Source organism: Lathyrus oleraceus, chromosome 3 (genome assembly GCF_024323335.1).
Source record: "Lathyrus oleraceus cultivar Zhongwan6 chromosome 3, CAAS_Psat_ZW6_1.0, whole genome shotgun sequence".
Lineage (NCBI taxonomy): Eukaryota > Viridiplantae > Streptophyta > Magnoliopsida > Fabales > Fabaceae > Lathyrus > Lathyrus oleraceus.
This window is the reverse complement of record NC_066581.1, coordinates 527,003,563-527,075,651: the sequence shown is the minus strand read 5'-3', so window position 1 is coordinate 527,075,651 and position 72,089 is coordinate 527,003,563. Positions and strand designations below refer to the sequence as shown.

Here is a 72,089-nt window from a genome sequence, read left to right as displayed (position 1 = left end):
CTTGAATTGTGCTTGGTGGGTAACCAATTGGTTGCATCAATCTTGTTCAGCGCTGCATATTTTACCCTTAAATTTCTAAAAGATAGTAGACCTTTCTTTAACATTGCTTTACTTGTCAAATTGTAATTTCTTTTGAAACTTTATCAATAGAAGATACTTCATGAGACTCTTCGTTTTTGCTTCTCCCTAAATATTCATTAATGATTTTAGGAGAGAACTTAACACAATACCCTCTTACACACATTATTTGCTTCCTTCAACCTTGCACTCATTAAATATGTTGACAATGAACTCCTTGACCAATTTCTCATAACAAGGACCAATGTCTAACACAATCTTTATTAGTCAAACATCTTTCATCAAATCCATAATTTCTTGACAATCAACAGCTTCTTTCCTAATCTCTCTTTCATGAGCAATTCTTATATGAAACACATAGTTCCACTTTTGCACACTTGCTTCTGAGTGGAAAGGTACATTATCCAAGGGATCAACTAGAATATTAATATGAATCATTTTTCCTACAATCTTTCTCTTAGAGTAGGCCACAATTTCCATGACATATGGCTCAGAATCACTTGTTTGCACAAGTTTTCTCTTTACAGATTTATTCTCAACAACCTTTTCTTCTATTTTCTTCTTCTTTTTCAAAGGCCTTTTTATAGGAGATTTCTGCTTCGCCTTCTCAACATTCTTCATTATAAACTTGAGATTAACAAATTTCAGGTTCTTCTTGTCTTTAAGTCTATCACTGCAGGTTGTTCATCACTCTCAGTTTCTTCATCAATATTCACCACTTTTTTTCTGCAGCTTTCTTCCGAGGCTTGGTAACACTTTCAGTAATCCTCTCCATTATATTGGCAATGGAAATATAATCATTATCATAAGCTTATTCATTCTTTTAACCTTGAACCTCAAACTCTTCATTTTGAGGATCCCCATTCCTCAATTCTTCAATGGACTCATGATTTTCATTCAAGATATTATCCATATGTTAGTAAAAAAAACAGGAGTATCAGTAGTTTGTTTATCTTTACCCTTCTTACTCTGAGCCATAATATCTACATGATGAGTTTTTACATCACTCCAATCTTTAAAGGAAGTATCATCCATACGAGTGTCAAATACATGAATATCCATAGCTGGTTCAGTAGGGGATTCAGTTTATGGGTCACTAGATGTTAAAATAGATGTTTTAACATTTGGTTTAACATGTGGATCAACATGTGATTCAACATGTGGTTCCTCAAAAGTGGTCTCAACCTTATCAATGAATATTTTAGAGGTATTGGAATCGGCTTCCTTATCAATATCCATAGATTCAACAGGATTATAAACATGCATAAATGGTTCCTTTTCAGAGGGACATGCCTTTTCAAATGTTTTCTTCTTATTAGTGACAACACTCTTTGATCTTTTTGTTGAAATGACTACTTGAACAACCATTTGCTGAGGTACAGGGTTTAGAATCACATCAGGTTCATCAACATTACTACTAGATCCAAAAACCCTAGTTTTATTTGATGTTCCTTTATCCCCCATCTTTACTCATAGGATTTTGACTCCATATGAATTGGTAACATGTTTAGGTTCAGATGGTTTAGCTTTATTAGATTTTTGGCTCATTTCTTAATAGGTGTAAGGGAATTGAGAGATGAAGGTGAGCATATGTGCTTGAACAATAGAGAGACAAGTAGGTAGTTTTTGTGTGTGAGGAAAGAGTGGATATAAGGAAAATTTTAATTTGAAGTGATTTACCTTATTTTATGTGCTGCAATGATCATAAGAGAGAAACTTTTCTTTTATTCTTGCACGCCTCTCTTAAATTAATTGCCATAAGATTTCACACATGAAAATACCAATAACACCCCATAGTTTTTCAAACTGAACATCATATAAGGATTTATAAAAAATGTCACTTAGTTACTTTTCTTACAGACCAAGAAAGCAAATGATACTTCCTATAAGGCTTATCTCAAATTCAGACTGCTGTTGTTGAACATAATGTTCCATCATCTTGAAAACATCACATGTGTGTGATTTTTCTTTAATAAAATTAATCCAAGTGTACCTTAAAAAATCATCGACACGCACAAATACATATTTTACCCACTCAGGCTTTCTACTTGGATAGGTCCCATCAAATCCATACGAAGTAACTATATAACTTTTGAGGTGGAAAGATGATGGAGCTTCTTGTGGGACATATTGGCCTGCTTTCCTATTTAGAGCTCTACATAAATTTTGCCTTATTCAATACTGAGCTTTGGAAATCCCTTAATAGCATATTCATATATGATATTTTTCACACTCTTGAGGTTGGGATGACCAAGTTTTTTGTGTCATAGCTTGGTCTCACCAGCCTTGGATATCAAACATATTGAGAGCTAACTTTTGTTTTGAGATACCCATAAATAATAGTTGTCTTTGGATCTTGATCCTTTCATTAACACTTCTTAATATTTGTTATAAACAATTCATTCTGATATGTTGAAGCTCATATTCAGACCTTGATCACATAATTTACTTATGCTGATCAATTTTGCACTTAATCCTTCTACCAGCAACACATCATCAAGGCTAAGGAGACCTGGATAGACCAATTTGCATATTCCCCTGATTTTTCCTCTTGCTCCATCACCAAATGTAACATAACTATTGGAGTAGGTTTCAACTCTTCAAGATAGTTCTTTTCTCCAATAATGTGTCTGGAACATCCATTATCAGAGTACCAATCTTCTATTGAGGAAACTGCATGACATGTGTGAGCTATAATACTTATGAAAATTTCTTTGGGCTTCTTTATTCTTGCACTTACTCTAGGGACCAATGTTCTTGAAGTTGTCTAGCACTTTGTCTTCAACATTTTTCCCCCATTTTTTGTCCAGACTCTTCAAAGCTATGCTAAAATTTCTACCAACAAGATATATAGAATTTGATAGACTTTCTTCAGTATGACATTTATCATTTAGGGATCCTTACAAATGGGCATGATTAGTGATAGAATCATTACCTCTTATGGCGATTGAAACCTTTGATGCAAATCGAAGGAGTGATCACGAACATTGAATGGTGACAACGCCTCTACTCAGTCCATACGAACGAATTCCTTCAGTCTCAGTGCTAGCTTCTACGAATGAAGGCTTTGAGTGTGTGTGTGAGAGAGAGAAACGAAATTTTCATCTGAGCAAATGCTTATGCACAAGGGTTCTATTTATAGTACCACTTGTGTGGGTTGCAGGGTAAAAAACCCACTTAAGTGTATGTGGCCCATATCTTATGATATGCCAAAATCACTTAAGCGCATGGTACCTTACCATATTTCGTATTCTACTTAAGTACACCGTACCTTACGATGTTCTACAATTCACTTAAGTGCATTGTACCTTACGGTGTTCCTTATTTACTTTATATCTCATCAATCCGTCCTTTTGTGTGTGACCCTGTAGGTTTTCGCGACATTAGCAATTATATTAAATCACATATTTAACATAATAAACAGTGAGCGGTATCTAGCAACAGATCACTGCTACCTAAGACACAAAAATGTCATGTGGTCTGACAAATATTTTTGTGATAATACTTATGTTTATAATTACCCTTTTGTCCCTATGTCTATATTGAACACAAGACATAGACTGTGTCATCCTTGTCCAGTTCAACATTGGGCCCGTAGACATTTATCCTATTACGCAGGATGGGCAAATTCCATCTAGATCATTCATGTCCCTCAGTATGTCTCGTGGAGTATCCAACAACTGTCTTTATGGTCATCCATTTATGGACAACGTTTGATCAACAATAAATCACTCTACTCTACATCTAGGGTCCATAGTAGTTTTAGGTCAAAGGGTGATATACACCACTATCACCATGAGAATAACTTATGACACTTTGCATAACATTCTATATGGTATTCTCATAGCGGGTCAATCCAGTATAAATATTACTCCTAATATTCATACCTATGCTTAAGACTTGATAACTCCTTATCCATGATCCATGAGATGTAATCATCAGTCTATATACATAATAGTTTTAATGCTTTAATGCTATCTCACTTTACAACAAAGCTCGACTACAGATACTTTAAGAATAATGTCCTTATGTTTAATGGGATCTCATGATTAAGTCACACTTGATACATTAAACTGACTATTTATTCTAGGTACTTTATTAAACAAACATAATAAAGAAAAAGCCTTTTATTATTAATAAATAATTTGATACAAGTACCAAAAGTATTGGCCTCTAGGGCTTACACCAACATGATCGTCATCCTCTTTGGTGTTGGATACAAAGGTTATACTCTTATTTTTCTTTTCAGGTCTTTCATTTATTGTCATCTCAAAGGTTTTTAAATATCCAACGAGTTCATCCATTTTGACGGTGCTAATGTCTTGGGATTCTTCAATAGTTATGACCTTCATATTAAACCTTTTAGGTAGGGATCTTAATATCTTTTTGGCATTTTTTTCTTCAAACATTTTCTCTCCTAAAGCAAAATAAGTGTTGTCAATACCACGCATCTTAATGTTAAAGTATGAGATGGATTCATCTTACTTTATTCTCATATTTTCAAACTTAGTTGTGAGAAACTGCAACCTTGACATACAAACTTTGGATGTGCCTTTATGTGCAGTTTTTAGAATCTTTCATGCCTCTTTTATTTCACTACATGTATTTATCAATCTAAACATGTTCTTGTCCACCATTGAAAATAACATCAAAGGCATTGGAGTTCCCAAGAGCTTATTCATCTTCAACATTAAACCAATCAACTTCTGGCTTTAGGATTTATGTTCCATCTTGAGAGGTAGTCACAGGGTGTTTCCAACCTTTTATTATAGACTTCCATGTTTTATTGTCCATGGACTTAACATAAGCAATCATTTTAGCTTTCTAATAATCATAGTTGGTACCATCTATGACATGTTGTCTATTGACTGACTTTCCTTCCTTAGTATTGTACATTTGAACAGAAAATAATTTCCCTGAAGCTCACCCAAACAGAACAGGGTGCCTACTCTATTGCCAATTGAAATTTTGTTCATATGGGACAAATGTTGGACACGATGTCTGGGATAATGCATTCACAATTTAAAATAGATTTATAGATACTAAGAAATTAAATCAGAAAGCAATAAAGAACACAAGAGAATTAGTAACCCAATTTAGTGCAACATCACTTACATTTAGGGGTTTCCAACCCAAGAAAGAAAATTCACTCTCAATAGTATTATTATAATTAGTGTTAGATGAACAAACCTTGTTCAATCCTTACTTCCTAATACTACTAGTGTATTTCTATTCAGAAATCCTCCTAAATATGAGAACCCTTATCACTTTCTTTCAATCACTATCCTAGTGATCAATGCTTTCAAAAGATTACAGATGTTGAATTACAATTCAACTAACAATCTACCTATATTCCTTGGATATTCAGTTTAAGATTCTTTAGAGGTTTATAACAAACCACAAGATTACAAAGACTCAAAGAACAAAAACCCTGGTACACTAGATCTTCAGTGCTTGTGTTGTGTGCCTTCAAAGGCTGTAATGAGTCTCTTTAAATAGAAATCCATCTTTTGGGCTTTTCTCCAAAGGGCATTAGATTTGAGAACAACCATATTTGATTTGCTTTTAAACATCCATAAAAATATTTGATATGATTTGATCTTCATTCAGTTTAAATATTCATTTAATTAACTTTATCCCATTAAGTCTTATTAGCAAATCTTACTAAATAATGTATTACTAAAAGATACAAATCATAAACATCAAATCTTCCAGGAATCAAACAGAATTTCGCTCAGAAAAACCCAGAAACCATGATTTGGAGACTGAGGCCAGATATTGCACACATGCTGGAACGTCTTGTCCCACATGTTGCATCTTCACCAAAAATACATCTTGTACTACCAAATATTGTTTTACCTAATGAAATTAATCAAAAGTAACAACAATATTATATATATATATATATATATATATATATATATATATATATATATATATATATATATATATATATATATATATATATATATATATATATATATATATATATATATATATATATATATATATATATATATAATCAGACATTGTATTTATTATGTTATTTGTATACGACATAATGAAGTCCTTAGAATAATTAGTCAGTTTAATGACTCATTAAGTGTGACTTAATTGTGAGACATCATTAAACATAAGGACGTTATTCTTAAAGTATATGTAGTCAAGTTTTATCATCACATAGGACAACAATGATGCATAAAAACTATTGTGTGAGTAGACTGATGATCGTATCTTACGGGTCATGGATATGTCATATAAAGTCTTCATATAGGTATAAATATTATGAGTAATATTTATACTGAATTGACCTGTCATGAGAATACTACATTGATTGTTATGTAAGTGTCATAAGTTATTTTCATTGTGATAGTGGTGTGTATCACCCTTCGACCTGAAACCACAACGGGTCTTAGATGTGAAGTCGAGTATTTTATTGTCAATCAAACATTGTCCATAACAGGATAACTATAAAGATAGTTGATAGGTACTCTATAAATCATGTTGAGGGACATGAGTGACCTATATGAGATTTCCCCCCCGACGTATACGGGAGTAATATCCATGGGCCCCTTGATCGAGTATGAGTATAAAATACATGGTCGTGCTCAAATAAGTCAATACGAGATATTGAGCTTATTTGTTGTTATCAAATATACTTAGAAATCAAGGAATAAAATATTGACATGTACAAAGGTGACACATTTCATGTCTTGTGTTCAATATAGATATAAGGGGAAATGTGAAATTGTACACATGGTCATTATCATAGAAAGGTTATGTCAGACCACACGACATTATAGTCATTTGGGTAACAATGATGTGTTGCTAGATACCACTAACAAATTATAATATTAAATAGGTGATTTAATATTATTGTCAATGTCACGAGAACCTACAAGGTCACACACATAGAGTACTTATAGTGGAATGAATGAATCATTAAATTAAATATAATTTTAATTTAATTATGTGTTAATAGTATTTAAATTAGTTAATATATTAACACATATATAATTTATTTGATTAAATATGATTTAATTAAACAAACGAGAATTGATATTTAATTTAATTTAATTTAAATATTTTATTTAATTTAAAGAGTTTAATTAAATAAGAATAAGATTGAGGTTAATTTTGGAAAATTTCAAAATAAGAGTATTATGGTTTTAGTATCTTTCTATAAATATATAAGCTTTTTCCCTTCCAACCCTAGTTTTAGTTTTTGCCATTATAAAAAATCTGATAGCACCACCTTTCTCGTTGCACTGCGTGGACTTCATAGAGACGCCGATATCTTCTTCCGTTTGTGATCAAAGTTAAAGCTCACTACAAGAGGTATTTTGATAATCGTTTAATATTTTGTTTGTGATTTTTAATCAATATCCATTCATCGGGATTGTTCTGCTAAGAGGATCAAAACTTTGAAACCCCCATCTTAAATCCCTTCAGTAAATTCTTAGAATGGTCCGATTGGCATATTCTTGAATAAACCTCATCTATTTTTGTTGAGTGGTGAACGAATCAGAGACGGGGTTGAAGAAAAGCTAAGTCTTCTTGAAGCCCTGCTGATTTTGAGAGAATAATCTCACACCTAAACAATTTGAGAGAAAAATATGCAATGCAAAAGAGTGAAAGAAGAATACCTATTTATAGTGAGCCTTTGGATGATTTGATTATGTATTTATGGCAAGAAATAAATGGAAAATATGATAATTAAAAATAAGATCCAAATCTTTTCAAAATAGGTGTGCTAATCGATTGGCAGAGAGCTCCAATCGATTGGATAATCAGATCTTTCAAGATTTTGAGCCTTCATCATTAATTTTGGGATTCGATTTCCTTAAAAAACATGTTTAGCTTGGATATGATATGAAAATATGATAGCCAAACTTATCCAATTGATTGCCTTAATGTGCCAATCGATTAGGCTTTTGTGAGTCAGCCTCTTTGGTGCATTTATGCTAGATTTTTATTACTTTTCTACACACATGTTCAGTCTTACTGTCCTTCCTTTCTATAAAACACTTGGAAACTCATATTTTTGGTTAAAAAAACTTAATTTATTGAGATGAGCAAAATTAAATCTATTACTTTAAAAGATTAATCAAAATTTTATGATCATTTTGACTTTAAAATAACGTACTATCTCTAATATTAAGAGGTCTTGATAAAACTTCCCTTAAAGAGAACACCAATCACATTATGGTGTGTTCTTATCTATGTATAGTTCGATATGATAGTTGGTTTAAACTAGAAAGATGGGTAAGTCCATCACAAACATGAACATTCAACATACTATGAGGTTTGACTGATCACTGAGGATCATAAAGGTTAAGATATTCTCAATAACACTTACTTTGATCAATGTCATTGATATTCACCATCATTAATTATTCTTGGATCATAGAATTTTTAAAATATTGTATACTTGATATCATTAAAGCTTCGAGCTGCTAATCTTACCTTCAAAACACTAAAGTTTCACCTTTTGTACCCAAATTTTCTTGGATCCTAGTGTGTTGGTTTTTCTATAAGGTCTAAGGTTATTACCTTTAGACATTTCCAATTTGTAAATACAAAAGGGATCTAAATGTCCAACTCTTTTGTAGTGTGTGCACTTATAAACCAAATAACTCTTTTTTCTTATGATTTAAACCCTTACCAAGTTTTCTATCTGATTTGAATCCTAATACATTTTTACTTAAGGTAGGTCTCTGACTTGATAGTATCAAGTCAAGTTTTTCTTTCCCTTTGGTGAATTTTCCTAGGAGTTCATTCAATTCAATTACCCCCCTTTTCAAAGATACACGAGTCTCACATGTTTCTCTTGAGTTTCCAATATTAGTTATTTCTAACTTAAGTGATTTATTGCTTTCTCCAAGAAACCATGAATACTCCTTAAGATCCAAGTTGTAATTTATAAGTTTATCATTTTCTTCAACCAACTTAGCACTAATTTTAAACAGTTACTTATATGATGGTTTAATTACCTCACAATTATCTTCCTCGTATGATGCCCTTAAGCAAATTTCATCTTTTTTCATTTGAAGAAATTCATTTATGATTCTCCACGAGGTTGATTATTTTTTGTTTGTGAATAAATTGTCTTTTCTTTTTTCAAAAATTTCACTTGACGACACTTTTTCTTCACATATTCTCACACATGAGTTCCTTCATTCAACGTTGAATCTTTTGAAGATCGTTTAACTATTGAATATGTTCTTTTGTAGGACTCCATGGGAGTAGGTTGATGATTCTTAAATTGTTGAGATTTCTTCTTCATCTCCGAGTAATTGATTATTTCGTTCAATTTCTTAATAATTTCCTTCTACTTTGTCTTTTCCTAAAATTTAGGAAAACCCCTTTTTTCGATTTAAGGATTGATTAAGTTTCCAATTCATATATCTTAGGTAGTCGTTATTGACAAAAGTTCTAATATAATTTCTAACATTTTTAAAATTTGAAGAGCATTAATGGAATAATCATTCATCTTATTTATCTCAAATGTTCATCTCCTATTGATTGATAATTGGAAAAAATCCATATATCATCTTAAAGCATCCCATATTTCCTTGAAGGTTTTATAAATATATATATATATATATATATATATATAAAAGTTTACTATCATTTAAAGTCATAACTAAATTTTTTTTAGCTTTAAAGTCTATTTCAAATTTTCTCTTTTCTTCCACAGTCCAAAGATAATCGGGTTTATCTACTACTTTCTTATTTATTTGGTGACTAGAGATAACCGAATCGTTGATTATAGTTTCCCATATTTAAAAACTAATATTTTGAATAAAATTCAAAATCTAGCTCTCCATATTTCAAACCTAGCACTATTAAACGGTGGATGTGTATTTAGGAAAGAACTTTTGTTTAAAAATGTGTTGGAAGTCATCTTCCTCCTGAGACGATTAGTCCTTAAACATGATTCAGACTCTCGTGTCACTCGTTAGACATATGACTCTACACACAAGGGAGGGAGGGGATTGTGGGTTTCAGAACAACTTGAGTTTGAAAAACTTTTCAGATCATTTTTAGAGTTTAAATTCATTTTAAAAATATTTTAGAAATAAGCATCGGAAATTAAAGGTGCAAAAAGTAAAATGCAGAAATATAAAAAGTTTAAGAGATAGAGAGAAGACCCCGTAAATTATACAGTTCAATAAAAAAAAATTTAGTCATATCCCCAAGACTTGACTTTGAGAGTGTCCAATAAATTTAAGAGTTTTTAGTAGGTTGAACTCTCGAGTCCCCTTATATAAGGAAAATTAAGTTTCTTGCTAACATCCAACCAAACAGCAACATGGATATAAGTGGTGAGTCTTCCTTCTAAATGATGTGGTTAATATTCTTACAAAACAACAACTTGGAGCAGTTAGTCTTCAAGATTTAAAATCAAGATTTTACATGGGTTGATCTTGAACCTGGGTGACCTTTTAAAACAGGCTGAACTCGAACCAAATTGGGGTTTTCACTGGCTGGCAATGAGCCTATGAGATTTTATATCAGGATTATCTCCAACCATAATAAGATTTTAATCGGGCTTAACTTACGAATCAAAAATAGGTTTTACAGATGATAACCACTAACCAACTTGAGATTTTAATACTAGGTTGATCTCAGACATATGAAAGCTTTTGAGCAGGTTGAGCCTTCGAACTGAAACATAGACTTATAACTAACTCCCCAAACCAATTTTTTTATGGATTTAGGTTTGAACCCAAATAAATAACCTCTAAATTTGATAAGTTATTCAACCAAGGTAAAAATAAAAGTTCCTTGATGAATTTATAATTCTACTCTAAATTTGATATATATATATATATATATATATATATATATATATATATATATATATATATATATATATATAGAGAGAGAGAGAGAGAGAGAGAGAGAGAGAGAGAGATATGATTATTCTTGATGAAAAATATTTGGGAAGGGACATTTATTTATAAGATAGAAATAGGCACAAAAAAGAAAAAAATTAGTGGCCAAAACTAATGATCCAATCAATTGACATAAAGCACCAATTTATTGTTTGGCCTAAAATTAATTGATTAACAAAGTTAAAATGAAAAAAAACACATATAGTTGTTACCATTCATTAAGGTATTGTCCTAATCAATCATGTCACCGTTTACCACTAGTCTGATCAATTGGGTATAAGCGTCAATCGATTGGTTAGTACAAAAAATTACCAAGAACTTTTTTGACAACTCCTAATTCATTTGGCACAACTTCAAGGCATTTTTAGAAAATATTTTCTTAAGAAAAATAGGTTTAAAAAAGTTTTTAGTGTGTGTGTGTGCGTGTGTGTATGTGTGTGATTAGTCGTATAACTTTACAAGAAAACCCTTAAACTTTTACAATATTTATTCACTCATGCGTATTAGGGTGAACTTTCACACACTTCAAGATTTGTCAGATGCTTTGATCTTATAGACACTTGCTTGAGCTTTACTTTAGTGATGAGGCTTGAGGTATATTTTTCATTTAGGTGACATCATCAGATGATTAAACTTATCAATCCTACTTGATCTACTTGCATATTTAACCGCTTTATACTTGACTTTAGGGTTTCATCATTCAAGGTATATTAGTTGTCATTATCAAAAGCATATTCATCTTCAAGAATTCTTTTATCACTAACTTGGAAAACATGGTTCCACATTTCTCGCTTAGTAATTGATTACAATTTGAGCCTAATCTGGATTATGGATCATGTTTGAGCAAAACTTTCCTAATATACCTATGCATAGTCAATTATAACCTTGCCATAATCGAGTATGGATCGGTTCGGGCCTTTTCCAAAGTTTTCTTTTTGCATAATTTCTCCACTATAAAAGGAGGTTTTATGGTCATCCGGAAACACACAAGAAATCTGAAAATAACTTATTTTCTACTCTTACCATGTTTTCATAATTTTAATATACACTTCATATGTATTTAATATTGAGAGAGTAACCACTAAATAGTAATTTTGGGTAATCGTTGATGTAATATCTGATATGTATTGTAAAACCACGAAAGTGTTGCTCTCTTGAAATTATGAAACATAAAGGTGGCAAGCTGAACCTGAATTAAAAGTTTAGTATAAGAGGTTGTGATCTGAGTCAGTGATAAAAGCTTAGCGTAAAGGTTGTGAGATAGACGCATATTAAAATATTTGTTGTTAGTGGAAAATATCAAAGTGTGTTATCCTTGGGGACTGGATGTAAGCTTCGTGGTTTGGGGACAAACCAAAATAAATTTGACGTGTTCCTTCATTATCCCTTATCTCTTTATTTTATTATTTTAATTTATTTGTTATTTTCTTATTCTAATATTTTCTTAAAAGTGACTTCAAAATATTTTTAATTCTTTAAGCTTTAACTTTTTTCATATCACAATTTATCGCCTTATGTTTTAAGTCATTTGGTCAATAAATGGCGTCAGAGTCTAACTCTTGTGTATAAACTAATAGTCTCAAGAGGAAGGATGACTTCAAATAATTCATTAAACAAATATTCATCTTTCAATGAAGATGGATGTATTTATTGGAAAAGGATAAATGATTTTTATTATTATTGAAGGAATGAATTGTGATATTTGGGATGTTGTTAAAAATGGTCCTTTGTAATGATGTAATGGAGAACAAACCTATCCCTTAATGATATAATTTTAAAGAGAAGAAACCTCCTCTTGAGGAATAAATTTGGCGTTTTCCTTCATTATCCATTATCTATTTATTTTATTATTTTAATTTATTTGTTATTTTCTTATTCTAATATTTTCTTTAAAATGACTTCAATATCTTTTTAACCATTTATTGTAATGGAGAATAGACCTATAAATATATGGACCAAAGAGGTTAAAGAAAAATTGCAATAAAATTTGAAAGTCAAATAACATTTTTCGAATATCATATTACAATACAGATAAAGAAATGTAAGTCACACTTTAAGTTACTCATGAAGGTACTACCAAAGTAAAAAAACATTCTATGATAACACATTAACCCATGAGTAAGAATTATTTATAACGAGACATGAAGGAAATATCCATGATATATAAAAATGTTTCATTCATAAAGTAAATTACTTCAGAACTTTGGGAAAATATTTTCAAAATAAGGATTTCTTTCATAAAGTCGTTAGAAGCTTGAACCACGATTGGCAACCTAAAGTCAATGCAACTTTTGAATCTAATTTCTTGTCTACTATAGATTTGGATACTCTATTTGGTGAATAGAAGGAAGATAGGATTTACCTAAATTGTTTTCTGAAAGAAAAGAAAGCGATGAGAAAAAGAAAAGGTTTGCACTAAAAGCTACATATGTGAAAGACAATGACTTAGAAGATGAAAACTGCCAAAATAAAACGACGAAGACATGAATCTTCTAGTCCGAAAATTAAAAAATTTATAAGGCACAAAAAAAACTCCAAACTTCTAGAAGCATAGTAAAGAAAGAAAATTTTTCATCCTAACATGTTTCTAGTGCGGCAAAAAGGATCACATAGTGCCAAATTGTCCACAGAACTAAAGGAAATATAAAAGATACAAAATACCACAAAAAGAATTAGAGAGAACATACATTGAATGGGATGGCAATAATATGGACTCATTCGATGAATCTGAAAGAGAGGAAAAGCCAACCAATGTCTCATGGAAGTAAACAATTTCGAAATTAAATTTACCTATAATGAACACTTTTATATATGTAATGTGGTATTTGTATCGAACTTTAGCCTCAACAAGGTTAACTTCGTGGTTTGATAATAGTCGAAGATGTGCATATTGTAGTCAAAGTCTGTTCTTGCATGCAAAAATATGTTAGCTTGTTATTTAAGTTAGTATGTCTAATTAGGCCAGTATATTGGGACAATTGTTTAGTATGTTAGTTGAAATATATGATTTAGTTTTCTTATAAATAACATATTAGTTCTCACTTCTCCTTCGATCCCTGATAATCCTATCTAGGTGGAGAAAGTGGTGTGATTGAGACTCAATTGTAACCATTGTTCCCTAATATGTAATTGAATCAAGAATCCCGTTTTTAACCACTTTGATTATTCTTTTTCTTCTCTTCTCTCTTTTATTTTCTTTTGTGGTTTTCTTGTTAATCAAGAAGTCTAGCATATTCTATTTATCGGGCATCATTTCACAACAAATTAGTGTGGTGAGCTGGAGGAGAAGATGTCGTCAAAGAGTATAAGATTGAGAAATTTACCAATGTGAATGATTTCGGTTTGTGACGCTTGAAGATGCAAGCCCTACTGGTTCAGCGGGGTCTGTTATAAGCGTTGAAAGAATCAACGAAGATGGATGTTTCCCTAATAGAGAAGGAGAAGACAACGATGATCGAGAAATCCCATAATGCATTCATATTGAGCCTTGGTGATAAGGTTCTCTAGAAGGTCTCAAAGGAGAAGACGACAACGAGTGTATGGAGAAAACTCGAGGGATGGTATATGACCAAATATTTGGTCAATCGCCTCTACCTGAAGCAAGCTTTATACTCTTTCAAGATGAGTGAAAACAAAGTCTTGGCTGAGCAGTTGGATATGTTCAATAAGTTGAATCTTGATCTTGAAAATATTGAGGTCAAGATTGATGATGAAGATCAAGCATTACTGGTTTTGTATGCTTTAACTACGCCTCATGCTCATTTCAAAGAAACTCTCTTGCATGGAAGGGATTCCTTGACCTTTGCATGAACAAAAGGAGCACTAGCCATCTTCTGTTGGTGAAGGTTTATCCATTAAGGAGAAATTCTTGAAGAAATATGGTAGGTTTGGGAAGAAGAAGGGTAAAGTTCTACATAGTTCATATAGTGGAAATGCTCCCGCTATTAGGTGTTATCATTGTAAGAAGGAGGGTCATACAAGAAATATGTGCCCTGAAAGTTTGAATAATCATGGTGGAAAGGATAATGGTAATGCAACCATTATGCAAGATGATTATGAATCATCTTATGTCCTAGTGGTTTCAAGAAGTGACTCTAGTAAGGAGTGGATTGTGGATTCAGGTTGTACTTGGCACATGACTCTAAACAAAGACGTGTTTGAGGAATTGTATGATCAAGATGGTGGATCAGTGATGTTGGGAAATAACAAATCCTACAAAATTATAGGTATTGGATCTATGAGATTCAAGCTCCATGATGAGTCAATAATGTTATTAACCGACTTCATGTATGCACCTGAACTTAAGAGGAACTTAATTTCTCTTGGTGAACCCGACAAGAAAATGACATGTTTTCAAAGGAGAGCAAAGTATCCCGGCGGTAATGAAGGGGTTGAACGAAGTCTTGAGAGGCGTCAATAGGCAAGGCCTATATACCCTTGATGATGAGGTAGTAAGTGGTTCAGAAGACGTGGCATCCATAAAAGCTATGTTAATGACTGAGTTATGGCACAAGCAACTTGGCCATGTCAGTGAAAGAGGCCTGGTCTTATTGTCAAAACAAAATCTGCTAAGTGGTGACAAGGTCGAAAAATTAGAGTTTTATGAACCTTATGTATTTGGTAAATATTCTAGGGTGAAGTTTAACAAAGGTACACAAATAACACATTGATCCTTTGATTATATCCATGTTGATCTTTGGGGGCTTGTAAGTAATCCCCCACACTTAGGTGCAAGATATTTTATATCCATAGTTAATGGTTGCTCACGAAAGTTGTAGGTATTCATTTAGAAAACTAAGGATGAAACTTTTGAAAATTTCAAAAGTTGGAAGACCCCAGTTGAAAACCAAACTGGGAGGAAGGTCAAGAGGTTAAGGACCAACAATGGTCTTGAATTTTACAATGAGGATTTTGACAACTATTATGTTGCGGTTGGTATTGTAAGCACATAACTACCGTAGGTACTCCCCAACAAAATGGGTTGGCTGAAAGGTTTAATCAAACCATTATGGAAAGAGTGAGGTGCATGTTGGTTAGTACAGAATTAAATAAGGTATTCTTTACGACTGTAACATACATGATAAATAGGTGTGCTTTGACTGCCTTGGGGATGAAGACACTTGAATAAGTTTGGTCAGGTCATTCACCAGACCTTGACAAAATAGAGTATTTGGTTGTGTAACATATGCTCATATTAGGTAAGACAAGGTCGAACCTAGAGCTCTGAGATGTATGTTCCTTGGATACCATTAAGGATTCAAAGCTTATAGGTTGTGGTTCCTAGAGCCAGGTCACAAGAGATGTATCACAAGTTGAGATGTAGTTTTCAATGAAGTTGAGATGGCTTTCAAGAAAAATGATGGCGTTGGTCGAAGTACCAAGATCTCTGAATAGGAGCTGGATCAGGAAGAAATTCCTGTTGAGGTGGAGCACAATGATGCTGAATTATATAACCTAAATGAAGTTGAAGAAGATGCACAAGTTGCTGATGAAGATGAGGAGACTGATAACAACTACCTACTGACAAGATACAGATCAAGAAGAGTCATCAAGCCACCTTAAAGACGTGGTTATACATATCTCATAACATTCACCTTAATCTCTACAAGTGAGGTTTTTGATGAAGAACCTAGAGACTACAAAGAGGTTGCGGGGAGTCAAAACAAGACTGAATGGTTGAAAGCCATGGATGATGAGATAAAATATCTTTATGATAATAACACTTAGAAGCTGATCGAGAAATCTGCAACGGATGGGTTAGTCAACTGTAAGTAGAACTTCAAGGTTAAGGAAGGAATCAAATGAGTGATGTCAAAACGATTTAAGGCAAGGTTGGTTGCTAAGGGGTTCACTAAAAAAGAAGGTGTTGACTTCAATGATGTGTTCTCACCTGTTGTAAGGCATAAACCCATTCGAATGTTGCTTGTTATGCTGGTGAATTTCGACCTAGAACTTAAATAAATGGATGTGAAGACAACTTCATGTATGCTGATCTAGATGAAAAAATCTTGATGAGGCAACCTGAAGGGTATGTATAAAAGGAATATTATGTGTGCAAGATGAAAAAGTCATTATATGTCATGAAACACTCTTCTTGACAATGGAATAGGAGATTCAACTAGTTCATGACACATATAGGTTTCACTAGTAGCCAACTCGACCATTGTGTTTACCTCAAATTTCGATTTGGAAATTCACTTGTTATTTTGTTGCTTTATATGGATGATATCTTCATAGAAATCAACAAAGTCGATGATGTTGTGAAGGTGAAGGCTGAACTCGATAAGGTGTTCAACATGAAAGATCTGGGAGTTGCCTCTAGGATTCTTAGGATTGACACCCGGAGAGATAGAAAGTAGTCAAGATTATGCTTATCTCAAGAGAAATACCTGAAGAAGATTCTAGACAAGTTTGGTATGTCAAATTCAAAGCATGTTCTAACACTGACTAATTCTCAGTTCAAGCTGAGTGTGACTCAAAGTCCTAGTACTAAAGTTGAAAGAGCCTATATGAATAGAATTCCATATGCTAGTATAATAGGATCTTTGATACATATTACAGTTTGTACGAGGCCATACATAGTATAAAAGTGAGCCTTGTAAGCAAATATATGTAAAGGCGTACTAGTAAGCATTAAAGTGGATTTTAAGGTACATAAATAGATATATGAAGCAGAGTCTTGATTTATGGTGGAGCCTGTGGTGATGATAGCAAAGTCGAAATTGAAGGATTTGTCAACTCTGATTGTGCAGGTTGTATGGATTCTAGAAAATCCATTTATGGATATGTGTCTACTATGTTTGGCACAACAATAAGTTGGAAAATAACACTTCATAAGGTTGTTGCCTTATTAACTATTGAAGCAAAGTATATTTCCCTCACTAAAGATGTGAAAGAAGCATTGTGGCTTGAAGGTTTTGCTAAAGAGCCGAAACTTCAATGTCGAGTTATCACTGTTAAATGTGATAGTCAGAATGTCATACACATGTCGAAGAATTCTGCCTATCATGAGCGAACCAATCATATGGATGTGTGGCTGCATTTTATCAGAGAGATAATTGAGCAGGGAGAAGTCCAAGTGATGAAGGTGTCAGTTGATGACAATGCTGCTGATATGATCACCAAGACATTGTCGAGTAATAAGTTCTTCCATTGTATGCAGTTGATAAAGCTGCATGTTGAAAGGTAGTTTGTTTCCTTGTGTAGAGTTTGTTCCAAGGTGGAGATTTATGGTATTTTGATCGAACTCTAGCCTCGACAAGGTTAGCTTCATGGTTCGGCAATAGTCAAAGATGTGCATGCCGTAGTCGAAGTCTGTTCTTGCATGCAAAAATATGTTAACTTGTTGTTTAAGTTAGCATGTCTAATTGGGCTAGTCTGTTGGGCCAATTGTTTAGTATATTAATTGAAAGCTAGAGTTTAGTTTTCTTATAAATAACATACTAGTTCTCACTTCTCCATCAATCCATGATAATTCTATTCATGTGGATAAAGTGGTGTGGTTGAGATTCAATTATAAATATTATTCCCTAATGTGTAATTGAATCAAGAATCCATTTTTTACCACTTTGATTGTTCTTTCTCTTCTCTTTTCTCCTTTTTTTCTTTTGTTGTTTTATTGTTAATAAAAAACCGATCATACTCTATTTATTGGGCATCGTTTCACAACATGTAAAGATTTATGTGATGAATTAAGTACATTAAGAAATGTTGTTTTCCAAATCTAAGAAGACCATTTCCTTTTTTGAAAATGAAAATGGAAATTTAACCAAATAAATAAATCTTCTTAAAGAGACACAAACTTTCTTAAGTAAAAACTCCCCCTATACTCCTTTTGAAATTCTACAAGATAAATCTATCAAGTGTGCAAAATACACAATAAAAAATAAAATTGAAGATTTGCATAACACTCTCGATAAACTTACTAAAGAAAGAGATAAATTGAACATCATATTAGGTGATCAAATAGGGACATATAATAAAGTCGAGTTTGACTATCAATCTAAAACTAATACTAAATATTTTAGAAAATTTGTCGCCCAAATACAATCTCTAATCATACAACGATTAAATAATTTTAATATGGTAAACATGGTCACAATTCTCCTTCCCGTTATATAATAAAATATCATGAAACAAATGTACAAGAAAATGAATTCCAAAAGACAATATGTTTTACACGAAAGCTAAAAGACCAAAAATGATTTGGGTAACAAATGTCAAAAATTAGTCTGTGATGCAGGTGTTTTTTATAGTTCAAACTCAAAATGCTATCTCGATAGTGGCTGTTCAAAGCATATGACTAGGGACAAAAATATCCTTTCATATTTTCCTTCTAAGAAATGAGGTAACGTCTCCTATGGCGACATAAATAAAGGTAAAATGATTTGTTATGGTATTTTTGGTATGTGTTCTACCTTTGAAGTTGTTTTGATTGTTTAAAACACAATTTACATATCATTAGTAAATTGTGTAAGAAAGATAATGATGTGATGTTTAATTCTCCTATATGTAAGATCATTAAATCTGTAAACCTTTTTTTTCCGAAGAAGAGGAATGCTTTTTATTGCCTTTTGAGAGTTAGCTAAAGTTAACCAAAACAAAAAATGTTTATTTCTTGGTTATTCAAATTATAGTAAAACTTTTTATTTGTTAAATTGCCCTCCTTTACCATTGAAATTACCTTGGTAAGAATTAACTTGTAATGCAATTGAAATGTCAGATGATTCACTAGCTGCGACTCTAGCCATTTCACATTCTTATTTGGATCTCTACCAAAAAAGCTATATCATTATCAGAAAAGGGGTTCGTCATCATGATTTGGGATTTGGAATATGAGAAAGAACCATTCAACCCTCTCAAAAACCTTATTACATAATTTTGTTCCATATAGATTTTGATCGAATTAACTACACCACGAGTACAAGAAAATAAGCATTTACGAAAAAGAGAGGTCAGTGATTTTCGAGTTCATCCCATAAACTTTCAAATGAGTGAATTAATTAGAGACATCAGAAGTACCTTGGCGAAGTCAATAAATATCATCTTGAATATCTGATATGCAAAAAATGCCATTGTCCCATTATCAAATACAAAGGTTTTTCCACACTCCGACTACAATATCAATCCATAACACCGATTTTGCAATTGAACTCAAAATTGATTGTTGAATCCATGCAATAACCATTATATTGAAATTAATCTACTGCGCTACAAAGGATCTGAAGCAAAGATACCATTGTTGTTTTCGAAATCAAAGTGATTTGCATCGATCAATCCAGTGATAATTTTTGTTGCCAGAATGAGGAGCAATCAGAAAGAATCAACGAGAAACTTTCATTAAGATGCAAATAAAATAGATTGGCACACTCTATTGTAAAATTGAAATTACTATGGTGTTTCATATAATTTCTAAATATAAAAGAAAATTCTAAAAAATAAATTATAATCAATGAGATTGATTAGAAAAGAAGAAGAAAAAGTGGACAATTGAATTAATTGAGTTAATCAAACTTATGTACTATCTGATCACAAGAAGAACTCAACTCTAATTTTTTTTTACTTATTATAAAAAAATAAAAAAATAAAAAAATATAAACAAAATTAAATTTACAATGAAAAAAAACACAATAACATACATTCATAATGATTAACACTAAATAATAAATTAAAAATAACAATTTGTCAATTATATATATATATATATATATATATATATATATATATATATATATATATATATATTATATATATATATATATATATATATATATATATATATATATATATATATAATAACATATTATTTTTCGTCCTAATCTTCAAAGTGCTCTTGAGAAATGTTCCTCCCCATTAATCCCCACTGCATGTGCAAATTAACATTTCTAAAGCCTCTGACAAATGAACAAGTTGGTTTGTCCCCTTAAAACAAATCAATTTAAATTAAAATAATAATAAATTAATTATCAATTGGAGCTTTAATATTTTTACTATTTTACTTATATTTATTTTCAAAAATTAAAATAATTATTAAATTTTATCTTGTTTTTTCGATTTTTTTTTTCTTTATTGAAACTATAATTTTAGTCAAAGTTATTATTAATCTATTCAAAAGTGTTAAAATTTCTATTTTGTAAAAAAGATATAGTAGATAGTAGAAGAAAACATTTTCTCTTCCTTTCGGCGAGTACAATCGATCATAAATATCGGTGTATGGTAAGAAAAGAAAGAAAAATACCTTCTTCTTCATTAAGCAAACTTTCGTCACTATACTGTAAAACACCCTCTCTCTCTCTCTCTCTCTCTCTCTCTCTCTCTCTCTCTCTCTCTCCCTAACCGTTTTCACCACGCTATCTTAAATTACCATAAACCCCTCACTGTTTTCCTTGATGCTACTCTCACCATCACACTCTTAGTCGATTCGCATCGCCATGGCTGAAAACCTCAATGTTCTCGCCGACGCTCTTTCCCAACCGTCCGGCGAATTTCTCCACAAGCTCCGCTCCGATGACTCTGTTAGGTTAGGTCTCGATGCATTCTACTGCCTTCTCCGTCGCGGTCTCGAGTCTTCCGGCGATGGAAGTTTGTGTCTCCAGTCGTGGACTGATTCTCAGATTCACGCGATTGCTTCTCTAGCTAACGCTATCGCTTCCTCTTCTCGATCTTTGTCAGGTACTTGTTTCCGTCAATTACTATCATCATCATCATCATCATAATCATAATCGGAACTTCAATTCTTTGTTGCTATTGCGCGATTTAGCTCGTTGGTATGATCCTTGTTGTTGTAATTGCTAATTGTTGATCGACGAGCCACTTTTTTGTAAGTGTTTGGAAATGATTTTATGCGTAGTGTTGTTTTTTCTAACTTTTTTCTTTCGGTTGTGTTTTTGGTTGTTTGTGTGAATAGTTGAGCAAGCGGAAGGAGTACTTGTTGCGATTGTGCAGCAGTCTATAGAATTTGCTCTGTGCTATTTGGAGAAATCTGGATTTGATGATGATGATGATCTAGGAATTCAGGTATGCTTTCCATATTTTAGGAGTATGGAAGTTTTGTAGTATGGAAGTTTGATGAAGAGCAGAGTGAATGGTTTATTAAATTTTGAGTATGATTTAAATAAAGCCTAATTTACTTTATTCCTTTTTCTTTAATATTTCTCTGGATTTGTCTGTTGTTTTCTGTTTGATCCATGAGTATTCATTAGGTCTATTAGGAACTCATTACCAAGGTTTTTAAATTGTGGTTGCATAGTGAAAATATAGGTCTAACGGGCTTCAATTTGATGAAGAGTAGTTTGCATGGTTTGTTGAATTTCTAGTATGATTTTAATGAAGTTAACCTTTCTCTGGAATTGTCTGATGTTTTATGTTTCATCAATGAGTTTTCATTAGTTCGGTTAGAAATTCATTCCCAAGGTTTTTAATTGTGGTCGCGTTCACATTCTGAAAATCTAGGGCAAATGGGCTTCGATTGCGGCTGTAGACTTCAAACACCTTTTTGGAGCCGACATTTTGCTAACCTGTTTTTTAAAACCCTGCTTGTCGTCGTATGTGTATCTTAGCTTATTTGCATAATCATAATTGGAATGTTGGAATGAAATGATACCCAATCCAGGTATTAAGCTAAAAATCTTAGGGACTACTATTCCACAAGAGTGCGTTAAAGAGTAGTGTGCTTGGTTTATTGGATTTTCTGCATTTATTGGAGTGAATATGATACCCAATCCAGATAGGGACTACTATCACACAAGAGTGCGATAAAGAGTAGTGTGCTTGGTTGATTGGATTTTCTGCATTTATTTGTTGAAATAAAGAAGAATGCGAAGTGCTAAATAATATTCAAGTTTATAAATAATTCATTAATTTTTTTGTATGTCTGCAGTAAAACTACTAACAGCTAAGTGGTTTTAAAGATGTTTAATTCAGGCCTTTTTCTTTAACCGTTCTCTGGATTTTTTTGTTGTTTTCTGTTCAATTGAAGATTATTCATTTCGCCCACTACGATTCATCATCAATGTTTTAAATCACGGTTGCGTCATGATTGTTGATATTTCTTAGAACTGTGATTAAATGTAGCCTCAATTGCGGTCGTAGAGACATCATGATTGTTGATATTTTAGAACTGTGATTAAATGTAGCTTCAATTTAGAGACTTCAAACACATTGGTGTCGCCGCTGAATTTCGCAAACCTTTTCTTTAAATCCTGCCCGTCATATGATTATCTTAGCTTGTTCGCACAGTCATAATTGGGAGGCGGAAATGAATATGATACCTAATCCAGTTATAAAGTTAAAAATCGTAGGAACTACTTTTCCAGAAGATTGCTTTTGAACCTTTAACTATGTGGAAACTCAATGCAGCAACAACACCAAATATTTTTTTTGTGAAAAATAGACTTGTCAGCCGTATAACCACCCCCATTGGATTGCGCACCCGCGCACACACACATATTAAATAGGTGAAATATACACCCTCCGGTCACTATTATAAGCAAATTTGATTTTTTTGGTACATTTGACTGTCAATGTATCTAGTCTATACTAGATAGATTGACAGTCAAATGTACCAAAAAAGTCAAATTTGCTTATAATAGTGACCGGAGGGTGTATATCATTAAGGAGGGTTGGAAGCTACAACATATGGGGGGGGGGGGGGGGAGGACATATCCTCTTCCCAATTAATCCCTATAGGATTTCAGTGTTTTACCTCTATGACGAAGTACTCAATGCTCAACCAGTATGGTGGAGAAAGGTAAAAATTACAAGAAGAAATGTTGGGCAACCACCAAAGTACAATAAAAAGAAGTTCGACGAAATAAAAAAAATGGATTTCTTAGAGTTCAGTAAACCATATTGTTCTAAGCCTTTATTGGATACTTATTAAATAAGGGACTAAATTGAATTTTGAGCCTAATTTTATTTATCTTGCCTCGTATATAGCTGCTGTATGGTACTGTGTGCTAATAGGTTTTTCTGATATAGATACCTGATTATGAAAGGTGAAAAGGTTCTCTCCTCAAATCCATTTAGAGAACAAAAAACAAGTCTGGCGGGCATAGCTTAAATTTATTTTACTGTGTGTTAGAACTTAGTGTCTTGGTCTATGTATTTTCTGGTAAAATGGTGGCTATTTTTGTCTATCACTAATTCATCTTGAACCTTTCAGGCCAACATGATACATCTTTTAGAGATAGCTTTGGTTGATGGAATAAATATGGTAGTGGACATATTACAACCTACAACTGCAAGTTCCTTAGTAGATTTGCTGCCAATGGTTGATGATTGTCATGGCGATTATGCGGATGACTACAAAAAATGCCGTTTAGAAGGTATTATGTTAATACCCAATAATCATCCCACTGTTGTCTTGTCATGGTTTTCCTGCGTACCTAACCATGTGCTCATTTTCTTTTCTTTTCATTTTTTTACTGATTCATAAAAGGCTTCCGGTGCTCAATGGAAGAAAAATCAATGGATTGGCTTCTGAAGACATTAGCTTCTAAACACATGCCACATGATAGGCAAGAATCTGGATTCAGCGAGCAGACTTATTATCAATATCTCAACACTTTTGTCTTCCTATCCCAGCACTGGGCAGTTGTCCATGGAAAATGCACTCCCCGCATGATCTTGCTGTGCGATAAACTAGCTAAAGTACAAGATGCATTTGATGAGCGGGCACTGGGTCAGAATTTTCGAAGGAGGCTATCATTCATTTTGAGAATGTTGAAGATACTTGGAAGTCTCATGACAGATGTTCCATATGTTGAATATGACGCCTCATTGATGAGTGCAGTCGCCTCATTTACCGATACTTTGCCTAATTTGTTTAGAATTAAACTCGAGTTTGTGAATACCTATGCTACTATTGAGGGAGGTTTAGAAAGCACTGTTTTAATGATTACAGAAGAGTTTCTTCACGATGTTCTGGTTATTTTTGGTAATAGCTATGTAGCTGATAATATCCAAGCATGCGTTGTAGCATCTATACTAGAGAGTTTGGATTCTTCTGTTTGGATTTATGACAAAACTGATCCAAATTCAAAGCCCCCCTTGGCTTTTTTCCCCCGATTTGTTGTTTATACTCTGAAACTCATTAATGATCTGAGAAAACAAAGGCCCCAGATTCCTTTTGAGCAAAAAGACTTTGATGTAGAACTTGTTGGCAGCTCTACTGACTCACAAAACAGTTCCTTTTCATGCCTTGTTCATCGCGGGACTATCCCTTTGCTGAAGGGACACACCTTTGAAGAGCTTATAAAACTGATATTTCCTCCATCAAGCCAATGGATTGAAAATTTGATGCAACTTTGTTTGTTCCTTCATTCTGAAGGTTTGAAATTTAGACAAAAAACGGAAAGATCCCATTCTAGTTTTGCAAAAGTTGCTGGACCATCCGAAATCGAAAATGCAGTTTGCCATGAGGATGAGGCTCTTTTTGGAGATCTTTTTTCTGAGACAGGGCGTTCTGTTGGATCTACAGATGGATGTGAACAACCACCGGCTGCTGCCTTGGTTTCTAACTCCAGCAATCAGAATATGCCAATTCAGGCTGCTATAGAACTTCTGAGCTTTGTTAAAACATGCATCTTCTCAACTGAATGGCATTCTTCTCTTTTTGTTGATGCTTGCAGCAAACTCAGCAGTAGAGACATTGATATTGTGCTTTCCCTACTTAATTGTCACGGCTGTTGTTCTGAAGATAATATGTCTGATGGGTGTAACCCTTCAAATGAAGATGGGAAGATTGGGCTCATCCATGAACTGTGCTTTGATCTTCTGCACAACCTTCTCACAAACCATGCATTGAGTGATTCACTCGAAGACTACCTTGTGGAGAAGATCCTTATTGTTGAAAATGGTGCTTTTGATTACAATGATAGGACTCTCACCCTGCTTGCTCACACATTATTTAGTAGGGTTGGTTCTGCTGGCAGTCAGTTGAGGACAAAGATTTTTAGGGGATACGTTGCCTTTGTTGTCGAGAAGGCAAAATCTGTTTATGTAAATTGCCCAAGCATCAATGAACTCACTTGCACTCTTCCTTCATTGTTTCATATTGAGGTAGTTCTTATGGCCTTCCATTTGTCATGTGAAGGAGAAAAGGGAGTGATGGCGAATTTAATATTTTCAACCCTCAAAGAAGTTGCTAACCCAGTCTTGAATTTGAACGGCTCATTATTAACATGTTGGGCTTTAGTGGTTTCAAGGTTGGTCTTAGTTCTTCGTCATATGATATTTCACCAACACACTTGTCCTACATCATTGCTTGTAGATGTGCGGTCTAAGTTGAGGGAAGCACCGCTGTCTATCCCATCTTTGCCAAATAAAGTTAACGATCACATGTTATCTTGGTCATCAACGGCATTAAAAAGCATTACAGGTGGATTGGTGGCAGAGGAGGTTTTTGTTGGTAGCTTGATTGCACAGTTAATTGATGTTTCTGAGTCTTCTGCTCCTCTTAACGTGGATGATTTGACGATTGACAAATTAGCTCTGAATTGGAAGGACATATATTGTACTTTTTCACTGATTCTTGGATTTTGGAGAGGCAAAAAAGCCACTACAGTGGAGGATCAAATTGTTGAAAGATACGTTTTCAACCTTTGTTGGGATATTCCTTATATAGGCTCTGAAGCAGACCATCCAGTTATATCTTGGAATCAAGGGCAATCTGTGGATCTATCTGATATGTTGCATTTTTTCCACTTCAGCCATTTACTCCTAGGCCATCCAGAGGTCCTTGGGAACTCCACTAATATTCCAGATGTTGTATTGAGCTTGCTTCAGAATTTAAATGCTTTGCCCATACCAGAAGGCATTGAGGAATTAGGTTGGGATTTCCTCAGAAGTGGAATGTGGCTGTCTCTACTGCTTTCCTTTATTAACGTTGGCATATGGAGATATTGTTTAGACAATGCAATCTCTGGACACGATCTAACCTGGACTGAGAGTGCATTTGGGGATGAGAAACATGTTAAACTTGCTGGAAGCATGATTTCTTCCATGATTGACTCTGGTCAATTTGTATTGGTAGTAGAGCTGTTCTCATCCTTGCTAAACAAACATGTGCACATTTATCAGAAAGCTTTCCTGGATGTCCTAAGTTACAAACAGAAGGTGGCTCCAGGGTTCTTACCACTCTTACTGCTGAAATATACTGGAATTGACAAAAGCCTGCAGGATGAGCTCCTGGAGAGGAGTGGTTCAAATGCAGGTGAGCTGCAGGCTATTTTGAGCCTCATATCAAGGTTAGACGCTGCTGTTGATAAAAAAGCTTCTAGAATTCATCCCAGAGCTTATTGGGAGTGCATATTGCATGGTTTTCCTTTGAACATTTCTACTTCTAGTGCGACTTTGCTCTCTTGTGTTCGTAGTGTAAGAGGAATCATCTTTGTTCTAGATGGGTTACATAAAATAAGAGAAGAAGGAAGAAACATTGACTCTGAGACTGAAGTCTTTTTACAAATTGTTGATACAATAATGATTATCAAGTGCGATAAAGTTTTTGAAAGTGTTCATCAGAAATGTGACACTATCTATCCCAGCTCAAGTGCAGAACTGGAATTGTCAAATTATACAAACTTAGTTCTAATGAAGCAAATGGAAGGGTTTTTGAATGACATGAATGTTAGAGGAGCAAGTGATTGCTTTGTCCACGAATGGATAATCTGTAAAATGGTTGAGATATTAAGCAGTCTTAGAAAAGATCCTTCAAAGTCTGTTGTATTTCACTTTTGTCTTGGTGTTGAAAATGTGCCCGGGCAGATGAGTAAGCTGTTGCAGTTACATCTTGGTGACTGTTTGGTTTTAATTGACTCCCTAGATACATGTTTCTCCGAATCAGTGAACGTGAAAGTTCTTGGTTTCTTTGTTGATCTTTTATCTGGAGAGCAATTTCCTCATCTCAGAATGAGGATACAAAGGAAATTCCTTGACAGAGATATACATAGCGTATCTAAATGGTTGGAGAAAAGGCTTTTAGGAAGCATATTGAAATCAGATAGTGGGGTGAACTGTGCAAAGGGGAGCTCCATTTCTCTCAGAGATTCAACCATGAATTTTATTTTATGCCTTGTATCACCGCCATCTGAAAAACAGTCGATAGAGTTGCAACATCATATTTTCAATTCTGCACTGCTATCACTTGATAATGCTTTTTTGCTATTTGACATACATGTGGCAAAGTCATATTTCAATTTCATTGCTCAAATTTCAAGAGGAGAGCTCTTGATGAAACAGCTTTTGACGAGGACCGTAATTTTGATGGGGAAACTGGCGGGCAATGAGGGTCTGCTTCCAGGACTCAAGTTTCTATTTGTCTTTATTGCAACTGTCTTGAATGAATGTGGATCTGGTAAAATTTCCTTGCAAAGGACAACTAAGAAATGTTATTCTGGCAATAGCGCTGGGGCGGGTCATGTGGCCGCTCAACTGATTGGGTCAAGAAAAAATTCTGAGACATTCATTGTTACTTCCAATCAAGGTGGATCAACCTCTTTAGAATGTGACGCTACTTCTGTAGATGAGGATGAGGATGATGCAACTTCTGATGGAGAGGTTCTTAGCATAGATAAAGATGATGAAGAGGATGCCAGCAGTGAAAGGGCCCTTGCCTCTAAAGTTTGCACATTTACTTCCAGTGGAAGCAATTTCATGGAGCAGCATTGGTATTTCTGCTATACATGCGACCTGACTGTATCAAAGGGTTGCTGCTCAGTCTGTGCAAAGGTTTGTCATCGAGGTCACCGTGTAGTCTACTCACGCTCAAGCCGCTTCTTTTGTGACTGTGGAGCTGGAGGTGTTAGGGGTAGTAATTGTCAATGTTTGAAACCACGAAAATATACTGTAGATAACAGTGCACCTGTTCGTGGTTCTAACACATTTCAGTCATTTTTACCCTTTACTGAAGATGGAGATCAGCTGCCAGATAGTGATTCAGATTTTGAAGATGACATAAATTTAGATGTAGATAACTCACTCAGATTATGCATTACAAAAGAGCTTCAAGAAGGGATTCCATTGTTATTGGAAGAACTCGATGTTGAGAGTCAGGTGCTCAATCTTTGCTCCTCCTTGATGCCATCAGTAATTAGTAGACGGGACTTCCACCATTCTAAGGATAAGAATATCGGTTTGGGTGAAGACAAAGTGATTTCTCATGGGATTGATCTCTTGCAGTTGAAGAAAGCTTATAAAAGTGGTTCATTTGATCTCAAGATTAAGGTTGATTATTCTAACTCCAAGGATCTCAAGTCACACTTAGCAAATGGTTCTCTTGTGAAGTCCTTGCTCAGTGTAAGTGTACGTGGTCGACTTGCCGTTGGTGAAGGTGATAAAGTTGCTATATATGATGTTGGGCAGTTAATTGGCCAGGCCACCATTTCACCCGTGACAGCTGACAAGACCAATGTAAAACATCTTTCTAAAAATGTTGTCCGCTTTGAAATTTTACAACTCGTATTCAATCCTGTGGTCGAGAACTATCTCGTTGTAGCTGGTTATGAGGATTGCCAGGTCCTGACACTGAACCCTCGCGGTGAAGTGATTGACCGCCTTGCCATTGAACTTGCTTTGCAAGGTGCATATATTAGACGGGTGGAATGGGTTCCAGGCTCACAAGTTCAATTAATGGTTGTGACTAACAGATTTGTCAAGATATATGACCTGTCCCTGGACAACATCAGTCCAGTGCACTACTTCACTTTGTCAGATGACATGATTGTGGATGCCATTCTCTATACAGCTTCCCGGGGCCGAATGTTTCTTGTTGTTCTGTCCGAAAATGGAAACATATTCAGGTTTGAATTGTCAGTCAAAGGGAATGTTGGTGCCGTGCCATTAAAAGAACTTGTACAACTCAAGGGAAGAGAAATTCACGCAAAGGGTTCATCATTGTACTTTTCTTCAACTTGTAAGCTACTCTTCATATCTTTTCAAGATGGTACCACACTGCTAGGTCGACCAAGCTCTGATGCAGCCTCCCTAGTAGAGATGTCTTCTGTATTTGAGGAGCAAGAAAGTAAGATGCGGCCTGCTGGAGTACATCATTGGAAAGAATTATTGGCTGGCGGTGGATTATTTGTTTGCTTATCAACTGTGAAATCAAATTCTGCACTCGCGGTGTCCCTGGAGGAACATGCTGTACTTGCTCAAAGTATGAAGCATTCAGTGGGTTCAACCTCCCCTATAGTTGGAATGACTGCATACAAACCACTATCAAAGGATAAAATTCACTGTCTTGTCTTACATGATGATGGTAGCCTTCAAATATATTCTCATGCTCCTGTGGGTGTGGATGCTGGTGTTATTGCAGCATCTGAGAAAGTGAAGAAATTGGGTTCTGGCATCCTTACTAAAGCTTATGCTGGAACAAATCCCGAATTTCCTCTTGACTTTTTTGAGAGGACCATATGTATCACACCAGATGTAAAACTGGGTGGTGATGCCATCAGAAATGGAGATTCTGAAGGAGCTAAACAAAGTTTGGTAAATGAGGATGGATTTCTAGAAAGTCCCAGTCCTTCAGGTTTTAAGGTATCCTCTATCACTTAGCAAAGCAAATATATTACTGTACTTTGTGACATACTCTTTTTTAGTCTGAGGTTAGAGATAACACTTTAGAACACCATAGCCTAAGGGTGTGTTTGACAACCTTTAAACACTAGATATTTGGATGCACTCTGGCTGTTTTGTAGATGCAAGTTGTTTGGTTATCAAGTAAATTTTAAAACAGTGAACTAAGTTTAAGATCAAGCTAGCTCTTAAAAGTCCCACTGATGTTTTTTGAATTATGACCACTCAACTGAATCTAAGTGTGGTATCAGATGCAATCTAATTGGTGAGACCACTCATTCCGCTGTTGGTCAATAATAAGCATGCCAAATATTTTGAATTGTGACAACAATAATCTTCCGCATGCTCAATAATATATTAGATTAAGTCTTGAATCCCACCTATTGTGAAGAGGTTTTTGTTGCATTGGAGTTATATTTAAGCATTTTTAAACCAACCTTAATCCCTAATATTGAACTGCTTAGTTTTCATTCTGCTTTGTGTAATTGGTTCGAACACCACCATTTTAAATTAAGTTAGAAATTTCCAAACACTCCCTATATGATGTCAGTAACGGTACCTGTTATTCTTTTGTAAGAGGAACCAAATTGAAGCTTTTCTAATAATGCGGTGCTTGTCTTTAATGAATTTGATGTAATTGTATCATATCCCCAAGTCTACCAACTGTAGGGGTAATTGTGTGTATGTCTAGTAGTGGAATAAAGGTGTGTTAGGATAATAATTTTGAAACAGTGGTTTTGATCCCTTGAGAGAATTACTATTTTTTGCTTTTACCCAAACCACACTGGGGTTTGAGAGGCACAAAGACGTGCACTAAGTTGTGTTTGGTTCATCATGATCTGGAAAATTCAACCCGAGAATCATCTCCTAATAGTCATGCTTTCTTATTTAGCGGTAGTCAGTTAAACGTACAACACTTTTCTAGCTAACATGGTATTGTCAAATGCGTTTGTTGATAAAACCCAATTTGCACAACCCACACTTTGCACAACCCACACTGGGGTTGAGAGGCACAAAGACGTGCACTAAGTTGTGTTTGGTTCATCATGATCTGGAAAATTCAACCCGAGAATCGTCTCCTAATAGCCATGCTTTCTTATTTAGCGGTAGTCAATTAAATGCACAACAGTTTTTTAGGTATTGGGTTTAACGTTATAAAATGATTCAAAATTCATATTTTATAACTGCATGGGTTATATATAGAATACTAAAGTAGATCCATTCTAAAATGGTTACATGGTAGGCGAATCTTGTTTCACAATGATGCTGTTCCAAACAATTAATTTTTGTGACGATGTCAACACTGCAACAATGTCGGCTGCTTTTGCTGATGTGTGTCTGTCTTTCAAGTGATTGGATACATCACTTTCGTTTCTCTGATTTCTTTTTTTATACATTTTCACAGATATCCATCTTCAATTCAAACCCTGATATTGTCATGGTTGGTTTCCGAGTTCATGTGGGTAATACATCGGCAAGCCACATACCTTCTAGTATATCTATTTTCCAGAGGGTTATTAAATTAGATGAAGGAATGAGGTCCTGGTATGATATTCCCTTCACTGTTGCGGAGTCTCTTCTTGCAGATGAAGAATTTTCAGTGTCAGTTGGGTCAACCTTTAATGGCTCAACACTTTCCAGAATAGATTCACTTGAAGTTTATGGCCGAGCTAAAGATGAATTTGGTTGGAAAGAGAAAATGGATGCAATTTTAGATATGGAAGCAAGAGTTCTTGGTTCGAATACATCACTTGGTGGATCTGTAAAGAAGCGCCGATCAATGCAATCTGCTCCTATTCAGGAGCAGGTAATAGCAGATGGGCTAAAGCTGATTACCAAGGTTTATTCATCATGTAGGCAACAAGATTGCTCAAGACTTGAAGAAGCAAAAACAGAGCTGGGAAAACTCAAGTGCAAACCATTACTAGAAACAATATTTGAGTGTGATAGGGAACCTATTCTGCAGGCTTCTGCTAGTCGCGTTTTACAAGCAGTTTTCCCCAAGAAAGAGATATACCATCAAGTAACATATACAGTATCACTTGGTTCTCTATTTTGTTATTTCTACTTCATGTCAATGTTATGCTAATTATTACTATCTTGACTTTTCTCACATTAGGTTAAGGATACCATGCGGCTTCTTGGAGTGGTCAAATCATCCTCACTACTGTTGTCAAGGCTTGTGATAGGTGGTACTTCAGGAAGTTGGATCATCGAAGAGTTCACTGCTCAGATGCGTGCAGTTTGTAGGATTGCATTGCAACGCCGTTCAAATTTAGCAACATTTCTGGAGACAAATGGTATTGTTTAGTTCCCGCTGGTTAAATCTTAAATATATATGTGATAAGGAGACACACTTGGTCAATATAAACAATCCTTTGCATGCAATTATATTATTGAGATACTTCTCTACTTCTTTTATGTTGTAATTTGTGAAATTTCTAATAAACCTCTATTAGAATTTAGTATTAGAATTTCATCTCAACTAGACCTTACAACTGATTCATGAAATTTTTGAGTTGATATCTGCACCGATCATATTTGCTGTTAAGAATGGGTTACTAAGGTTTTATATTTTTTGCATGGCTGGTTCTTGCTACATTATTTCTGTATGCTACCTATTAGACCACAGTATGTTAAGTGACTGAGGTACTATTATTATGAATCAAGAGAATAGAGTGCATCATTAAGAGTCCTACATCAAATGAGATATGGCTGGAATATATGTTTATATATGTGGGCAATCCTCACCTTATGGGCCCGATCACAATTTTAAGATCCGTTGGCCCACCTGCTATCGGGTTTCCGTTATCGGACCACCCACAATTTATATACACACACGAAGCCCAGTGGTACCACTAGGCGCGAGGGGTGTGTTTATAGAGTCCCACATCAGATGAAATATGGTATGAATATGTATTTATAAGTGAGGGTATTCCCAGCCTTAAAAGCCGGTTTTGTATAGTTGAGTTAGACCAAACCTATTCTTTTTTATATACACACACGAAGCCCAGTGGTACCACTAGGCGCGAGGGGTGTATTTATAGAGTCCCACATCAGATGAAATATGGTATGAATATGTATTTATAAGTGAGGGTATTCCCAGCCTTAAAAGCCGGTTTTGTATAGTTGAGTTAGACCAAACCTATTCTTTTTTTTTGACTCAGACCAAACCTATTCTAAGAGAGTGAATATTGAATAGTTATTTGTCCAATGTGGATATAATTGCTACCAATTGTACATTATATGAACTGCTTTTGCTGCTGTAGGCTCAGAGGTGGTGGATTCACTTATGCAAGTCTTATGGGGAATTTTGGACTTTGAGCAGCCCGACACACAAACCATGAACAACATTGTTATGTCTGCAGTTGAACTTATTTATTGTTATGCTGAATGCTTGGCTCTGCATGGAAAAGATTCAGGAGTTCACAGTGTAGCACCTGCTGTTGAATTACTCAAGAAGCTTCTTTTTTCGTCCGATGAAGCTGTTCAGACTGCTAGCAGGTATTTTTTCTCATTCCTTTTCTTTTTTGTATTCAAAATTTGATTTCCAGGCTTTTAAACATTTTGTTTCTTTCAGTTTGGCCATATCTTCGAGATTGCTTCAGGTCCCTTTTCCAAAGCAGACATTGTTAGCTGCAGATGATGGTGTTGAGAGTGTAGTTCCAGTTCCTGGCTCAGCTGACACAAGTGCTAGAAATAACCAAGTCATGGTTGAAGAAGACACTATCACTTCATCTGTTCAATATTGTTGTGATGGTTGTTCTACTGTACCTATACTTAGGCGAAGGTGGCATTGCACTATTTGTCCTGATTTTGATTTGTGCGAGGCTTGCTTTGAAGTACTAGATACAGACCGACTTCCTCCACCACACTCTAGAGATCATCCTATGACAGCAATTCCAATTGAAGTGGACTCAGTGGGAGATGGCAATGAATTTCACTTCACACCTGATGACGTTAGTGACACTCTGCCTGTACCGGCTGATAGCAACATGCAGAATTCTTCTCCCTCAATTCATGTCTTGGAGCCCAATGATTCTGGAGAGTTTGCTGCTGCATTGACTGATCCAGTCTCAATCTCTGCTTCAAAACGGGCAATTAATTCCTTATTACTTTCTGAGCTTCTTGAGCAATTGAAAGGATGGATGGATTCAACCTCTGGAGTCCGATCAATTCCTGTTATGCAGCTTTTCTACAGGCTGTCATCTGCCGTGGGTGGACCTTTCATAGACAGCTCAAAGCCCGACAGTTTAGATTTAGAGAAATTAATCAAATGGTTTTTGGATGAGATTAATCTCAACAGACCATTTGTAGCCAGAACCCGGTCTTCAATTGGGGAAGTTGCGATCCTAGTCTTCATGTTTTTCACATTGATGCTTAGAAATTGGCATCAGCCCGGTAGTGACGGTTCCATGCCAAGACACAGTGGAACTACTGATGTTCATGATAAAAATGTAATTCAACTTTCTTCTTCCACTTCCAAGACTTCAGTTGATGATCAAGAGAAGAACGACTTTGCATCACAGCTGCTTCAAGCTTGTGATTCTCTTAGGCAGCAATCTTTCGTAAATTATTTGATGGATATACTGCAGCAGCTGGTGCATGTTTTCAGATCTCCTATTAACAGTGAAGGTGGACATAGTAATGCTGGGCCTGGATGCGGGGCTTTGCTTACAGTACGTAGAGATTTACCTGCTGGTAATTTTTCACCTTTCTTTTCTGATTCGTATGTAAAAGTGCATCGGACGGACATCTTTATGGACTACTATAGGCTTCTACTAGAGAATGCTTTCCGACTGGTGTACACACTTGTTCGACCAGAAAAACATGACAAGACTGGAGAAAAGGAAAAAGTCTACAAGTTGTCTTATGGTAAGGATTTGAAGCTAGATGGATATCAGGATGTTCTCTGCAGTTACATCAACAATCCTCATACCAACTTTGTTAGAAGATATGCCAGGAGGCTTTTCCTGCATCTCTGTGGGAGCAAGTCTCACTATTACAGTGTACGGGACTCTTGGCAGTACTCTTGTGAAGTGAAGAGACTTCATAAACACGTAACCAAGTCTGGTGGTTTTCAAAATAATCCAATTCCGTATGAAAGAAGTGTGAAGATTGTGAAGTGCCTTTCCACTATGGCAGAAGTAGCAACTGCACGTCCTCGGAACTGGCAAAAATACTGTTTAAGGCATGGGGATATTTTGTCCTTTTTGATGAATGGAATATTTTATTTCGGTGAAGAGTCTGTGATTCAGACTCTTAAACTTCTCAACTTTGCCTTCTATACAGGAAAAGATGTTGGTCAGACTTCACAAAAAACAGAGTCAGGAGACTCAAGCTCAACCAAATCGAGTATTGCATCTCAAGATTCAAAGAAGAAAAAGAAAGGCGAAGATGGGGCTGAATCTGGTTTGGAGAAGTCCTATTTGGATATGGAGGCAGCAGTAGATGTCTTCACTGACAAGAGTGGCAATACCTTAAAGCAGTTCATAGATAGTTTCCTTCTGGAGTGGAGTTCAGTTACTGTGCGTGCAGAGGCTAAATTAGTTCTATATGGTGTCTGGCATCATGCCAAACCAATGTTTAAGGAAACTATGCTATTGTCTCTCTTGCAGAAAGTCAAGTGCCTCCCAATGTTTGGCCAGAACATTGTGGAGTATACAGAACTTGTTATTTGGTTGCTTGGAAGATCCCCAGATACTAGTTCAAAACACAAGATTTCTGAACTTGTAGACCGATGCTTGACTTCTGATGTAATTAGGTGCATCTTTGAGACACTTCATTCACAGAATGAGCTGTTAGCTAACCATCCAAATTCCCGCATATATAATACTTTGAGTGGCTTAGTGGAATTTGATGGATACTATCTTGAGAGTGAACCTTGCGTTGCCTGCAGCTCTCCAGAAGTACCTTACAGCAGGATGAAGCTGGAATCCCTGAAATCAGAAACAAAATTCACTGATAATCGCATCATAGTGAAATGTACTGGAAGTTACACAATCCAGACTGTGACCATGAATGTTCATGATACCAGAAAGTCAAAATCAGTGAAGGTTTTGAACCTATATTATAATAACAGACCAGTTACCGACTTATCAGAGTTGAAAAATAACTGGTCTTTATGGAAGCGTGCAAAAAGTTGTCATCTTACATTTGATCAGACTGAGCTTAAAGTTGAATTTCCTATTCCAATTACAGCCTGTAACTTCATGATTGAACTGGATTCATTCTATGAAAATCTTCAGGCTTTGTCTCTCGAACCATTGCAATGCCCACGTTGTAGTCGTCCAGTCACAGATAAGCATGGTATATGTGGAAACTGTCATGAAAATGCATATCAATGCAGGCAATGCCGCAACATCAATTATGAGAATTTGGACTCTTTTCTGTGCAATGAGTGTGGGTACAGCAAATATGGGCGGTTTGAGTTTAATTTCATGGCGAAGCCAAGTTTTACATTCGATAACATGGAGAATGATGAAGATATGAAAAAGGGATTAGCAGCCATAGAATCTGAGTCAGAGAATGCTCATAGGCGATATCAGCAACTTTTGGGCTTCAAAAAGCCCTTGCTTAAAATTGTATCAAGCATTGGTGACAGTGAAATAGACTCACAACAGAAGGATTCTGTGCAGCAAATGATGGTTTCTTTGCCTGGCCCCTCGTGTAAAATCAACCGAAAAATTGCTCTTCTTGGAGTCCTCTATGGTGAGAAGTGCAAAGCAGCTTTTGATTCTGTCACCAAAAGTGTCCAGACACTGCAAGGGCTACGCAAGGTGCTGATGAATTATCTGCACCAGAAGAATACAGATAATAGCGCAGCTTCAAGATTTGTGGTGTCCAGATCACCAAATAACTGCTATGGATGTGCAACTACATTTGTAACACAATGTCTAGAATTTTTACAGGTGCTTGCAAAGCATCCAAATTCGAAGAAACAACTTGTTTCGGCTGGCATTTTGTCCGAGTTATTTGAGAATAACATTCATCAAGGTCCTAAAGCTGCCCGGGTCCAAGCAAGAATTGTACTTTGTTCTTTATCTGAAGGTGATGTAAATGCAGTTACTGAGCTGAACTGTTTGATACAAAAGAAAGTTTTGTACTGCCTTGAGCATCATCGCTCCATGGACATTGCAGTGACTACACGTGAGGAGTTGCTATTACTTTCTGAGGTGTGTTCTTTGGCTGATGAATACTGGGAATCAAGATTACGTCTCGTTTTTCAGTTGTTATTTTCTTCCATTAAGCTGGGTGCCAAACATCCTGCCATATCTGAGCATGTCATTCTTCCTTGTCTGAGAATTATTTCTCAGGCATGCACACCTCCAAAACCTGAGACGCCAGACAAAGAGCAAGGTCTTGGGAAGTCTTCTGCAAAGACGAAGGATGAGATTTCTCAAAATATACCTGGGTCCTTGACTGGTGCTGTCAGTGTCGGTGGAACAAAGACATTTCCAGACTCATCAGAAAGAAATTGGGATGCCTCACCTAAGACTCAAGATATTCAGTTATTGAGCTATTCAGAGTGGGAGAGTGGAGCTACTTATCTTGATTTTGTTAGAAGGCAATACAGAGTGTCTCAGGCAGTCAAAACTACATGCCAGAAGTCAAGACCCCAACGCCATGATTACCTGGCACTTAAATATGCACTGAGATGGAAGCGCCGTGTTGGTAAAGCAGCTAAAAGTGAGTTATCAGTGTTTGAGTTGGGATCGTGGGTTAAAGAACTTGTTTTGAGTGCATGTTCTCAATCTATCAGATCGGAGATGTGCTCACTCATAAGCTTGCTTTGTGGTCAAAGTTCTTCAAAACGGTTTCGGCTGCTTAACCTAGTGGTTTCTTTGTTATCTGCAACACTTTCTGCTGGTGAAAGTGCCGCGGAATATTTTGAATTGCTATTCAAGATGGTAGATTCAGAGGATGCTCTTTTATTTTTGACTGTTCGAGGGTGTCTACGGACAATTTGTACTTTAATTTCCCAAGAAGTAAGTAATGTTGAGTCTTTGGAAAGGAGCCTACACATTGATATAACTCAGGGATTCATCCTTCACAAAATCATAGAGCTTCTTGGTAAATTTCTCGAGGTTCCAAATGTTAGATCCAGGTAAGATTGCTGCTTGAATAGCTTTAATTTGAGGCTAGTTTTTTGAATAACATTATCTCATTGTAGTGTTTTTCTTTCCAGATTCATGCGAGAGAACTTACTTTCTGAAATTCTTGAAGCCCTTATTGTAATTCGTGGCTTGATTGTTCAAAAGACAAAGTTGATAAGTGATTGCAATCGTCTTCTTAAAGATCTTTTGGATAGTTTATTACTAGAAAGCAGTGAGAATAAGCGACACTTCATTAGGGCCTGTATCAATGGTTTGCAAATACACGGAAAGGAGAGGAAAGGGCGTGCTTGTTTGGTATGGATTTTTTTTTCTTTTCATTTTCCGAAGTTTTATAGCTTATACTTGTTCCTTTCTCTAAAATCAGATGTGACAATTTTCTCTCCCAAAGGGTATCAGTTTGATTATATAGGATTAGACCTAACAAAGAGATTATATATTAAAGTTATTGTAACCTTTTAACTTAGGGTCCTTTCTAAACTTTGATGCGATCTGTACCTGTATTTGCAGTTTATCTTAGAGCAGCTTTGCAATCTGATCTGCCCCTCAAAACCCGAGCCTGTATATTTGTTGGTCCTAAACAAGGCACATACTCAGGAAGAATTCATCAGGGGGTCAATGACCAAGAATCCATATTCAAGTACTGAAATTGGTCCATTGATGCGTGATGTGAAAAATAAGATCTGCCATCAGTTGGATTTGTTAGGTCTTCTTGAGGATGACTATGGAATGGAATTGTTGGTTGCTGGTAATATTATTTCTCTTGATTTGAGCGTTGCACAAGTTTATGAGCTAGTGTGGAAGAAATCAAACCAGTCTTCAAATCTGACAAATTCTAACTTGGTGTCGTCAAATGCTGGCACCTCATCTAGATATTGCCCACCTATGACAGTGACTTATCGCCTCCAGGTGTGTTTCGCTATCAGTGACCTTATGAGTCAGCTCATTTGTTTAAAGATTTGGTTTTGAATTTATCTGTTCTATATGTGTGCAATTTCTAGGGATTGGATGGCGAAGCAACTGAGCCTATGATTAAAGAATTGGAGGAAGATAGAGAGGAGTCTCAGGATCCAGAGGTTGAGTTCGCCATAGCAGGTGCTGTTCGTGAATGTGGTGGACTGGAGATACTGTTGGGCATGATTCAGGTAGGCCGGATTGCTTTCTTTTATATCTGTGGACTTGGTTTCCACACACACACCACATACATAATTCAGTAAAGGAAATAAATCCTTTTATTTTGTTTAATTTCTTGTCTTTAGCACTATGCACCCTATAACTCTGATCTATAGGATTTAAAGTATCAATTACAAGAAAACTTGTGTAAAACCTGCTTTTGTTGAGGCCACTTTTCTGTTTGTTATTAAGCCTCTTGTTTTTTCATTAGTGCAATGGTACATCACCTTTGGGGGGTTCAGGTGGCTGGTTTAGTTCCACATTTCCTAGAGATATGATTTACTTATAAGGTTTGAGCAACCCTCTCCTTACAAGTTGGTTTTGACATGTTCAGTTAGGTCTTAAGTCAATAAGTCACCACTGTTGACTATCCTTTTAAGAACCACAACAACTATCAAAGACAAGGATACCCTGCCTCTGAGGAAAATCTAACCTGTCACCACACATTGTGCTTCTTTCATTGAGAATGTAGTTCTTCTGAAGAAATTATGTAATTTGGTTTTGTTGAGAGTCCAAAGTGTTTATAAGTGAGAGGCATTGCTTACTTATAAGCCTGTTTTGTACGGTTGAGTTAGGCTCACCCTAATCCTAAGGTGTATCAGTGTCTATTCAATATTTTCTGGGCTACATGTTATCGGGTAACTCAGGTCATGCTCCAAATGTCCAATCTGGGCTATGAGTGGTGTGTTTTGGGAAGTCTTACACTGGATGAGGTCTGGCCTGAAAAAGTGTTTATAAGTGGGAGCTTCCTCACTTTGCAAACCATTTTTGTGAAGTTGAGTTAGACTCGATGCAAATGCTAAAAGATTTCTTTCCTTTTGATATATTTTTCTTGTATTGCATTGATCATATCATTGTGTTTGATAGCATCATTTAGTATTGATAAATTCTAGCATCACCACATTTCCAAATAGGTCCATTCTCTAAAAAGTCAATCTAGTTGGCTAACAAGTAAAATAACTTTACAGTGTCGACATTTTATAGAAAGAACCAATAATAGTGTGGTGTGTCAAAACCAAATTTGTAGCTAGCATTCTTCTTTTGTGATTGCCTTGATGATACGATTATGTTGTGGATCTCTGTTGTTTAAGGCATCTACTTCGAAAGAAATTATGTTTTGCTTAGTTTATTTGTTTTTACAGTCATTCTCATGCATAAACACTATGCATCTTTGATGATTTTCATAAATGTCCCATTCCATTGTCTGTAAATTTATATTGATAATTGATAGAATGGTTTTCTCATTTTACTTGATTTACAGCGTCTGAGAGATGATTTCAAGTCCAATCAGGAGCAATTGGTTGCAGTTCTCAATCTTCTGATGTACTGTTGCAAAATTAGAGAAAATAGACTAGCGTTGTTGAAGCTAGGAGCCTTAGGTTTGCTTCTTGAGACGGCTAGACGGGCTTTCTCAGTTGATGCTATGGAGCCAGCCGAAGGCATACTTTTGATTGTTGAAAGTTTGACTTTAGAGGCAAATGAAAGTGACAGTATAAGCATCACACAAGGTGCATTTACTGTCACCAGTGAAGAAGCTGGGACAGGTGAACAAGCCAAGAAGATAGTTCTTATGTTTTTGGAGAGATTATCTCATCCATTGGGGCTTAAGAAATCAAACAAACAGCAGAGGAACACAGAGATGGTTGCTCGAATACTACCTTACTTGACTTATGGTGAACCTGCTGCAATGGATGCTCTAATCCAGCATTTTAGCCCGTACCTGCAAGATTGGGATGCATTTGACAATTTGCAAAAAAAACATTTGGACAATCCAAATGATGACAATATTGCTCAGCTAGCTGCAAAGCAGAGGTTCACGCTGGAAAATTTTGTTAGGGTTTCGGAGTCACTTAAGACAAGTTCCTGTGGTGAGAGATTGAAGGACATTATCCTCGAAAAGGGTATAACTAAAACTGCAATGAGACATTTGAAAGATCGTTTTGCCAATGCTGGGCAGACTGGCTTCAAGACGAGTGCCGAATGGGCACAGGGTTTAACACTGCCTTCCATTCCTCTTATATTGTCGATGCTGAGAGGTTTGTCAATGGGACATCTCCCCACTCAAAAGTGTATTGAGGAGGACGGTATCTTACCCTTGTTGCATGCCTTGGAAGGAGTTCCAGGAGAAAACGAAATTGGGGCAAGGGCTGAAAATTTGTTGGACACACTATCTAACAAGGAAGGAAAAGGAGATGGATTCCTGGTGGAGGAGGTGAGTGAGTTGCGGCACGCAACTAGAAATGAAATGAGGCGTCGGGCTTTGCGCAAGAGAGAGGAGATGCTTCAGGTATTTTATCTAAAATACCTTACTTTACATTGTTTTTAGATTTTCATAATTTGGTATTTTCTATAATTGAATAAAAGAGATTGGGAATTAGCACTCTATTTTGTTTCCGCTCTTGAGGATAATGTTTCATGTGGTGTTGGATTACTTGTTTTACTCGAAATGTATTAGAAACTGATTTTCTATTATATTTTTGCCTTGTCTGTTGTGTATGATGCAGGGGCTAGGAATGCGACGAGAACTGTCTTCAGATGGAGGTGAACGCATTGTTGTTTCCCGGCCTGTCCTTGAAGGTTTAGAAGATGTGCAGGAGGAGGAGGATGGGTTGGCATGCATGGTCTGCCGGGAAGGATACAGTTTAAGACCTACTGATTTACTGGGTGCTTATTCTTATAGTAAGCGAGTGAATCTAGGGGCAGCCACTTCAGGAAGTGCTCGTGGAGAGTGTGTTTACACAACTGTAAGTTACTTTAATACTATTCATTTCCAGTGCCATCAAGAGGCCAAAAGAGCTGATGCTGCTTTGAAGATTCCCAAGAAAGAGTGGGATGGTGCAGCACTTAGAAACAATGAATCTCTCTGTAATTCTTTATTCCCTGTCAGAGGTCCATCTGTTCCATTGACACAGTATATCCGCTTTGTTGACCAACACTGGGACAACCTTAATGCTCTTGGACGAGCTGATGGAAACAGGCTCCGCCTGCTGACATATGACATTGTTCTGGTATGTTATTCAGCCTCAACATGTTTTTTTTTAGTATTTTAAGTGGTGAACTTACCGTCAAGATAATTAAAGGAAAAACTGAAGGGATGATCTTGTTTACAGACAACAGATGTAAATGATTGGATCAATTAGATAACTCACCTTTTCTAGGTTTAAATATTATCTATAGAAAGATATTCCTGCAATTATTTCTACACTGATTGTTTTGTCTGACTCTGGTGCCAATGCATCTTCCTCATGTTTGTAGATGTTAGCCCGATTTGCAACAGGAGCATCGTTCAGTGTGGATTGCCGAGGCGGGGGACAGGAAAGTAATTCTCGGTTCCTCCCATTTATGTTCCAAATGGCACGCCATCTCCTTGATCAAGGAAGCCCCTTGCAGCGTCGAACCATGGCCAGGGCTGTGTCAGCATATATTACCTCGTCTACATCAGATCTGAGGCCCTCTTCTCTGTCTGGCAACCAAGTTACATTGGGAACAGAAGAAACTGTCCAATTTATGATGGTGAATTCACTTCTCTCAGAGTCTTACGAGTCTTGGCTGCAGCATCGCCGTGCTTTCCTGCAGCGCGGAATTTATCATGCATACATGCAGCACACGCATGGCCGTACCACTGCCCGCCCATCGTCCGTTTCAGCTTCTGTACAAGCTGTAGGGTCTGGAAGTATAGGCCAAAGTGCTACAACAGAAACAGGGCAGAGTGATGAGCTTCTGTCTATCATTCGGCCAATGCTTGTATACACTGGTTTGATTGAGCAATTGCAGCATTTCTTCAAGTTCAAGAAATCGACTATTGCAACATCTGCAAGTACTGGTGTGGTGGCTTCCTCTGCGACAGAAGGCGAAGATGAAAGTGGGAACCTAGAAGGCTGGGAATTGGTTATGAAAGAGCGACTCTCAAATGTAAAAGAGCTACTCAGTTTCCCCAAGGAAATGCTTTCCTGGCTTGATGACATTAATTCTGCTAGTGATTTGCAGGAGGCCTTTGATATTGTTGGGGTTCTGCCGGAGGTTTTGTCCGGTGGTTTCACTCGGTGTGAAGACTTTGTGCAGGCTGCAATTAATGCAGGGAAAAGCTGAAAATATTATGAACCTCTCTTTTCATATATACAAATATCAACAGCAAATCTTATATTTTGAGAGAATGTAAAACACTTATGTACTATGTTTTTGCAAGCACAATGCTGATATAAAATGAAAAGGGTTATTGTGATGAATACTGGCTTAATCTATTACTCCATGAAAAATCAAAGCGCGATAATAACTACTAACGGCTAAATTATCAACTGGTTAAACGAGGATTAGTTTGTTTTTTTAGAATGATCGAAGGGAATAGATGCTAATATAGATGATTCGATAGTTGATTCTACACTCGTCTTATTTATTATTTATTGCAAGGCTACTGTGCAAATTAATCATATTTAAATCCAATTATTAAAAATAGCTTAATTATTAGCATGATTTTAATCAAATTCATATTTCTTTTATATATTATTAATACCATTTTTATAAATTTATATTTTAGACACTTATATTTAAAATAAAAATTAAATTAATCTATTTTTTAAATAAAATTTTTGAATTGTTTTTTTTTGAAACAAGTATACTTTTAGAAGAATAAAAAATAATATTATTTTCTGTAAATAAAAAAACTGAAAAATACTTTTTTTTCAGAGAACACACAGAAAAGGATTTTTATTAAAAAAAGTTTTTTATTAAAAAATGTTTTCTCCAAAAATAAAAAAATACAATTTTTTATTTTTGAAAATAAATGTTTTTTCTTAAAATAAAAAACAGATTCTTTTCTTTTTAAATTGATTTTTTTACAATAATTTAAAAAATAAATAAATTAAAATCAATTATAAAATTAATTATTTATAAAATTTTAGTTATGAATATAATCAGTTAATAACTCTTTTAAAAAATAAAATCCGGGTTTGATAATTGTATTTAATAATTATTTATGATTATAGATTGATTATATATTTTTTTCATATCTCTTATTTAGTGTATTACTTTTGATTTTATATTATATTTATTCTTGTTATTCATGATATTAATGTCTATCATTGTTTTAAATTCTTTTCTGAATCGATCATGGTTTAGATTCACATTAGAAAATAATTTTAAATTTTATTCTATCATACTTCATGTTAAACTCTAGGATTTAGATTTAGTAATCACATATAGTATATAGTGTCGAATCATTAATGTTGTAGTATTGAATTAAGTGACTAAAATTGGAGGGAACGAAGATACGAATGATAACTAGAATATCTATAATTGATCATGAGTATTTACATTGGAGAATTAGTCTCATTCCAACAAACACATTTACATGTTATTTAATCAAATTTTATAATTTTCTTCTTATGAAACAAAGGAGTTTTCAACATCCAAACTTAAAACTTTATTGGCACTTTGAAAAATTTAAGATACGTCCTTGAAAATTTTTAATGACATAGTTGTTGGAGTCTTGCACCACTATATTTTAGCATAAAATTGGTTATTGTCATTTAAAATAAATTTGTATTTTATTTTATTTATGTATAATTTTCTATTTATTATCCTTATATTGTTAGACACTTACAAACTTTTTTTTAGAGAATCTTCATCAAATTTTGAGGACAATCTAGAAAATTTGTTCGAGACAATTTATATTTATTAAGTTTTGAGGACAATCTAGAAATATTGTTCGAGACAATTTATATTTATTTTGAATGAAGTGTAAAATGTTATTTGGAGAGTTTTGTTTATGTAAAAATAAATATCATATAATTAAACATAATTATTTAGGTCTTTAAATAAATACACTTTCACTATTTTACTCAAATCATACACCTTTAACATTTTCTTATGACTTTGTTTACGAGTTTGGAGCGTAAGAGATGTGAAGATTTTGAAAAAAAGAGAATGATTAAATGAAAAGAATAGAAGAATTTAGATAACGATGATTTTAAGAGATTTATTTTTATTCAAAAATTAAAATCTTCCTAACCTGATAGTTGTTTTTTTACCAGAATCTTGTGACCCTGAAAGTATGGTCTTAATTTCCTCGCCGCAACGACGACGACTAGTGCCGGTTTTCTCAATCTTCTGATAATGGGCTTCGGTGTCTTTTGAACACTTTTCTTACAAAATACACATGTTTATCTGTTCTGTCAATTTTTTGGACAAGGACTAAGCTCATCGCATGATCCGTGATCGAGAGGTATAATAGCAACGACAACCCCTCTCTCGTGCGAGTCAAGATGGAGGGAGATGTGAGGAATTTCTTGACTTTGGTGAAAGCTTTCTCACATTCGGGGGTCCACTAAAACTTATCATTCTTCTTTAAGGTGACGGAAAAGAGGAAGGCTTTGTCGCATGGGCAGGAAAGGAAGCAAGATAGGGCGACAAGGCGACCTATGAGCTACTGTACCTCCTTTATGTTGATGAGTATCTTTATTGTGATCATTGCTTGACACTTATCTGGGTTAGCCTCGATACCCCTTCTTTTTAGCATGAATCTTAGAAAATTTCCCTCCTAGACCCCGAAAAAGCACTTGGCGGGGTTTAAGCACATACCATACTTTCTGAATGACTACATGACATCTTTCAAATCCTCTGTGTGACTACGCCCGTCGATGGTCTTAATTATCATTACATCGACATAGACTTCTAGGTTTTCCTTATTTGGTGGCAAAGACAACATCCATGAGTTGCTGGTAGGTGGCACCAACATTGTTAAGACTGAAAGGCATGACATTGTAGTAGTAGTTACCATGATTCAACCTAAAGGCTGTTTTGGGCGCTATAAGACCCCAATTTTGACCCTAAGATCCCTCATGCTATCTCATCATATGCATTGACTTTGGGATCACACCTTGGCATCCTCCTCACCCCTCATTCATTGGGTTTGCATTGGGAGAGATCACCAAGCATATTTGATTGTATCATACTTTGCTTTTCTTTGTTTACTAACCAAAATAGCAAAAATATCTCTATGTATAGCTTTACTTCTTTTGTAGGTAGTGTATGCATCCACCCATGCTCTGTCAAGCTCACATCCAGGGTTTGAGACCCTCAATACAAGGAAATCAATCAAGGGAAGGTTCACAATGGTTCCAAGCATCATATATGGATCCCCATGTTCTTCATTTATCATTTTGATCAAGAATTCATCAAGAGTTTGAAGCTTGTTTACCTTGGAAACCCTAATTCATCTGGGTATCTTGTGTGACTCCCTTAATAAGTTTCTTCACCAATTGGTCAAATATTTCAAGGGATACTTCATTTCACATCATTTTATACATATATGATCCTCCATGACTCCCAAAGATTAAGGGAACTTCAGGTTTGCAAGTTGGTTCAAGGTGGTTGACCAAAGAAAGTCAATTGATCAAAACTGGGGTTCCCTAGACCATATCTCATACACTTTTTGTCATATGAAAATGATTCCAAGATGAACGTTACTATATATGACATTCCAAACAACTTTCATGTTGAGATCAAGATCTACGTTTGCTTGGAAAATCATTTTTTATGGTGAAAGATTATAGGTCATTTTGTCTGTGCCCTAGTTAGAAGGTCAACTTTCAAGGATCATAACTTGCTCAATTTTTATGATATGAAGACCATCCAAGTTTCATGATCAATTTCAAGGTGTCCTCTCCAACTTTTATTCTTTGAGAAATGTCAAATTCAACTTGCAAGGGTATGTTCCAAAAGGAAACATTATAGGTCATTTTGGGCCATTACCATTGAACAAGCAATTTTCCTCAACTTCTAAAATGCATAACTCCTTCATTCAAAATCCAAATGAGGTCAAATTTGTGACTAAATTGAATAGGATTGAAAGAGATACAACTTTTATGAAGGAACTCTTTCTATTTTAAGCTCATAACAAAAGTTATTCAAGGTGGAAGTAGTGAATATTTGACTTGGTACTTAGAAACTTTTCAATTATGTTTGATTTCCCAAACTTCCACCTTAAAATTCACATCATACAAGCTTCAAATGGAAAAGTGTTTAACATAAAAGTTATTTCCCTTAATCTCACCTTTTCAAAAAGTCCAAAATTACTTCATTTGGACAAGGTTTGAATAACTTGCGCATGGTTACTCTTCATGGTTCCATTTGGATGAATCTCATGATCACTTCTCAATTACAAATGCATAGATTCTTGTTAGGCTTTCAATATGATTCATGATCATTTTTGGATCTTTTGACATCATCTAATGGGCCTATCATATGCCCATGCAAGCATGCACACTTGAATTACTATTTTTGGCATTTGAATGGAAGTGTGTGAAAATCAATTGTCAAGCCTATAAATACATGCATTATTGCTAAGAATGAAAGATACCTTGCCCAAGATTTGCTCCTACAACCTCCCCACCTCCATTAAAGGATAATCTTGAAGGTTTTCACTTGAAAATCGAGTTTCAATTTCACTTCTGTTTTGAAGTTGAAACTCCAAGAATCCAAGCCATTTGAGCTCTCATTTCACCTCCTGCAATCAAGTGGAAGCAAGCCCAAGCCAATTGAGATCCAGATTGAGTTTCATCACTGCAAACAAAAGGTGAAATTTGTCAAACTTTCTCTCTTAGATTCTCTCTCAATTCTCCATCATTTCAATTAATTTTTGGTTGGCTGAAGTCCTACCAATGTAGGCAACAAGATTGAGTTGCTTTGAGGTCAAATCGAAGCAACTCAGTTCATACTCCTCAATTTTCAATTCCACGTATCTTTCAATATAGTGAGAATTGGAGAATTTTGAGGGCAGATTTGGATTCCTGACATTTTTCTCTCAAAATTAGTGTATTCACTTTTTATTTTAGTGAAGGTTGATGGTGGACCAGTCCGGTGAGGTCCACTGGAGAAGATGATCGGAGCCCAAGCTCCGGTGGTGCGTTGGCGCTCTCCCAACCTTCTGATTCTTTTGAAATGTTTTAATCTTGACCGCTCCTTGTGATTACCATCCCTAAGACGCATTGGCCGATGTGTATGGTGTGAAGCGCGCGCTTGGCCATCAGATCTTCCACCTCAATTAATGAGGGAGATCTGATGGCCCTTGTTTTTTTTCTTCATTTAATTGCCTCATTTTGTTTAATTCATAATAAATCCATTTTTAATCCAAAAAATATGGGACTTTCACCAAAAATCTTTAAATAATTTTCTATTCCATATTCTGAATTAAAATTATTTTTTGGATTAATTTTGGTATTTTTCCTGAATTAAATATTTTTATGCATATTTTTAATTATTTAAAAATACTTCTGACTTTTTAAAAATTGTGAAATTTTTTGTCTAAGGTTATTTGACCTTGTTTGACCTAGGATAAATCCCTTGGCCATTTATTTGGTGTTTTGAAGGGATTTTAGGTTTTGACCAAATTAAAATGTATTTTAATTCAATTTTAATGAGATTTTTAATTGATTAAATGTTTACAAATATTGTTGAGCCATTTTTATGGTCTTGTGAAGTTTGAATTTTTGTTTGGGCCTTGGTCTTGATTGATTTGACTTTTGTTGGATCAAAACCATTGGATTTAGGGGATTGATGAAATGTACATTTCATCTCCAAAAATGAATGAAGAGTTTTGATCAGATGAAATTCCTCTCATGATCAATTTGTATTTCTGTCTCCCCCTCCCTCTTTATATTCATCCCTATTCTTCCTCATTTCCTCATTTGACCAATGAAATCTCTAATGTCTAAAGGCTAATTGATTCATCAATGACCTTGTGTCAGATGAATCAATACAAGTAGGACTGAGATAGGTCCCTCCCAGTTTTTTTAGTGTGTGGCATGTTTTAGGAGTTTGATTCTTTATATCAAATCTCTAACATGCATTAACACCTATATCTTATTGCCCGACCTCAGATGGTTGTGACTTCTACATAAATCCAATTACGATTGCTTAACATAGAGTTAAATTTGATCAAGAAGGCATATCATTCTAGTAAGTGAGATTGTAAGTCTCCCATTATTCATGGCATTGTGTGGAAACTTGACCTTTTTTACTTTCATGAGAGCTAGTGGCATACTTGTTGATTTATCCAAGTTGGAGCCCTTCTCGTGGATGATGTCTTGGTTCAAGGATTCATACTTGTGAATGAATGGTTGAGTGTTCTCCAAAGAATGACTTAATCAATTAAAACTCATAACTAACATTTGACTAACCATTGACTAACCTTTTATTAACATTATTTTAATTTCAAGTCATTTACTTAATACAATTTAAATTTCAGCACCTTTATCATTCATTGTCATTTACATTTCATGCAACTTGTTTATGTTTCAAGTCCTTTTCACTTTGCTCATTGGAGCCATATCTTGTGATTGTATATATTGTGTAAGAACAAAAATAGTTCTACAACAGATTCCAGGATTTTGATGATAACAAAGGATGAAACCAAAAATGGCACTCTAACGAAAAATTTCTAAGTGTGCAGGACTCTAAACAAGAAGAAAGGAATCTGATCGCTTCATCAGATATAAAATCAAATCAGATACAAATTACCAGAAGACCAGAAGCATCTGAAGTAGAAACGCGCTCTAGAAGTTCTGACTCTGAGCAAGACAACATATCAGAATATCAGAAGCATCTGTAGAAAAAGCGCGCTCTAGAAGTTCTGACTCTGAGCAACGACATATCAGAATACCAGAAGCTCTCAACGTCATCTGAAGACAACACTGAAAACCTAAAACAGGAATATCAGAAGCTCTGAAGTCAAAGATCTCAGACTAACGAGTAACGCTAACTCTGACAAAGAATTTCCATATCCAGAAAGAGTAACGACAACTACAACTTCAAATGGAAAGAAACTATATTTGGAAAGAAGTTATTCAGGGAGACAAACTTGTTCTGGCAAGAAACAACAGAAGTTATGGCATTAAACTCTCATCAAGACAAAATATCTGCCATCACTACAAACGGTCGTTTTTCACCTCTATATAAAGAACGACATACCTCATTGAGAGATATACCTGAACGCACATAATTACTCGACTCTCTCTCTAATCTTTCACGAGCTTTTACTCATAACGTGAAACTTCTTATCTGCTCTAATTGCTGTAATACTTGCTTTATCCTAGAAGCACTCTAGATTACAAATTCTGTTTTTACCTCAATTGTTTTAATTCCTCAAGTGACTCTGCGCAGTCTGTATACTTGAGAGGACTAAGAGATCTTTCTCTTAGACGTTGGTTGTAATAATCTTTCAAGATTAGTGGATTAAGTCCTTGTTGAAGGCGAAATCACCTTGGCCGGGTGGTCTGGAGTAGCTTTGTGTTATAAGCGAACCAGTATAAAATCCTGTGTGATTTTATTTTGGCATAGACGCTTATTTTCCAAAACAATTCAAACCCCCCTTTCTTGTTTTTCTCACCTTCAATTGGTATCAGAGCTTCGGCTCTGTTATTGATTTTCCAATCAAACACTTAACCGTGTAGAGAGATCCAGAACGAGAAAAACTATGGCCCAGACAAACGAAAGAGACAGTTACAATGCTAAGCCTCCTGTCTTTGATGGAGAGAAATTCGATTACTGGAAAGATATAATTGAAAGTTTCTTTCTAGGCTATGACACTGATCTCTGGGACATTGTCACAGATGGATACAAACCTCCTGTAACTAATGCTGGAGTTGAAGTTCCCAGAAGTAAGATCACAGATGATCAGAAGCGCGAATTCAAGAATCATCACAAAGCCAGAACGATACTTCTCAATGCCATATCCTATAATGAGTATGAAAAAATCACCAACAGGGAAACAACTAAAGATATACTTGACTCCCTGAAGATGACTCATGAAGGAAACTCTCAGGTCAAAGAAACAAAGGCTCTGGCTCTAATCCAGAAGTATGAAGCCTTCAAAATGGAGGATGACGAAGCCATAGAGGTAATGTTCTCTAGATTCCAAACTCTTATTGCAGGTCTCAAAGTTCTAGACAAAGGATACACAACTGCAGACCACGTCAAAAAGATAGTCAGAAGCTTGCCAAAGAAGTGGAGACCCATGGTCACTGCCCTGAAGCTGTCAAAGGATCTGAACAACATCAGTCTTGAAGAGCTTGTCAGTTCCCTCAGAAGCCATGAGATAGAACTAGAGGAAGATGAGCCTCAGAAGAAGAACAAGTCTGTAGCATTAAAGTCCAGATCTGAAAGACGCAAATCTGACAGAAACAAAGCATTCCAGGCCGAAACAGAAGATGCTGATGACTCTGAACAGGAAGATTCTGATGGTGAAGAAGAATTGTCCCTCATAACCAGAAGAGTTAAACAACTCTGGAAAAAGAGGAATAATAACTTCAGGAGACCAAGACCCAGAGGGGATCGATCAGAATCAACGTCTAAAGGTAAAACTAACAAAGATGTTATTTGTTATGAATGTAAAGAAACAGGTCACTACAGGAATGAATGTCCCAAGTTAAAGAAAGACAGTTCCAGAAAAGAGAGCTTCAAGAAAAATTCCCTCAGAACCAAAAAGGGATTAATGGCTACCTGGGATGATAGCGAGTCTGACTCATCAGAATCTGACTCTGATGAACATGCTAATGTAGCGTTCATGGCTACCACATCCAATAACACCTCAGATGAAGAAACTGAATCAGAAGAGGTATTTTCTGAACTCTCTAGATCTGACTTGGAATCATGCTTGTCTGAAACTCTCAGCTCATATCAGAAACTGAAACAAAAATTTAAAGCTGTAAAAGATTGCCTAGAAGATAAGTTTGAAGAGTGTGACAAACTTGAGATAACTATTTCAAAACTAAAAGATGAAAACAGAATTTTAACCTTAGAAAGAAATGTTGCAAAGAAAAATTGTTCAAAACTGGAAGAAGCGTTATCTCAAGCTCCACAAACTTCAAACACGATAATTTATAAATATGAAAAGGCATTTCAAAAGTTTCTGAAAAATGGGATAGGAAGGAGTGTTATGGCATCCATGATTTATGGAGTCAGTCAGAACAATAGAAGAGGAATTGGGTATGATCCTAAGGAAGATAAAACTTCTACTAGTGACCAACCTAAATCCCCTTTTTCATATCACTATACACACACACAAGAACAAAAATTTGATAATGCTAGAAAACCCAAGGTAATCAGAAACTCTGGGAAAACTAATCATAAAGGACCCAAGAGACTCTGGGTACCAAAAGATAAGATTGTTTATGTTGCAGATATCCTATGCAGCAAAGTTCAAACACCAGTCATGGTACCTGGACTCTGGATGCTCGCGACACATGACGGGAAAAAGGTCTATGTTCCAAAGCCTGGAACTTAAAGATGCTGGATACGTTGGTTTCGGAGGTGATCAGAGGCTCCAGGACTATTGGTAATGGTACTCTTCCCTCTATATCCAATGTATTATATGTAGAAGGATTAATGCATAACTTGTTATCAATAAGTCAATTAAGTGATAACGGTTATGATGTAATCTTTAATAAAAAAACATGTAAAGCCATAAATCAAAACAATGGTTCTGTCCTATTCACTGGCAAGAGGAAAAACAATATCTATAAAATTAATCTTTCTGATTTAAAAGAACAAAACGTGCAATGTCTGATGTCTGTTCACGAAGAGCAATGGGTATGGCATAGACGCTTGGGCCACATTAGCATGAGAAAACTATCTCAGCTAAACAAACTCGAGTTAGTCAGAGGCCTACCTAAGCTGAAGTTCTCTTCAGATGCTCTATGTGAAGCATGTCAGAAAGGAAAATTTTCAAAAACATCTTTCAAAAAGAAAACTATTGTTACTACCTCTAAGCCTCTGGAACTTCTTCACATTGATTTATTTGGTCCTGTGAAAACAGCATCAGTCAATGGAAAGAAATATGGACTAGTCATTGTTGATGATTTCAGTCGCTGGACATAGGTGAAATTCCTAAAGCACAAGAGTGAGTCTCACTCTGTATTCACTAGCTTCTGTTCCAAAGTGCAAAAAGAATTTGACTCTAAAATTGTAAGAGTCAGAAGTGATCATGGTGGGGAATTTGAAAACAATTTTTTTGAAGAATTATTCGACTCTAATGGAATATCCCATGATTTCTCCTGCCCTAGAACTCCACAACAAAATGGAGTTGTAGAGAGGAAGAATAGGACACTCCAAGAGATGGCCAGAACCATGATCAATGAAACGAATGTGGCTAAGCACTTTTGGGCCGAAGCTGTAAATACAGCTTGTTATATTCAGAATAGAATCTCCATAAGACCTATTCTGGAAAAGACTCCCTATGAACTGTGTAAAGGAAGAAAACCAAACATTTCATATTTTCATCCTTTTGGATGCTCCTGTTTTATTTTAAACACTAAAGAACATCTGAACAAGTTTGATTCCAAAGCACAGAAAGGTATTATGTTAGGATACTCAGAACGCTCTAAAGGCTACAGAGTATACAATACAGAAACCAAAATTGTGGAGGAATCAATTCATGTCAGATTTGACGATAAGCTTGACCCTGAAAAGTCAAAGCTAGTTGAGAATTTTGCAGATCTAGAAATCACTCTTGCAGGATCTGACAAGGCCCCAGATGCAACTGCCATTCAAAACCCTGAGGAAATTAATCTTCCATTAATCCCAAAGAAAGCTAAAAGTCGCCTCAACATATCTGAAGAATTGATTCTGGGCAACAAGGACGGACCTGTCAGAACCAGATCTACCTTCAAGACCTCTGAAGAGACTCCTCTGGGACTAGTGTCTCTGATCGAGCCTACGTCCTGTGATGAAGCACTTCAAGATAACGACTGGGTTCTAGCCATGCAAGAAGAGTTAGATCAATTCACAAAGAATGATGTCTGGGATCTTGTTCCCAAGGCCAGAGGCACTCACGTTATCGGAACCAGATGGGTATTCAGAAACAAGCTGAACGAGAAAGGAGAAGTCGTCAGAAACAAAGCTTGACTGGTAGCTCAAGGTTACAGTCAACAAGAAGGTATTGACTATAATGAAACCTTTGCTCCAGTCGCAAGGTTAGAATCTATTCGTCTTCTTGTATCCTTCGCTATAAACCATTCTATTAAATTATATCAAATGGATGTCAAGAGCGCATTTCTTAATGGTTATATATCAGAAGAAGTGTATGTCAACCAACCTCCAAGTTTTGAAAATCCAAATTATCCAGAACATGTTTTTAAACTTAAAAAATCTTTATATGGACTTAAACAAGCTCCCAGAGCTTGGTATGAACGTTTAAGTAACTTTCTTTTGGAACGCAATTTTATCAGAGGGAAAGTTGACTCCACACTCTTCTGTAAAAACCTTAACAATGATCTCATGATATGCCAGATATATGTTGATGATATCATTTTTGGTTCAGCTAACGCCTGTGTGTGTCAAGAATTCTCTGAGTTAATGCAGGCAGAATTTGAAATGAGCTTAATGCAAGAACTAAAGTTCTTTCTGGGAATTCAAATTAACCAAACTTCAGAAGTTACGTACGTTCATCAAAGCAAATACATAAAAGATGTTTTGAAGAAATTTGACATGGCTGAATGCAACGCTGCAAAGACTCCCATGCATCCAACATGCATTCTTGAAAAGGAAGAAGTGAGTAAAAAGGTTTGTCAGAAGCTCTATCGTGGTATGATAGGCTCCCTTCTCTATCTGACTGCTACTCGACCTGATATTCTCTTCAGCGTTTGTCTCTGTGCTCGATTCCAATCCGATTCTAGAGAAACTCACTTAACTGCAGTTAAGAGAATTCTCAAATATCTGAAAGGAACCCCTAACCTGGGCCTGATGTATGAGAAAACATCAGAGTATAGACTTTCTGGTTTCTGCGATGGAGATTACGCAGGGGATAGATTGGAACGAAAAAGCACATCTGGAAATTGTAAGCTCTTAGGGAACAATCTGATATCCTGGGCAAGCAAAATGCAATCAACTATCGCCCTATCCACGGCAGAAGCAGAATACATCTCAGCATCACTGTGCACCACTCAGATGCTCTGGATGAAGAATCAGTTAGAAGATATGCAAATCTTCGAGAGTAACATTCCTATCTTTTGTGATAATACTGCTGCCATTTGTTTAAGTAAGAATCCCATTCTACAATCCAGAGCTAAGCACATTGAAATAAAACATCATTTTATCAGAGACTATGTTTAGAAAGGGATAGTAACATTGAAGTTCATTGATACAGATCATCAATGGGCAGATATCTTTACTAAGCCTTTAGCTGAAGATAGATTTCTCTTTATCTTAGAAAATCTGAACATTCAAAACTGCCCTGAATAAAATGTGCCTCTGAAGCTGTAAAATGAGACTCTGACATAAACAAATAGATTCTGCCTCTGACTCTGATACTTCTACCTAGTTAAGAAGCTATTTGAGTTAGAAATCTCCAGGAACCATTCGTTTGGTATTCCTGAAGATCAGATAAAGCAAAAACACGTGGAGTGACTTGCGTCTAACCTTGGAACTTCTAGACAGCTGTCCAACAGTAATCAAGGAACAGACTCTTGAGATCTCCTCGAGCAGTGTGCAAACTGTTGGGATTAGACATCATTAATGAGCCATAATCATTTCTCCCTCTAAGCGTGCTAACTTGGTTTATATGCTAAAACTCTGAATTTTGTGTCGTTTTGCATGCGCCCTTTTGGGTATTTAAACACTCTTTTCTCACTTTGCACACATTTCACTTTCACTCACTCTTTTAACCCCAGTTCTCTCGAGGCATTTCTGCAAACAGTTCATCTTCATCTCAGTTCTTCATCAACACCATGGATACTCAACAACAATCTGTATTCAACTTCTCCCAGCAAATGGATTCTAGCAACCCAGCTCAAAGCACCAGTAACCCTACTCCAACGGTTACAGGCGTAACTACAACACCAGTCTACAAGGAGCCTCACATTCTTGACCGTGAGCCCCATATTAACCTTGTAACACCTTTTGAAAAACTGGATGTGCTGTGTGAATCCCTAGTGGATTTTTAGAACATGAGAAGAAATGGCGTAGACCTCACTGAAGAACTTCGCAAACAAGGTTGGGGAAACTACTTTCAACGCCTCTACGGTCCAGTTTACCCAAATCTCATTAAGGAATTCTGGAGATTTACTGATGCTGACGATCATTTCATGGTCTCCTACATTCTGGGAGTAAAGATTGTGATAACTGAAAAGTCCATCGCTGCTTTACTGAACATGGAGAAAACTGGAGGAAGAAGAATTTACAACATCAATCCCAGGGCGAAATACATAGCTAAAGAAATCAACCCAACAATCTTCAAACTCAACGCAGAAGGCAACCCCTCAAAGAAAAAGGAACTGCATCAGAACCTCCGGGTGTGGCTCAAAATCATTCTGGGTACAATCCATCATCGGCCAGCGTCAAATTCATCAGATTACATCAACACAGATCATAAATGCATTCTGTACTGCATTCACAAAGGTCTGAAGTTATGCCTCCCTGCACTTCTATTCAAATACCTCAGAGATTCTGTACAAGAAACCAGAAATCACATGAAGCCAAGAACTTACATTCCTCTGGGAAGATTAATCTCAGATGTACTAATAGAAAATGGTCTCGTGGACCATCTGGTAAAACACAGGCTCATGGAAGACATGGCAATAGAAACTGGAAGGCCTCTAAACTCCAGGAATCTAAAGAGCATGGGGATTCTGGAGAAGGTCAACGTTAAACCTACTCTAGACACCTCTTGGGAAGCCTTAAAAGATCAGAGGAAAATTCCCAATGGTCTATGTATGTTCTACAAGGAAGAACCCAAAGAGGCAATTATCCACTATCTCCAACGTCTAAAGGATGAAGGAGTGGACATCTCAGAATTCAGATTGAGCGAACTGCCAGATTCAGCTCCAGACTTCGTGAGGTTTAAAAGAGGTCCATCTGAGAAGACATCGAAGACGAAGAAAGCGAAGCTAGGAGAATCCTCTGAATCAAGACCTCCAGCACCTCTGCAAGAGTCTTCTGGTAAGTCTGCCTCCCCTGCTCCCTCTGTACAGCAACTTGCTTCGTCTATTCCTCTACCAACACCCCTCTACACCACATCCGAAACCCCTCCTTCAACAACCAGAACATCTCAACCATTACCAAAATTCAACCTTGCCAATACCTCCTTACCCATATCTGAAGCTGAAGAAATGAATCAAACCACTTCCTCATCCTCAGCCCCAGAATCACCTCCCTACTTTGTCATTTCTTCTGACACAGAACCCTCTGACCCCGCTTCTCCCACTCTAGCCCAACTTCAGACTCTAAACCGTGATTCACATCAACCACAACAACCTCCACCCGAACCTAAAGTAACCTCACCACCCACAGAACAACCAACTTTCACTCCATCTGACATTAAACCCTCTGACCCCAACACCTCTGACATTACCCCTCCAAACACTTCCGCTGAACCTCCAACTCTCAACCTAAGCCCTCCAAACTCTCCACCTCAACCATCTGAACCAGAACACTCCTTGCCAACCTTAGAGGAAGCAACTATGCTGTTTGCAGGAGCATCAGTGGAAAAGGTCAAGTCTCTGACCATAAACTCTGATATCAGTGATGATCCTTCCTCTGTTAGGACACACTGGAACAGAGTCATTGGCTGGATGACCTCTGAGGCCTTTAAGATGAAGAACCTCTCTGAGCAAGTCAGAAACGACTTTATCAGAGACGCTGAGGCAAGACTACAGGAGCGCTTAGCCAGAGAAGCTGAGGAACAGGCCAGAAGGGAAGAAGAAGAAAGAGCAAGACAAGAAGAACTTCAAAGGGTACGGGAAGCTGAAGCCAAAACTCTAGCTGATGCTGCTGCTGCTGCTGCTGAAGCTGAAGCTAAAGCCGCTGAAGAACAGAATGCTCTGACCCAGGGGGAGTCCTCTACTTTTGCCCCCTAGTTCTCAGGACTCTTGAGGAGCTTCAGAAAGAGCAGAAGGTAGTTCGAGCCAGATTGGATCAACAGGACACAGTCAACGCCAACATTCAGAATCTGCTGCACCAACTTCTTCAGAGAATGCCTCCTCCTCTCAACCCTTAGGCACCTAGGATTTTTTGCCTTTCCTGTTTTGTCTCTGATGTTTTGCTCTTATCTGGATATATATATATTTTTTTCTTCCTGCTTATTTTTTCGTTAAGTCTTTTTGATTCTGACAAAAAGGGGGAGAAATCAAACAGCTCTGATGAAAAATTATCTAATGCCTTAAGCACTCTGCAAACATACTATTCTCTAAAATAAATCTATCTAACACTTGACTTAAGAAATTGCAGAAAGGTATCTAGAAACTTCATTGCTTGGAAGCTCTGGTAAGAACTTCTGAACTCCCTAGCCTATCTTAGGGGGAGCTCTCTTCTATCTGATCTGATAAACTCTTATATCTGATTGTTTCATCTATCATTTTAGTTTGTTTTGTCATCATCAAAAAGGGGGAGATTGTAAGAACAAAAATAGTTCTACAACAGATTCCAGGATTTTGATGATAACAAAGGATGAAACCCAAAATGGCACTCTAACGAAAAGTTTCTAAGTGTGTATGACTCTAAACAAGAAGAAAGGAATCTGAAACGTGGTCTAGCGTACGACTACCCTTTCATCCTCAGATACAGCCTGATGGACGACTCATTCTGCAACTCGGATACGATCTAGCGTATGATCCATTCCGATCTTTCATCCTCAGTGAAGTCACCGCCTAAGGGACAACTCACTCTGCTATTCAGATACGGTCTAGCGTATGATCCATTCTGATCCCTTATCCCCAGCAGCGTATGACACATTCTGACTCCCCAACGAAGTCGACAGCCTAATGGATGACTCACTATACGGTCTAGCGTATGACCCTGCATGACACCCATGTCTTCAGATATCGTCTAATGTACGACGCACTCTGAAACTCTCCTCATCAAACCTCATGGATGGCATCTGTAAGCCCATCTCCGTCAAGACTAATTGACAAGTGCAAATTTTTGGGGCATTCTAAGTGTTCAATAATCTTCCACCTCCAGACCACGAATGGTGTACATACCATTCTAACTCTCTCGGTTCAAGAATATTGAACAGGGGCAGCTGTCATACCCCAAAATTTGCCCGTTAATCTTGCAAGACATTTTTCAAGGCACTCCAACTCATTTTTCAAGGCATTGATCTTAAAGGAACAAAGACCCAGCACACAGGTGGTCAAATCCAGAAAATGACTTAAAATGGCTTGCTCGCTAGGCGAGCAAAATCATTCGCCTAGCGAACTCTTCGCCGCAGCACTCGCCTAGCGAAGCTTGCGAATACCAGAATTTTTGGGCTTCATTCTGAGCCCATCAGGTCACAAAAATTATTATAAATAGCAGAGCTTCATTCAGAAAAAAGGGGGATCAGAAGACAGAGGCAGACGGACAGAAACCCTAGCAAGGAAACCCTAACAGAAGCAACACAGCAAACCCTGGAGGCTAACCCAGAGAATTCAGAGCAACCCTAAAGGAAAACCTGAAGGAAACTCATCTGCACCAAGGTTATCTCCGCCCAACTCAATCCGGCGCCAACCCTAAGAGTGACTTGCCAATTCAAGGTTGCAATTCAATTGCAAACAGGTTTGCATTACTATTACCGCTTTATGTTCTTAATTTTCACATGGCATTATGATTGAATTTATAAAAATATCTTAAGTTTTGCATGTGAATTTAAGTATGTATGAATATCTTGAACGTTTAACCATGTAATTTCTGTGATGGATGCCATAGGGTGTGGAGCTTTCTGGAATTGTACTGTTATTAAAACCAGAACCCGCAGCCGCTCGCTAGCACATCGCTAAGCGAGTATTCGCTAAGCCTTTGCTAGGCGAGGCAGGAGCGAACGTGACAGTCGCCGATTTTTCTGTTCTGTTCTATGCTTATCGGATCTGTTTTATTCTAACCATGTGTTATTTTGCCTGACATTCCTACCGCTATGTTCCTTTTGTTTGGTGCAATTCTCGATTGCACCCTGATTTGGTATTCTGACTTGTTTGCTGAATTTTGTAAGGGCTCACATAATCCCGGAAAAGGTAGCTTGCTAGGTATTCCACTTTATTTGTGGGATACCCTTGGGAAGATTCATCCTAATTACTTAATTGATTTTAATGTGGGGATTCATCCTAATTACTTAATTGATTTTAATATGGAGATTCATCCTAATTACCTAATTGATTATAAAATATTGCCTTTGAATATGTGATCTTGGACCTCTCTTTGTTGCCTTACGATTACGGTGTTATGGTCATGTCCCGCGAATGTGGGGATACACTTAGCAAAGACCCTTCGGTTAAATCATCATGTCCCTATAAGATAAATCATAGTCCCTCGACTGTTGCCTGCGAATATACGATTTTGTCCCTCGATGACCCTTCGTTGTAGCCTACGGTTAAATGATGATCGTCCCTTCGAATGCTAAGGTATCCTTACAAATGTTGCCTTCAATGACCAATCGATGACCCTACGATGACCCTTTACATCCAAAGGATAGAACTACTTACTCCTCAATAGTAAGGACAGTTTTGCCCTCATAAGGATAGGAAATGCCCATAAAGACCTTGGGTAGGTATAACTCCTAAATGCTTGCTCACAACTTAAACTACTTTTCACACCTCACACTTTTCAAAACCTCCACTAGAAAATCACCACTTGGTATACATTCGTACTAGAATCATTGCCAAGTTATATTTTTCTAAATAACTTTCAAAATTAAACGAGATAAATACTTTGTATACATTCGTACAAGAATCATTACAAAGTTAAACTCTCTTTTCAAAACATTTTCTAAGCAATTCACAAACACTTTTTTCAGACAAGAAAAACATAAGTGATCAAGCAATTAAGAGCCCATGGATAACCATGGATACAAAGGGTGCTAACACCTTCCCTTTGTATAATGTACCTCCCGAACCCAAAATCTAATCAAGGTCTTTCCTGTTCTTTTCCGCCTTTCCTTATTGGATAAAAGAAAAGTCGGTGGCGACTCTTGCTATCCGCGACATTTGCTTTCCAAAGCAAAAATACACAAAGTCAGTTCACCGTATGACAGAACTGGCGACTCTGCTGGGGATCCTTACAAAGAGAGGTTGCCTTAAAAAAAAAAAGATCACTTATTTGATTTGCCTGATTGCTTGGGTATTTTATGCTTGAGTGAAAGATCCTGCACCCGGATCTAGCGTACCTTAGGTAAGTAGCAAAAGATTATCGCGACTATCCGGGGTATACTGGAATGGTCAAAATGATGGCTACGGTTAATGTGACACTTTGGATGTCCTGATGTTCCTCATGTTTACTTGAGGAAAAATTTGGCGTCTGCGTGGTGTCATCAAAGCATTAACCAGATCTTTAGAACCCTAATTGACTCATCCTAGCCATTAGAAAGTAGTGAGATAACTGACTTCGGTTCCGACTGGGGTTGGTTGAGACTCGATACTACACTCTTTGAGATTGGACTTTAGGGAAGCTTTGGTCAACCACTTGGTGTTGCACTGAAGTGGACTTAAAGGAAGGTCAATGATTGGAGATCCTTTCTAGAACCCGGTTACTATTCTAGGACAGGTTGAACCAACCAAACTTCAGTGGGGAGGGTACTTACCTATGGAACTCATGCAAGCCTTAAAACCTAGGAATGATTATTGTGTGACTTGCTTGTGCTTGTTATTTACTTAACATCATAACATCATAACATCATAACATCATAACTTCATGACATCGTGGCATTGTACTAACCATTTCAAGGACTTTAAACATTGAAAACATTTCATACATTGCATAGCATAACATAACATTGCATAACAAGTACTCTAAAGGGATCAATGTTCTCATGGTTTTCCTGCAAACAGAAAAATGGACCTCGAACAAACTGTCAAAGATCTCCAGGCTCAGAATGCTCAATTCCAGGAGATGATCTTGAACTTATCCAAGGGGCAGGAGGAACTGAAGGCTCTCTTGCTCAAGAAAAAGAAAGACAAGAAACCTGTGAGTTACATCAACCCGGGAAGAAGGCTCAGAGGACAGGCCGCAGGAGTCAAGATTGGAATTCCGAAGGATCAAGAAGAGGAGACAGAGAATGATTCGGAGGATGAGAATGATGATCCCTTCAACCCTGAGGACGATGATGAAGATTATGAAAATGAATTGTACTCTCCAAAAGATGCTAAATATAAGTTGCTGGAAGAACGCATGCTAGCTATGGAGGGTCAGAAGGCGCCCGACCTGGATTTCGAAAGCTTAGGTCTGGTCTCTGATGTGGTCATTCCCCGCAAATTCAAGGTCCCTGCTTTCACTAAATATGATGGTGCGTCTTGTCCTCAGATGCATCTGAGAGCTTATGTGAGAAAGATTCAACCGTATACCACTGATAGGAAGCTATGGATCCATTTCTTCCAAGAGAGTCTGTCTGGCACACAGTTAGAATGGTACTATCAGCTCGAGAGCTCTAACATCCGCACCTGGACTGATTTAGCGACAGCTTTCTACGAGCACTACCAGTATAATTCTGAACTAGCGCCTACTCGGCTACAGTTGCAGAATATGACTATGGGATCTAAAGAAAGCTTCAAAGAATATGCTCAAAAATGGAGAGATTTGGCTGGCAGAGTCAAACCCCCTATGACTGATCGAGAATTAGTGGACATGTTCATGAGCACACTGACTGGCCCATTCTACAGCCATCTATTGAGGAGTTCCTCATTGGGTTTCACTGAACTTATATTAACAGGTGAACATGTTGAAAGCGGCATTCGAAGTGGAAAGATACAGGCGGCTACCTCTGATCCTCCGGAGACTCCTAATGTCATCACTGCTCCTCTGCCTAATCATGACAAGACTGTTAATGCTATAGAAGATGCTGATAGCGATTGCAACCTGGATAGCTGGATTTTCCCAACAGTTGGTGACAGACTCAATAATTGGATGGCTGAGGACACTATCCCGATTTCCTTTAGTCAGGAGTAATTGTTATTGCTATTTTAGCATTTTAAGGCATTGTGTCTATGCCCGGGGCACAATAGCTAATTTTTCAAGGGTTTTGTCATTTTCATAAGCATATTCGTATTCAATAAATCAATGGACTTTTTGCATTCAAATATTGCGCTCTTTATCTTTCCTGTCATCTTTCAAATAAGCTATGTTTTCTTGCACACACTCACGTGACAAATTGCCGATCCATATCCACTCTGGATCCTATTGATAGTAATTCTGCTACTGTTCATTATGACTTTGAAAATCTGATCTACCAAGCCAAGGATGAAAGTGGGGAAGATTGTGAAGTACCTGGAGAACTTGCCAGACTGTCACTGTAAGAAGAAAAGACTATACAGCCGCATGAGGAATCAATTAAAACTGTAAATCTAGGTACAAAAGGAGACGAGAAATCAAAACAGTGTCAAAGAAAGATTGATTCAGATGTTACATGACTAGGTAGAGGTTTTCACTGGAAAAATCAAGAGATAATATGGAATGATGAACGTCAAGAAGCTTTTGACAAAATCAAGAAGTATCTCCAGGAACCTCCAATTCTGATACCACCAGTTGAAGGAAGACCTCTAATCATGTATTTGACCGTGTTAGAAAATTCAATGGGGTGCGTGTTGGGGAAACATGACGAGTCTGGTCGAAAAGAGCATGCCATATACCACCTTAGCAAAAAGGTACCGACTGTGAAACAAGATACTCACAGCTCGAGAAAGCTTGCTGTGCTTTGGCCTGGGCTGCTCGCCGACTAAGACAGTATATGTTGAACCATACCGCTTTATTGATTTCTAAGATGGATTCTATCAAATATCTATTTGAGAAACCTGCTGTCTCCTGAAAGAGCTATCACTGATAATGGTGCTAATTTGAACAACAAGATGATTACTGAACTCTGCACGCAGTTGCAAATTCCGAATTGGCGACTTGGTAATAAAGCGTATCATTCTACCACAAGGTGATTCTAGAGGCGAATGGACTCCCACATACGAAGGGTCATTTGTAGTTAAGAAGGTATTCTCTGGTGGAGCCATGATGCTTGCTACAATGGATGACGAAGAGTCCCCGCATCCCGTGAACACGGACATAGTTAAAAAATACTACGCATGTACACCCGGCAAGTCGAAAACCTGAAAAGGCGGCTTGGGCAAAAAAGGGTATCCTGGTGGACTGAAAACCTGAAAAGGCGGTCCAGGCAAAAATTAGGGATTAAAGCGTATGACTATGTCCCGTTCTCGGTCAGCTTCACCCAAGTTCAAAGGACTGAACAAGCTAATCACTTTTATCCGACAACAGGAGATGAGAGGCTTGAAGACATAATGACAGTAGTAGAATTAAAATCCATAGGACTTTTTCTTCATAGCTTTTCTTTGTTTTCTTGACAATTTCCTCTTACTAGGATTTCTATCTCCTTGTGCACAAATTTCCTGTTTATAGGCCCTCTTTCAAAATCAATACAATTTTGTTTCCAAAAAAATGCTTTTGTTTTACTTTCTCTGTTTTGTTTGCGTAAACGTCCATTGATTTAGTTTGAATTGATATATGCATTTGAATATGATTAATGTTTATCGAAATACATGCACAAAATAGCAATAGCAATTACTAAAAGACTTTAGGGTCGAGGATGAGGTCTAACCATGCTTTCCAACAAGTCCGGTTACAAATCCTTTCCCCGGCAAAAACCAGCTATTTCCCAGAAGAAATGGGCATCACCAGACAGACTGGTCATCTCTTCTATCCCCCAGCCAGGCTCTGTTGAATATTTCTATCATCAAACAGAAATCAAGTATCCACAGCTAAGAAAGGGTCATCAATACAAATATCTCCAACCAGAATATGGGGATTTATTTTCCCCGGGAAAAACTTTTCAGATGCATAATTCATTCATCACATCATTTCACAGCATACGCATGCATACATTGTTCGCATTTATTTTCATAAGCATAAAATATCTCATGCATCATGACACGGCATGAAGCTAACTTTATTTTTCAGGTTAATTATCCTCCGGATACAGTCAAAATAAAGATCCATTCAGACGGACATCTTTATCGATTACATTTACATCTTTCAGATATAATCCACATGAACATCCGTTCGGACAAGCACTCTGATATTCTCCTAATGGTGGCATCTTTAAGCCCATCCCAAACATTTATTTCAAATACAACATGTACAAATATTGTCAGATATAGCCTAACGTACGGTTCATTCTGATTCAGCCTAACGTACGGTTCCTCCAACTACTCCAATACGATCTAGCGTACGACCCATTTGGATGTTCATCCCCTCGGATACGATCTAGCGTATGATCCATTCTGATCTTTATTCCTCCGATACTACCCAGCGTACGGTACATTCTGAAACGTGGTCTAGCGTACAACTACCCTTTCATCCTCAGATACAGCCTGATGGACGACTCATTCTGCAACTCGGATACGATCTAGCGTATGATCCATTCCGATCTTTCATCCTCAGTGAAGTCACCGCCTAAGGGACAACTCACTCTGCTATTCAGATATGGTCTAGCGTATGATCCATTCTGATCCCTTATCCCCAACAGCGTATGACACATTCTGACTCCCCAGCGAAGTCGACAGCCTAATGGATGACTCACTATACGGTCTAGCGTATGACCCTGCATGACACCCATGTCTTCAGATATCGTCTAATGTACGACGCACTCTGAAACTCTCCTCATCAAACCTCATGGATGGCATCTGTAAGCCCATCTCCGTCAAGACTAATTGACAAGTGCAAATTTTTGGGGCATTCTAAGTGTTCAATAATCTTCCACCTCCAGACCACGAATGGCGTACATACCATTCTAACTCTCTCGGTTCAAGAATATTGAACAGGGGCAGCTGTCATACCCCAAAATTTGCCCGTTAATCTTGCAAGACATTTTTCAAGGCACTCCAACTCATTTTTCAAGGCATTGATCTTAAAGGAACAAAGACCCAGCACACAGGTGGTCAAATCCAGAAAATGACTTAAAATGGCTTGCTCGCTAGGCGAGCAAAATCATTCGCCTAGCGAACTCTTCGCCGCAGCACTCGCCTAGCGAAGCTTGCGAATACCAGAATTTTTGGGCTTCATTCTGAGCCCATCAGGTCACAAAAATTATTATAAATAGCAGAGCTTCATTCAGAAAAAAGGGGGATCAGAAGACAGAGGCAGACGGACAGAAACCCTAGCAAGGAAACCCTAACAGAAGCAACACAGCAAACCCTGGAGGCTAACCCAGAGAATTCAGAGCAACCCTAAAGGAAAACCTGAAGGAAACTCATCTGCACCAAGGTTATCTCCGCCCAACTCAATCCGGCGCCAACCCTAAGAGTGACTTGCCAATTCAAGGTTGCAATTCAATTGCAAACAGGTTTGCATTACTATTACCGCTTTATGTTCTTAATTTTCACATGGCATTATGATTGAATTTATAAAAATATCTTAAGTTTTGCATGTGAATTTAAGTATGTATGAATATCTTGAACGTTTAACCATGTAATTTCTGTGATGGATGCCATAGGGTGTGGAGCTTTCTGGAATTGTACTGTTATTAAAACCAGAACCCGCAGCCGCTCGCTAGCACATCGCTAAGCGAGTATTCGCTAAGCCTTTGCTAGGCGAGGCAGGAGCGAACGTGACAGTCGCCGATTTTTCTGTTCTGTTCTATGCTTATCGGATCTGTTTTATTCTAACCATGTGTTATTTTGCCTGACATTCCTACCGCTATGTTCCTTTTGTTTGGTGCAATTCTCGATTGCACCCTGATTTGGTATTCTGACTTGTTTGCTGAATTTTGTAAGGGCTCACATAATCCCGGAAAAGGTAGCTTGCTAGGTATTCCACTTTATTTGTGGGATACCCTTGGGAAGATTCATCCTAATTACTTAATTGATTTTAATGTGGGGATTCATCCTAATTACTTAATTGATTTTAATATGGAGATTCATCCTAATTACCTAATTGATTATAAAATATTGCCTTTGAATATGTGATCTTGGACCTCTCTTTGTTGCCTTACGATTACGGTGTTATGGTCATGTCCCGCGAATGTGGGGATACACTTAGCAAAGACCCTTCGGTTAAATCATCATGTCCCTATAAGATAAATCATAGTCCCTCGACTGTTGCCTGCGAATATACGATTTTGTCCCTCGATGACCCTTCGTTGTAGCCTACGGTTAAATGATGATCGTCCCTTCGAATGCTAAGGTATCCTTACAAATGTTGCCTTCAATGACCAATCGATGACCCTACGATGACCCTTTACATCCAAAGGATAGAACTACTTACTCCTCAATAGTAAGGACAGTTTTGCCCTCATAAGGATAGGAAATGCCCATAAAGACCTTGGGTAGGTATAACTCCTAAATGCTTGCTCACAACTTAAACTACTTTTCACACCTCACACTTTTCAAAACCTCCACTAGAAAATCACCACTTGGTATACATTCGTACTAGAATCATTGCCAAGTTATATTTTTCTAAATAACTTTCAAAATTAAACGAGATAAATACTTTGTATACATTCGTACAAGAATCATTACAAAGTTAAACTCTCTTTTCAAAACATTTTCTAAGCAATTCACAAACACTTTTTTCAGACAAGAAAAACATAAGTGATCAAGCAATTAAGAGCCCATGGATAACCATGGATACAAAGGGTGCTAACACCTTCCCTTTGTATAATGTACCTCCCGAACCCAAAATCTAATCAAGGTCTTTCCTGTTCTTTTCCGCCTTTCCTTATTGGATAAAAGAAAAGTCGGTGGCGACTCTTGCTATCCGCGACATTTGCTTTCCAAAGCAAAAATACACAAAGTCAGTTCACCGTATGACAATATCAGTGTGCACAAGTAAACAACAACATCAACAAGAGTCAATTCAAGTTCTAGAGACTAACAGGCATGAGTGGATCACACAAGAAAGAAAGAGATGGATTTTTGTATGTTATCCATATAAGGCTCAAAATCTCACAAGGTTAATTGATCTACCACAAATAATGTACAATTTAGAGTTTAGTCCTACCTATCATACTAAAAATGCATAACAAATTTTTCACATCACACCACAAGACTTTAGTCAAGAGAACTAAGAAAAATACTCATAATTGTAACTCAAAAACCAAAAAAAGACATGCAATTTTTTTTAAGAAAGCAAACAAAAACCAAAACAGAGAAAAAATGAAAACAAAACAAATAAATGGTTTCCTCCCCCACACTTAAAATATACATTATCCTTAATGAAAGAGTATAAATATAAAATAAGAGTGAGAGAAAGGACAAAACACACCCGAGGAGTCAAGACGGATAAATGATTGCATAAGAAGTCTTTCCCAAAGAGAGCTCTTCTACAATCTCTTCTTCCAAAGTCGGGTTCTTATGGAGTAGCTTTGGATAATGTCCATTGACCTTGAAATTTTGATTAGTGCATTTGCCTTGTATTCCAGGATCAAAGAAGAATCTTCGATAAGTAAAAGTGTTGAATGGGCACGTGAAAGTGATCTCCTTTTTCACAACATCGAGAATCAAAGGATTACGGGGCTGCCTCACTACATTTGTTTCATCTTTAAGTGAGATCCTATGCATACATATGGATGGGCTAATATCACGAGTGTCAACCAAGGTCCATCCAATTCCCTTCTTATGTTTCTGCTTAAGTTGAAGTTTTGATGAATAATATGAATCCTCAGGAAGTGGTTTAGACTCTAAAGAAGGTGGTTGTTTAGTGGATGGTATGTTTGGGGCAGCCGGGATGTCAAGAGCTTCAGCTATATAAACAACTTCATTTACACTGACACACTGCAAGGCAACATCAATCTCAGTACAAACAACACAAAGGTTAGTGTTAGTACAATCATCACATGAGTAAATATCATCAAAACCAGATAAAATTGGAAAATCAACTAAAAGCAAATCAGAATAAGCTTCATCAATAATTATAGAAAGCAACTCTATTTGAAAAATAGAATGCTCTTCCTCGTCAATCCTCTTATTTTTTCAGTACTCTTTGTGGGGAAGGGATTGGTGATACATACTTTTTTTCAACCTCAACAACAATAGAAGGTTCAGATGTTGCACTAATAATTTTTTAATTTTTTTCTGGAGCTAGTTCTGTAACTTTTTCGGATCTCAAGGAAATTGTACTCACATTGAGGTATTTTGGATTCACTACTGTTTGGGCAGGTAGTTGGTTTGATCCTCGAGCTTGCTGCATGACATTCATTGAAGTGGCAAGCTGTCCAATTTGTGCTTGAAAAGTATGAATACTATAATCTGTTCACTGCTAAAATTGGAGACTATTTACAACCATTTGCTTGACAAGTTCCTCTAGTGAAGGTTCAGAAGGTGAAGAGGTGGTTACTTGTGGAGGGTTATATGGTGGTGGTGGAATGGGTAGCATCAATTGTTTCACTAAAGAGGTAAGTTCATCAATTCTGGTTTCTAGAGCTTTGTTGGAAGAAGAAACCTGAATCTCATTCACACCTTTTGCTTGGACCACAAAATTATCCCTTTTTATGAATTGTTGGGAGTTAAGTGACATCTTCTCAATCAAGGATTTGGCAGCAGCTGGAGTCTTATCAACAAGTGCTCCACCACTAGCAGCATCTAAAATGTTTCTTTCCATTGGTAGCAATCCCTCATAAAAGTATTATATTAGCAATTGTTCAGAAATCTAGTGGTGATGACAACTCGACACTAACTGCTTGAATCTCTCCCAATATTCAGCCAATGATCCCATGTCAACCTGTCTAATACCACATATTTCTTTTCTGATTGAAGGAGTTCTTGAAGTAGGGAAAAATCGTTCTAAGAAGATTTTCTTCATATTATTCCAACTTGTAATAGAATTTGCCTCAAGATAATATAACCAATTTTTTGCAGCACCTTGTAGTGAGAATGGAAATGCTCTAAGATTGACATGATCTTCAGTAATTACTTGAGGCCTCAATGATGTAGAACACACAATCTGAAATTCTTTTAGATGCCTATGTGGATCCTCACCTGCAAAACCATTAAACTTTGGCAACAAGTGTATTAAACCGGATTTCAATTCGAAGGGTACAACGACAACAGGATATTCAATACATAAAGCATTATAATCAACATCAGGGGCAACAAGTTCTCTCAGAGTTCTTTTGTCAGCCATGTTAAACTCAATAGAAAAGAAAAAAATCAAGAAACAATGAGAAAACACATAATTAATTCAGCAATGCAGCAACAAATAGAAAAATACCGGCAATGTCCCTATTAAGAAAAAACAATTGAAATACGGAAAAAACTATTAAAATAAAAGGAAAAAAATATAAAAACTCGAAAATTAATCTAATAACGTAAATTCAGAATTTTGAGATGTTTTTTGGAATTTTCTTAAACTACCAAAACAGAAATAAAATCATAAAAAATAGAAAAATAAGGAATTTCAGTTTTTTAGGGCGGCGTCCACTATTTAGTTTCTAAAGAATCGACAAAGAATCAGAATAATTTGAGACGGATTTTTTAAAAAAATAGATTTTTTTATCCTAAAACGCAAAAAGACTAGAACGCAAGAAAGTTAGGGCAAAAAAATGCTAAAACACAACACCTATGACTATAATAATGGTTAAAATCTACAAGAGTCCCCGACAACGGCGCCAATTTGATCCGCTGTCACACACGGGTCAAAAACGAGTTTAAAAGTGTAGTAAAACGGAAATGACACTCGAATGTCGTATCACAAGGACTCTTGAATGTTATAACCAAACGAATGAAAAGAAGGGGGGATTTTTAAGGTTCAAAATTTAAATCGAATATGATTAAAAGTAAAAGCAAAATTGATAAATAAGTTAATCTATTGTATCGATTTCCGACTTATCATCGATTCTTATAATTTGAATTCCCTAGCGAATTCAATCCCATTCGATTACAATACCCACTGACAAGCGCAATTGGTATTATATGATGTATGTTCCTAATTTCTGAATTAAGCAAACGGATTTAAGTAGACGCGAATTAAGTAAACGTGACTTAATCAAACACGATAACGAAAAAGCTACGCTAATGTGATTATAGTTAAGGATCATACAAGCAATCAAATTTAATCAACTCTATCCTATAAGAAAAAATCGAATTAAGCAAACGAAATTAATCGAATTAAGCAAACGAGTTTATAGGAAGAATTGAAAAGAAATCAAAATTAAACTGAAATTAATAAAAACCTCAAAGTGGAATTCGAATATAGAAGATCAACTCTTGTGAATTTTAGTTCTCCATAAAATCTTCTCAGCAATATTGTATCCTCAAAATTCAGAACTAGGATTAGTATAGTAGTGAAATACCTAATATAATAAAAT

At 36.5% G+C, this 72,089-nt stretch overlaps 1 protein-coding gene across 1 annotated transcript; it reads left to right on the top strand.

The window, feature by feature from the left end:
* Positions 1-21,179: 21,179 nt before the first annotated feature.
* LOC127128685 (auxin transport protein BIG) lies at positions 21,180-44,064 on the top strand. The gene is made up of 14 exons (XM_051058055.1): positions 21,180-21,650; positions 21,886-21,995; positions 24,142-24,304; positions 24,418-30,512; positions 31,957-32,574; positions 32,671-32,851; positions 33,821-34,055; positions 34,132-38,658; positions 38,740-38,962; positions 39,176-39,574; positions 39,667-39,810; positions 41,100-42,125; positions 42,343-42,846; positions 43,094-44,064. Exons 1-14 carry the CDS (start codon positions 21,410-21,412, stop codon positions 43,925-43,927), a joined length of 15,300 nt encoding a protein of 5,099 aa, XP_050914012.1. The 5' UTR covers positions 21,180-21,409; the 3' UTR covers positions 43,928-44,064.
* The last annotated feature ends 28,025 nt before the right edge of the window (positions 44,065-72,089 follow it).

Bases quoted from the DNA above. Each gene is read 5' to 3' on its own strand.
- LOC127128685 (XM_051058055.1), top strand. From the start codon at position 21,410: ATGGCTGAAAACCTCAATGTTCTCGCCGACGCTCTTTCCCAACCGTCC. The intron at 32,575-32,670 runs GTAACATATACA...TTCTCACATTAG, and splicing joins AGAAAGAGATATACCATCAA to GTTAAGGATACCATGCGGCT. The intron at 38,659-38,739 runs GTAAGATTGCTG...TTTTCTTTCCAG, and splicing joins GTTCCAAATGTTAGATCCAG to ATTCATGCGAGAGAACTTAC.